Source organism: Xenopus tropicalis, chromosome 5, assembly GCF_000004195.4.
Source record: "Xenopus tropicalis strain Nigerian chromosome 5, UCB_Xtro_10.0, whole genome shotgun sequence".
Classification (NCBI taxonomy): Eukaryota; Metazoa; Chordata; class Amphibia; order Anura; family Pipidae; genus Xenopus; species Xenopus tropicalis.
In genome coordinates, this window is record NC_030681.2 from 10,740,482 (window position 1) to 10,812,570 (window position 72,089).

The window sequence follows — 72,089 nt, forward strand, 5'->3', positions numbered from 1 at the left end:
GGGTAGGGGGGATAGCTCTCAGTACAAGTGAGGGAATACAGGGGTATGGGAGATAGCTCTCAGTACAAGTGAGGGAATACAGGGGTACGGGAGATAGCTCTCAGTACAAGTGAGGGAATACAGGGGTACGGGAGATAGCTCTCAGTACAAGTGAGGGAATACAGGGGTACGGGAGATAGCTCTCAGTACAAGTGAGCGAATACAGGGGTAGGGGAGATAGCTCTCAGTACAAGTGAGGGAATACAGGGGTAGGGGAGATAGCTCTCAGTACAAGTGAGGGAATACAGGGGTAGGGGAGATAGCTCTCAGTACAAGTGAGGGAATACAGGGGTAGGGGGGGATAGCTCTCAGTACAAGTGAGGGAATACAGGGTTATGGGAGATAGCTCTCAGTACAAGTGAGGGAATACAGGGGTATGGGAGATAGCTCTCAGTACAAGTGAGGGAGTACAGGGGTAGGGGGGATAGCTCTCAGTACAAGTGAGGGAATACAGGGGTAGGGGGGATAGCTCTCAGTACAAGTGAGGGAATACAGGGGTATGGGAGATAGCTCTCAGTACAAGTGAGGGAATACAGGGGTATGGGAGATAGCTCTCAGTACAAGTGAGGGAATACAGGGGTAGGGGGGATAGCTCTCAGTACAAGTGAGGGAATACAGGGGTACGGGAGATAGCTCTCAGTACAAGTGAGCGAATACAGGGGTAGGGGAGATAGCTCTCAGTACAAGTGAGGGAATACAGGGGTAGGGGAGATAGCTCTCAGTACAAGTGAGGGAATACAGGGGTAGGGGGGGATAGCTCTCAGTACAAGTGAGGGAATACAGGGTTATGGGAGATAGCTCTCAGTACAAGTGAGGGAGTACAGGGGTAGGGGGGATAGCTCTCAGTACAAGTGAGGGAATACAGGGGTAGGGGAGATAGCTCTCAGTACAAGTGAGGGAATACAGGGGTATGGGAGATAGCTCTCAGTACAAGTGAGGGAATACAGGGGTATGGGAGATAGCTCTCAGTACAAGTGAGGGAATACAGGGGTAGGGGGGATAGCTCTCAGTACAAGTGAGGGAATACAGGGTTATGGGAGATAGCTCTCAGTACAAGTGAGGGAGTACAGGGGTAGGGGAGATAGCTCTCAGTACAAGTGAGGGAATACAGGGGTATGGGGGATAGCTCTCAGTACAAGTGAGGGAATACAGGGGTAGGGGGGATAGCTCTCAGTACAAGTGAGGGAATACAGGGGTAGGGGAGATAGCTCTCAGTACAAGTGAGGGAATACAGGGGTAGGGGGGATAGCTCTCAGTACAAGTGAGGGAATACAGGGGTATGGGAGACAGCTCAAGGACTGGTCCGATTGCCATCTAGGGGTCAGGAAGGAATTTTGAGGCAAATTAGATAGGCTTCAGATGGGGTTTTTTGCTTCCCTCTGGATTAACTAGCAGTTAGGCAGGTTATATATAGGCATTAAGGTTGAACCTGATGGATGTACATCTTTTTTCAACCTAACTTATTATGTTTCTATCTTCCATAGCCCTCTCATAGTGTTATAGTTCCCTAACAAGAAACCATCAAAGTGGGAACGATTAGCAAAAGGAGTCATAATGGAAGTGTTGGCTGTTATGGCTGATCTGTACTACTATATCCTTACCCCTATACCCCTATATGCCATAACAGCAAAACAAAGCATAGTTATTCCCCATGTACTAAGCACAATTACGCAGGAAAAGACCTAAAACAAAGAGACAGATATCAGATAGAATCAGTTTATACCAACAGGCATTCTCCGGCACTATGAGTTGCTAGGGGAATAGAGTCACTTTAGGTTGCACCTCTTAAACTTGCTTTGTCAGAGGCCGGGCAGTGCTCTCTATGCACGTCATGGCTAAGCAGTGGCACGCTAGGCTTCAGGTGGAAAATTACCCTGTGCAATTGACTGCTTGGCAAAATTCTTTTATTGCCATAACTGCTATTTCCCTCTGTAGCTATAAATGATTGTAAATTAAAATGTATTTAAATAAGCAAAATATTCACTTTATGTGTGACTGATAAGAGAGTTAAACTCAAACTAGTACTGCTTTCTATTTAACCAGCTCCTATATCAGCCCTATGCAGCCTTCTAAGCCAATGATCCAGCTCGGGGGTAACATGCTGCTCCCCAACCCCTTGGGTGTTGCTCTCAGTGCCCCCAAACCAGGGAGTTATTTTTGAATTCCTGACTTGGGGGCAAGTTTTGGTTGAATAAAAACAAGATTTCCTACCAAATAAAGCCCCTGTAAGCTGATAGGGTGCATAGAGGCACCTAATAGCCAATCACAGCCCTTATTTGGCACCTCCATGAACTTTTATGGTGCTTGTGTTGCTCCCCAAGTCTTTTTACATTTGACTGTGGCTCACGAGTAAGAAAGGTTGGGGCAAATAGCCTGCACTTTGATGGTTTGAGAATATTTTACATTGGTTTCAAATGTCAACTTCAATGTTTAACAGTAAAGGCCCTAATCTCATTATTGGCCAAATGTAATTTCAGAAAAACTTATTTTTTTGATTCTCCTGGAGACGGTAATAGAATATTTAGGAGATAGTAATAATGAGTATGTTTCTTTATCATTACGTGGGAAGGCCTAGTTATCAAATTTTGTATTTATGACATTTTCTTATTTTTTTTCTACTTTGAATAAAAAAAAAGATGTTAAAAAAAACAAATACTTTGAATTTATACAAACATTAAGGGGCACATTTATTAAGCAATTTTGAGATAAAGTCGGATTTCTTCTTACTTCTAGATAATTTTCGAGAACTCAATTTTTTCCTTATTGTTCCCCGAAAAATTTGAGTTTTTTAGAAAATAACTCCAAAAATTTGTGATTTCATAATGTCGAGTTAACTTTTTTTGTAAAAAATGTTGTCGAGTACCATTGAGTCCTACAGAGGCTTAGAATAGTAAAGGAATAGAATGGTCAGTGACAGCCTGTCCTTGGCACATTTTCGAGGACAATACCATCATTGTTTTCAGTATCACCCAGCTTCAAGGGGAACTTAATCCCCTCATTGTTTTCAGTTTCACCCAGTTTCAAGGGAAAGTTAATCCCATAATTGTTTTCAGTTTCACCCAGCTTCAAGGGGAATTTAATCCCCTCATTGTTTTCTATTTCACCCAGTTTCAAGGGGAACTTAATCCCCTCATTGTTTTCAGTTTCACCCAGCTTCAAGGGGAACTTAATCCCCTCATTGTTTTCTATTTCACCCAGCTTCAAGGGGAACTTAATCCCCTCATTGTTTTCAGTTTCACCCAGCTTCAAGGGAAAGTTAATCCCATAATTGTTTTCAGTTTCACCCAGCTTCAAGGGGAACTTAATCCCCTCATTGTTTTCTATTTCACCCAGCTTCAAGGGGAACTTAATCCCCTCATTGTTTTCAGTTTCACCCAGCTTCAAGGGGAACTTAATCCCCTCATTGTTTTCAGTTTCACCCGGCTTCAAGGGGAACTTAATCCCCTCATTGTTTTCTATTTCACCCAGTTTCAAGGGGAACTTAATCCCCTCATTGTTTTCAGTTTCACCCAGTTTCAAGGGGAACTTAATCCCCTCATTGTTTTCAGTTTCACCCAGCTTCAAGGGGAACATAATCCCCTCATTGTTTTCAGTTTCACCCAGCTTCAAGGGGAACTTAATCCCCTCATTGTTTTCAGTTTCACCCAGCTTCAAGGGGAACTTAATCCCCTCATTGTTTTCAGTTTCACCCAGTTTCAAGGGGAACTTAATCCCCTCATTGTTTTCAGTTTCACCCAGTTTCAAGGGGAACTTAATCCCCTCATTGTTTTCAGTTTCACCCAGTTTCAAGGGGAACTTAATCCCCTCATTGTTTTCAGTTTCACCCGGCTTCAAGGGGAACTTAATCCCCTCATTGTTTTCTATTTCACCCAGTTTCAAGGGGAACTTAATCCCCTCATTGTTTTCAGTTTCACCCAGCTTCAAGGGGAACTTAATCCCCTCATTGTTTTCAGTTTCACCCAGCTTCAAGGGGAACTTAATCCCCTCATTGTTTTCAGTTTCACCCGGCTTCAAGGGGAACTTAATCCCCTCATTGTTTTCTATTTCACCCAGTTTCAAGGGGAACTTAATCCCCTCATTGTTTTCAGTTTCACCCAGTTTCAAGGGGAACTTAATCCCCTCATTGTTTTCAGTTTCACCCAGTTTCAAGGGGAAGTTAATCCCATCATTGTGTTTAGTTTCACCCAGTTTCAAGGGGAACTTAATCCCCTCATTGTTTTCAGTTTCACCCAGCTTCAAGGGGAACTTAATCCCCTCATTGTTTTCAGTTTCACCCATCTTCAAGGGAAAGTTAATCCCCTCATTGTGTTTAGTTTCACCCAGTTTCAAGTCAAACTTAAACATATTATTGTTGCTAATGCTCCTAAAATGGCTGCTGGAGCAATTCCTGCTTGGAAAAAAGAGAATTCAAGGAAATGAATGATTGTTTAAACTTCGAGTTAATCTTAGTAAACGTGTCCCCAAATCTACAAATTTATAGTGAACACAACACAAATGTATCAAAGACCTGAGGAAATCTTTTATTTTCACCTTCATTATCAGTAAGAAAAATTGAGTTTTCCTATATTTCTCATTCTTTCTGACATTTATTCCTATAGAATCCATCTGGGGAAAAGGTTCCAGAAATGTGTCTATAGAGATTCTGGGGAAGAATTATAAAAACTTATAGATGCAGAATGTTGGGAAAAATCTTTGCGATGAATATGTGCCGAGGCCCGTGCAGGTTTACATAACGGCTGCTATGGATTCTTATCAAACCCTCAAGGTCCTCGAGCCAATGAACCCTGCATTTCAAGCAGATCTGCACGCATCCTATTGGCGTCACCATTGGGCGGCAGAATAAAAACATTAATAGCCACGAGCTACAGCACTGGTTGCCTTGGAAATTTCTTCTCTCATTGACTACAAGGAAATTAGTTTAAAAACAACTTCTTCAAGTAATATGAACTTTTCCCCTTCATTGTAAATTCATATGGCTGCACTGTAAAGCCATAAAGCAATCTGCAGGGAAAAGTAAAATGAATATTTAGCCTTGGCAACGTGGTTGTTGTGAAATAGGAAGCCTACTGTTGTAAACAGAGCCATAAGCCCAGCAGGTTTCAGCTGACTTGAGTTCCCTGCTGAATAGATACAGGTATCGGACCCCTTATTCGGAAACCCATTATCCAGAAAGTTCTGAATTACGAAAGGCCATCTCCCATAGACTCCATTTTAATCAAATAATTCACATTTTTAAAAATGATTTCCTTTTTTCTCTGTAATAATAAAACAGTACCTGTACTTGATCCCAACTAAGATATAATTACCCCTTATTGGGGGCAGAACAGCCCTATTGGGTTTATTTAATGGTTAAATGATTCCCTTTTCTCTGTAATAATAAAACAGTACCTGTACTTGATCCCAACTAAGATATAATTACCCCTTATTGGGGGCAGAACAGCCCTATTGGGTTTATTTAATGGTTAAATGATTCCCTTTTCTCTGTAATAATAAAACATTACCTGTACTTGATCCCAACTAAGATATAATTACCCCTTATTGGGGGCAGAACAGCCCTATTGGGGTTATTTAATGGTTAAATGATTCCCTTTTCTCTGTAATAATAAAACAGTACCTGTACTTGATCCCAACTAAGATATAATTACCCCTTATTGGGGCAGAACAGCCCTATTGGGTTTATTTCATGGTTAAATGATTCCCTTTTCTCTGTAATAATAAAACAGTACCTGTACTTGATCCCAACTAAGATATAATTACCCCTTATTGGGGGCAGAACAGCCCTATTGGGTTTATTTAATGGTTAAATGATTCCCTTTTCTCTGTAATAATAAAACAGTACCTGTACTTGATCCCAACTAAGGTATAATTACCCCTTATTGGGGCAGAACAGCCCTATTGGGTTTATTTAATGGTTAAATGATTCCCTTTTCTCTGTAATAATAAAACAGTACCTGTACTTGATCCCAACTAAGATATAATTACCCCTTATTGGGGCAGAACAGCCCTATTGGGTTTATTTCATGGTTAAATGATTCCCTTTTCTCTGTAATAATAAAACAGTACCTGTACTTGATCCCAACTAAGATATAATTACCCCTTATTGGGGCAGAACAATCCTATTGGGTTTATTTAACGGTTAAATGATTCCCTTTTCTCTGAGTGTAGGAGTGTAGGAGTGTAGGAGTGTAGGACGGGCCAGGCTGGGGGTGACTGTGACATAGTTGGGCAGTTTTAAGTATATTGCAAATTATGGACAAACAATTCCTTTTCTGTTAAAAAGGGAGGGCATTCTTTAGTAGATTAATTCACAAAATGTGTTACTGCCCTATATATACTGATAATGGGTGAGTGCAGAGCGGCTCTTGTCTTTGTCTGTATGAAGTTCTCGTTGCAGCCGTGCCTAAAGGTATAACATTCAGCGGTGAGCACAACTTTCCCTTTTTTGCAAAGACAAATATAATCCGATCTGTATGCAGACACTCTAAACAAACATTTTTAGCAAATATAAATGTATTCAGAATAATTATATACCAATCTAGTTTGAAATAAAGGAAACTAAACTCTAGTAATATACAGGGAGCAAACAATGTCAAGGTTGGTCTGCGAGATAACAAAAATTAATCTTCAAACATCAACTGATAGGCAGTGTGTTGGCCGAGCAGTCAGCGGCACTTGGAGACGCACAGAGGGATCAGTAACAGATAGAAACGCTGACTTGGACAATATCAGAAATAGAGAAAAAAATACAAAAAGAATATTCTACCTTGTGCTTTAATAATACTGGTTATAATAAATACCAAGCTCTGAACAAATTGCCCTGTTTGTAAAGAAAGGGATAATTTAAACATGAAATAAACCCAATAGGGCTGTTCTGCCCCCAATAAGGGGTAATTATATCTTAGTTGGGATCAAGTACAGGTACTGTTTTATTATTACAGAGAAAAGGGAATCATTTAACCATGAAATAAACCCAATAGGGCTGTTCTGCCCCCAATAAGGGGTAATTATATCTTAGTTGGGATCAAGTACAGGTACTGTTTTATTATTACAGAGAAAAGGGAACCATTTAACTATGTAATAAACCCAATAGGGCTGTTCTGCCCCCAATAAGGGGTAATTATATCTTAGTTGGGATCAAGTACAGGTACTGTTTTATTATTACAGAGAAAAGGGAATCATTTAACCATGAAATAAACCCAATAGGGCTGTTCTGCCCTCAATAAGGGGTAATTATATCTTAGTTGGGATCAAGTACAGGTACTGTTTTATTATTACAGAGAAAAGGGAATCATTTAACCATGAAATAAACCCAATAGGGCTGTTCTGCCCCCAATAAGGGGTAATTATATCTTAGTTGGGATCAAGTACAGGTACTGTTTTATTATTACAGAGAAAAAGAAATTAATTTTAAAAATCTAACTATTCTCAGTGAGCATAGCCCCAACTTTGAAACTTTTTATCATTGCTAAAAAAAAATGACAATATATATATTTTTAAATATAATAGGCAGAATGTACAGTAATGTCATCACAGGTCCTATTTAATTCAATTTATTTTTAGTAAAGGTGTTTTTAGGAATATATTATTTCAGTAAGAATCTCTAAAATTATTATAAAAATAACAGCCCAATTTTATATGAGCAGAATCCATTTTTACCTTTTTTTTTTTTTTTTTTTTAAATAATTGTTTCCATTTTATCTACTGTAAATGTCTTTACAATGCAGTATAACAAGTCATGCCGAGTATTAGAGAAATCGGATTGTGTTGCTGATAAATAATTTATGTGCCGTGTTATTGTTATTTAGTGCTTTCCATTTACAAAAATGCTCAGATCCTTAAAAAAAGAAAAATAAATAAACGAATTAAAAAAAAAAAAGTGCACAATTTTTCATGATTTTAGCTTTGGCAAAATTGTTTTAACTTAAAATAACAAAACTGCAGGAAAAAAAGTCAAGAAATGTACCATTAATTGTCATGTAAATCTGTTTTATATCACATGCATTTTTAATTGATTCTTTTATATTTTATTCTGTTCAAATAATTGTTCTTTTTGTGCTGCTGAAATTAATTCATTATTATTATACAGGTATGGGATCCGTTATCAGGAAACCTGTTATCCAGAAAGCTTCCAATTACGGAAATCCTGTATCCCATAAAATCCGTTTTAATCAAATAAGTCAGATTTTTAAAATTAATTTTCTTTTTCTCTGTAATAATAAAACAGTACCTGTACTTGATCCCAACTAAGATATAATTACCCCTTATTGGGGGCAGAACAGCCCTATTGGGTTTATTTCATGGTTAAATGATTCCCTTTTCTCTGTAATAATAAAACAGTACCTGTACTTGATCCCAACTAAGATATAATTACCCCTTATTGGGGGCAGAACAGTCCTATTGGGTTTATTTAATGGTTAAATGATTCCCTTTTCTCTGTAATAATAAAACAGTACCTGTACTTGATCCCAACTAAGATATAATTACCCCTTATTGGGGGCAGAACAGCCCTATTGGGTTTATTTCATGGTTAAATGATTCCCTTTTCTCTGTAATAATAAAACAGTACCTGTACTTGATCCCAACTAAGATATAATTACCCCTTATTGGGGGCAGAACAGCCCTATTGGGTTTATTTCATGGTTAAATGATTCCTTTTTCTCTGTAATAATAAAACAGTACCTGTACTTGATCCCAACTAAGATATAATTACCCCTTATTGGGGGCAGAACAGCCCTATTGGGTTTATTTCATGGTTAAATGATTCCCTTTTCTCTGTAATAATAAAACAGTACCTGTACTTGATCCCAACTAAGATATAATTACCCCTTATTGGGGGCAGAACAGCCCTATTGGGTTTATTTAATGGTTAAATGATTCCCTTTTCTCTGTAATAATAAAACAGTACCTGTACTTGATCCCAACTAAGATATAATTACCCCTTATTGGGGCAGAACAGTCCTATTGGGTTTATTTAATGGTTAAATGATTCCCTTTTCTCTTTAATAATAAAACAGTACCTGTACTTGATCCCAACTAAGATATAATTACCCCTTATTGGGGGCAGAACAGCCCTATTGGGTTTATTTAATGGTTAAATGATTCCCTTTTCTCTGTAATAATAAAACAGTACCTGTACTTGATCCCAACTAAGATATAATTACCCCTTATTGGGGGCAGAACAGCCCTATTGGGTTTGATTAATGGTTTATTGATTTTTGTAGTAGACTTAAGGTATGGAGATCACAATTTTGGAAAGACCCTTTTATCCAGAATACCCTTGGTCCCGAGCATTCTGGATAACAGGTCCCTTACCTATAATAGAAACTTTTTAAATGTTTTGCTTTTTAAAATTATACTCTCTCAATTCTCGTGAAAAAAACTGTCTTTGTTCTATAATTTTTTCAATTATTTTTTATATTCCTAATGAAATAGAATGTGCTTTGCTGTATTTACCCCTTTAGAGAAACACAAGAAAAATATAATTTGTGTGTGAAGCCAAATGTCTGTGACACAAAACTATTTTTTAAGATATATCTACTCTCCGGGAACTACTGTTTGGTTTCTACAGTTGGCATCAGTTTTTGAATTTGTGAATTTGAAAGTTTTTGTTTTTTTAATTCAAATAAACCTGAGATTTTACTAAACTTCAACGTTTGCTTTTTTTCAATAAGAAAACGAGATTGAATTAAACAGAGAAAAAAAAAACTCGAATGCATCAAGTTTGTTTTCTTCTTATCATTTTCAGTGGGTCAACAAACTCTCAAAAAAAAATTTGCTTATTCTAATGTTAAGGTGTTTTTTAATACTTCGTATCTACAGAAATCTCTTCTGCACCTACACAAGTGATATTGTTACAAACCTATAATTCTATAGATCCATCTACTTTATGAAAACCAAATCTGCAGTAGGAGTGAAATCTCACATAACTCATTCCTTTGGACAAATAAAGAAAGCAATAATTGTATAGTTGTCTGAATATTTGTATTTGTTAGCGTTGCCTAGGGCTGCCAGCCTACATGCCCTGGCAAGGTAGAATAAAATAGAACCCATCGCAGCATTATGCTATTGTTAACGGGGGGCTTCACGAGTTCCCATACCGATTCCCGTCTGCTTTGCTGTACATAATGGTGCAGTGCCTCCCTCTAGTGGGTTTCAAAAATACACCAACGGATTGTCCCACTACAAACAAAATATAGGAAAGGGCTAATGATTTAACTTAATAGCAGTCGAATCCAAGGCTCCTCCTACCGAGGGGTAACAAGAAGGGGCCTAAGTATTTTGCTCAGCTATCTCTCTACTACACAGAATAGATTTCTCTTCCACAAACAATGATACAATCCTATACACAGCCTCAGTACTTAAGGGCAACTCTCATTGCTACTGTATCACAGTTTAGTTCAGACATTTTAAAGTACTAGCCCTTTAGTCTAATGTTGAATGGGTTGTTTTGACAGATGACCCCACACAAAGTGGGGACAGATGGACCTTCTCTCCCAAATACTCAAGCCAGAGTAGAGGTCCACTTGCCACCACTATATAAGTTCCAGGCACACCACTGTTTTCTGTCTGAAGTGTTGTCTTTTGGAGTTTACTCATAGCACAGTCATGCTCTCTTTGGCTCCACCATAAAACTCCAAAACCCCCTCATTGTGCCTCCAGTTGGGTTACTCCTTTCCTGAGGTAATCCTCCATATGGGTCCTCCCCAGCCTCTCACCCTCTACTGCTGCTACACTTCCATGGTGGCCCCTTCCATGGTGGCTTCTAGTTGCTAGTCCTATTTTTTGGGCTCCCCAACACAACCATATCTAAACCTCTCTCCAACTCTCCCTTTTGGCAATGAGTACCCATCTCCACTTGCTAGAGGAGATCTGTTACCAGAATAGGTTGAATGCCTGTGTCTCTTACAAAATTAAGTATTTCACAAGACAATGTAGCCATTCAATACATTTGCTGTGTTCAGTATCTAAAACTGGTCAGTATCAATATGATGAACCAAGCCGTGTAAATCTGAAAAGCAAAAGAACCTCACCTGCTTCATCCACTGAGATCCATTAATGATTATCAATGTCATGGAATTAGTTATGCCACCGGACATTCCTTTTCCGATTGAGGTGTCATTTAATGGGGTTGTTTACCTTGCCATAACTATGCCAGCTTATGTTCCACACTAGTTTTTTTATTACACAAACCAAACTTTTGTCCCATAAGAGCTTGACGGACCGTGCTTGGCGTGGCCCTGGCCATACGTTCTCTCCCATTGCCCTTTCACGAGAAGTGATTATTTTATGGTGCTGTAAAACGATTTCTTAACATTCTAGGCTGAGATTAGGAAACATAAAAGGTGCTCCCAGGCTGTAGTCTCGCAGAGCAGTCAGTCCCTGCAACAGCAGCAGAGCAAAGCAAAGCCATGTCTCGCTATACTGGTAGAGCTGCGCGGCTCATTTTTATGTGCGTCGTAAGCTTTTTTCTCTTTATAGGCGAGCTGGCCATTGGGTATGTAGGAAACTCCCTTTCGCTCTCCTCTGATGCCTTTGCGGTTCTGTCCCATCTTATTTCCATGCTCATCGGCTTGGTAGGAGTGCGACTTAGCCGGGTACAATGGCACAAAAGAAGCACCTTTGGGTTCCTGCGAGCCGACGCCGTCGGGGCCTTTGGGAATTCCATCTTTGCTGCCGCCCTCATGTTCAGCATCCTCATTGAAGCCATCAAAAGATACATCGGCCCAGAAAAGACAGAGAATGCCCTGTTGGTCCTCATTGCTGGGATAGTTGGGCTCGCCATCAACGTGCTGAACTATGTCATATTCATGGACTGCTGCTTCCCAAAGGTGCCAGACCCGGCCGAAGACCTAGAGACAGGTAAATGATCATGAATAATTACAGAAGCAACAGTAATGACCTTAAATGTATTAACTGACTTTGTCAAAAAAACAAATATTTATTTTACCAAAGCTGCTAAGCAGAGTATTGGGTTGTCCAGAGGGAAATCAGGCTGCTATTTTTGTTTTTTATTGATCAGAATTGGGACTTTGGGTTGGGACCGATCAGCAGGTCCAATGTTCATGTGGTCCCCCTTATGGAAAGCCTTCTCGTGGCTTACTTGACTGTGTGCTGGCATTTCAGCTTCTCCAGTAACTGAGTACATATGGACACATGAAGGGAAGATGGCAAGCTCTGGTACCTAAGCACTTATACAAGCAAGATTGTTAAGTGGAGCACAGCTATCACTTGTGATGCTCCATCTGTTGTTATGAGTTAAAGCTCAATGAAGCTCACTGGCTGAGTGCCTCTCTTGGCTACCCTGCTGGATCAAAACCCAAATAGAAACTACCTGCATGAAATATTCAAATTTTATTGGTTTCTAAGGTTTTAGCAGTTTTAGGCTGCTAATATCTGGCATGGTCAGCTTTGGAGACTCTGAAAAAGTGGTTGTTGAGCCAAAAGCCTAATATTAGCAGACTAAAACTTTTAGGTTTAGGTTTAGATGCCCTTTAATGCGTAGGAGCTCATGATGACTAGTATTTCACATAATGGTTTTTATTTTTCAACATATCTACCTGTTACTATCTTCTAATATTAACAATGAGAGGAATTTGGCCCCTGCTTTACACGTCACTGTCATTTTAACAGAACCCTTAATTATTTAATCATAGGGTTGGGAAATGTCGATAGCACTCAGATCTTTCGTCACAGGGACTGCCGCTTTATCTTTAGCCCGAGCCTCTCGCGCGGTGCCAAGGCTACCCCTTCCCTTTATATTGGCTCTAAAGTTCAAGGCATTCGGCACTTGCTCGTTCTTGCTGGAATTTAAAGCTAGTTATTTCTTAGTAACTCGGGTTTCCCAGGTGTGAAGTAAATACGGGTTCCTGCGCTGTATTGTTATTTTGTATTTATGGATTTAGCACCATGTACACATTGGTTTCAATAAAGCATATTTATAAATATCGCCTGGTCATTTTTATTTCATTCTGGCTTGGTAGAAACAATATAGAGGGACCCCCCCCCCCCCATGGTGGAATGTTCCATAGCCTGCAGATGGAGGTGTCGCTACCAGTACATTTCCCCATTAATCCTCAGGGAATCAGGGGTTGGGCAATTAAAAATATTGAGCTTTGCCGTGCCTGGCTGGTTGGCCCAGGGGCTCTGGAGTAATATGAACCTTTGATAGTCACCTTGCATCAAAGGGGAACTTAACCCAAATAAGAAAAAAATCTAAGAAACTTTTAAGTATTTCAAGTAATTCTTTCTTTCTTCAAAACTGTATTTTTTGACTATTTAGGGAGAGTTCCCCTTTACGTTTGTAGCATAAATAGCATTAATATAAAGCTGGCCTTTTTCAAATAGGTGCAAATATTTTCACTTGGGGTGATTGTAAATTACCCCTATAGTCTTGCCATAAGGATCAATCAGGAAGTCACTGAGGTTCCACCTCCCCTATTCCTTATAACCACCTCCATGCCCTAATTAGTGCCAACCAGGGGCTCCTAAAGTTACCAGGGGAGGCAAAAAGCTGCTCCTAGTAAATTTGAGACAAATTTTTGTTTTTTAAAAGGGAAATTCAGCTCTGCTTCTTGTACGCTAGCAATGTGGGCCCCCCTGAACCCCCTCTGGCACTGTAAAGGTAATGACGGGCGGGGTGGCATAGCAGGAGCTGCTTCTGGGGCCCGAAATACCCCTGGGGCCCACCTCTCTGAGTTTCCCAGAGCGTCAATTGCTCCTTCTCATTGTCACTAGCTCACAGCCCCCCTTCAGTTTGTGCCCCCACCCCATTGTGCTATAGGTAGCTGCCTACCCCTGGTTCTAGCCCTGAGTATTACCATAGTAAGGTACATAAATACTATTAATGAGGTCATAATGTACCATATGGAAGTGAGGCAGAAAAGGGGTACGGGGGTAATTGTAAATCCACCAATTACGGGGCCCCTGTGCACATTTGGGAGTTTTATGAGCTTATTCCATATTACACCATGAAGCGGAATTTGGTCTTCCAAAATCCTGAACTCTGTCCTGTATGGTGAGCCGTCTTGGACTGGCAATCTGTGGGTTCTGGCAAATGCCAGAGGGGCTGCTGTAAGGTGCCATTTATTGGGCTGGTGGGGGACTGATTGGGCCTCTGTGTACTTGGAATGTCTATACTGAATCCCAGTGCTGCCGACACTCACAGTAACCTGTTTTGGTGCTTCCGAGTGGCACCCTCAGACTGACCATCAGTTCTGCTCAAGGAGTAGGAAAATAGATTTCCTTCAAAAAGTAGCAAATTGGGCAGAAGTGTTATATAATTATCTGGATATCTCTATAACCAGGATGCTCTGTGCCTGGTAAATGAGGGTTAGTGACCCCTCTATAGAGAGGGGGTTCTATATGCGGAACACTGCCCAGCTCCTGTTTTATTGTATAGATTTGAGTTTCCAGCAGCAGTTACCCTTGAGCTGTTCCCTCTGTGCCCCGCGTGCTGCTGGCTGGGATGGTGCTGCTCTATGGTACCCTGCTCTGCTTTCCTTTAAATGTACATTCAGTATTTCTTATAGTTTTCTGTCAGCGCCAAGGTGGGGAGAGATGGGTTGCAGGACACTGCAAGTCTCTGAACTCACTGTTTCCCATTAGTTCAATGGATCTTGTGCATCACTGGCTGTTATAGTTGTACAAAGTGAGTGCAGCAGTGCCCCCTAGTGCATATACCGTTATCTACCGTGACTCCATAACATTCGTACCTACAGGTATCTGCATGCTGGGCCCGGAATATGGTTCTTACCAATCAGAGCTCCTTGTGGGTCAGGCCTTAGGGCATCATTTCTTAAATAAGAAGCTTTAAAGTAAAACTCAGTAGAGGTTACTGGGCCCCACAGCAAAATCATATTAGGGCTCATTAAACTCTGGGGATAAGACATAATTCATTTTTATCGAATTTGCTTTACAGTCAAATCCCCACTGGGCCCCCCAAGCCTCCTGCCCCGGCCCCCCTGTAGTTGCAGGGTCTGTTCCCTCTATAGATACCCCCTGCTGCTATACGTATGCCCTATAACTAAGGGTGGCCGGAAGCAAGCCATATGTTGCCATACTTTCCCTTTTATTACACAGAATGTACTTATAATGCCAGGGCCCATTTTGTATCTCAGTTCAGACCTGTGATATACAGCAGCCCCTTAGGATACCACCTGAATGCACCCATGGGAGAATGGCAGGGCATTTTATGTAATTACAGTATATTCTGTAGATTTCCTGTACTACACATTACATATTTGGGGGTCTATATTAGCTCAGTGCTGTCCAACTCTTTTTCTATACAACTGGCCCTCCATGAGATCCTTATGCCCCCAGACTGATACACTTCAGCCTCCCCTACAGATGTGCACCCACGGGAACAGGCAGTCGGCTCTGGGACCTTTCCAATTGTCATGGCTGATTGGCTACACATCTCTCCCAGCTTTGTGACTGTTCTTATGTTCTGATTGGCTTCAGGTCTCTCCCAGCTTTGTGATTGTTCTTATGCTCTGATTGGCTTCAGGTCTCTCCCAGCTTTGTGATTGTTCTTATGTTCTGATTGGCTACAGGTCTCTCCCAGCTTTGTGATTGTTCTTATGTTCTGATTGGCTACAGGTCTCTCCCAGCTTTGTGATTGTTCTTATGTTCTGATTGGCTACAGGTCTCTCCCAGCTTTGTGATTGTTCTTATGTTCTGATTGGCTACAGGTCTCTCCCAGCTTTGTGATTGTTCTTATGTTCTGATTGGATACAGGTCTCTCCCAGCTTTGTGATTGTTCTTATGTTCTGATTGGCTACAGGTCTCTCCCAGCTTTGCGGTTGCACTAATATTTTGATTGGCTACAGGTCTGGGACCTTTCCAATTGTCATGGCTGATTGGATACAGGTCTCTCCTTGCTTTGTGATCGTTCTTATGTTCTGATTGGCTACAGGTCTCTCCCAGCTTTGCGGTTGCACTAATATTTTGATTGGCTACAGGTCTGAGACCTTTCCAATTGTCATGGCTGATTGGATACAGATCTCTCCTAGCTTTGTGATCGTTCTTATGTTCTGATTGGCTACAGATCTCTCCTTGCTTTGTGGTTGCTCTAATGTTATGATTGGCTACAGATCTCTCCTTGCTTTGTGGTTGCTCTAATGTTCTGATTGGCTACAGGTCTCTCCTTGCTTTGTGGTTGCTCTAATGTTCTGATTGGCTACAGGTCCCTCCTTGCTTTGTGGTTGCTCTAATGTTCTGATTGGCTACAGGTCCCTCCTTGCTTTGTGGTTGCTCTAATATTCTGATTGGCTACAGGTCTCTCCTAGCTTTGCGCTTGCTCTAATGTTCTGATTGGCTACAGGTCTCTCCTTGCTTTGTGGTTGCTCTAATGTTCTGATTGGCTACAGGTCCCTCCTTGCTTTGTGCTTGCTCTAATGTTCTGATTGGCTAATGGTTGGTTCTAGTTCTGCGACTGTTCTCATGCCCTGATTGGCCCCAGGAGGATTCTACCTGATCCCCTTTCCCACTCCAACCACTTCTATGCAAGCCCACAGAGATTAGGAGGGCTGCAGGCAGTTAGGTTTGTGCTGCCAGCTTTCCAGGAAAGGTTCTGGAGTAACAGCCAGATAATGCAGTTCCACAGAACCCCTATAGAGGGCACTAAAGTAGATAAAAGTTGAACAGTGCAGCCACCTGCGCAAGGAGATATTTACAGAAGAGCACTGGGGCCAGCAAGGAAAAAAATCCGATGTTTTATGACTTTTAAAACTCAAAGTTCTGACTTTTTACCTCATAGTTATGACTTTAACTGGGTCTGGGTCATTTTTGTGGTGGCTTTTTTTTTGAGGCTTCAGATGGGGTTTTTTGCCTTCCTCTGGATCAACTAACAGTTAGGCAGGTTATATATAGGCATTATGGTTGAAAGTGATGGACATATGTCTTTTTTCAACCCAACTTACTATGTTACTAATTAATCCCATGCCCAGACTGGCAATCTGTGGAATTTCAGCAGCTATCTGGTTGCTAGGGTTCAATTTAACCAAGCAACCAGGCAGAGCAGTGTCTAAACAAAAAGATAAGTAATAAAAAGTACGAATAACAATACAATTGTAGCCTCACAGAGCAATAGTTTTTTGGCTGCCGGGGTCAGTGACCCCCATTTGAGAGCTGGAAAGATGCAGAAGAGGAAAGCAATTGATTAAAAAACAATACAAAATGAAGACCATTTGAAAAAGATGCTAAGAATAGGCAATTCTATAATTGAAGGTGAACCACCCCTTTCATATGCCAGGACCTATGTTGAATCCCAGTCTGCCCCCTAGTGTTCCCTGTTAGATATTACACATCTGTTTACTGACCAATTTCAGCTTATTTGCCATTTCTATGGCCTACGTAACCAATATCTGGCTGAAAATCGACCAGATATATATAGGGCAGGTCAGAGAATACTATTGGCTGAGGACTGAGATGGTCCTTTCCCACATGATCTGATTGGTGGCTCACAATGATTATGAGCAACATGTCTTTACGATACAGGGGAACAGGGGCCTTCCCGGCAGCTCTGGCCCATCCCTCAGTGGCAGCAGGGCCCCATAAGCTTCACGCGTTTCTCCTGTACTGTGCTATCCGGGGTCTGACCCCCTCCCCTGCACTGAGCTGATAAGGATAAGAGACAGCGTGCAGCTTCATGGAGTCATGTGAGGCAATGCTATATCTCTTATATATATATATATATAGTGAGTAATGTACCCCCTATTGTAGTATATAAGGATTAGTCACTAAGGAGTTCCATGACCATAATAAGCTTTTATACAGGTCCTAGACATAAGGAGACGTACATCCTTATATTGTGCAGTACATTATTTATTCATGGCACTTGTGTATTATATATTTATTATGGGCCTGGGACTAATACCAGTACCATGTAAGTGATCCCCCTTCCCATAAGCACTTTGTGGGGAAAAGGCTGACTATGGTCACGTAACGTCCCATAGGCACCAAGATTAAGCCTGGCAAAGACATAAAGCTAGCTCTAGGCCATCCAGAACTACAGCTCCCAGCATTCCCTGCCAGCCATGCCAATTTCTAAATGATGCAGCAGAGGCAGCCATACTTGCTTGCCATTTGCATCTGTGTGGGAGCTGCCATACTAAGTGCCACAAGTGAGCAGTAACAGCCAGGAATAGATATGCTCTTCCTTATTATGGGTTATTCACCTTTGATATAGAGAGTCGTATCCTGAGATAATTTGCAATTGGTCTTCATTTTTTATTAGTAGTTTTTTTTAGTTATTTCACTTTTTGTTCAGCAACTCTCAAATTTCAAGTTTCAGCAGCTATCTAGTTGCTAGGGTCCAAATGACCTTAACAACCAGAGAGTGGTTTGAATAAGAGACTGATATATGAATAGGAGAGGGGCTGACTAGAAAGATAAGAAATAAAAAGTAACCACAACCATAAAACTGGAACCTCACAGAGAAATGGATGTTCGGCTGCCGGGGTCAGTGACCCCCATTTGAAAGCTGCAAAGAGTTGTATGTATTTAGTATTATTATTAATAACATTTATTTATAACGCGCCAACATATCCCGCAGCGCTGTACAATAAGTGGGTTCCATACATTGGACATACAGAGTAACATATAAAGCAATCAATAACCGATACAAGAGGTGAAGAGAGCCCTGCCCAAAAGAGCTTACAATCTACAATGTATATCTTTATTTATAAAGTGCTACTTATGTACGCAGCGCTGTACAGTAGAATACATTAATACAAACAGGGGGTTATTAAGATAATAATAGATAAATACACAGTATAACAATAAATACAAATAAATACAAGATACAGTTGCAATAAGTTAAGAGTCAAAGACACAAGAGGAAGGAGGTCCCTGCCCCGTAGAGCTTACAATCTATATGGGAGGGGAACTTACAGACACAAATAGGCAAATATAAGTGCTGTAGGTCACAGCGGGTTAGAAAAGAAAGCAAATCATTTAAAAACTATAACAAATAAATAATGAAGACCAATTGCAAAGAATTGGCCATTTTATAAAATAATAAATAACATACCACTCATTTATTGGCTACCAGCAGCTGTGGATCTGCTATTAGGGCTACTATGATCCTGTCTCTGGCCACTACTGCAGCTTTCTAACGTTCTCTCCCTGTCTGGCCCAACATCAACTAAACTAGAACTACAACTCCCAGCATCTGTGTTTAGTGTTAGGGCACAGGGCTACCATTCCCTTCCTATGGTGCCAGTGTCCCCCTCACAGCTACGGGTTATTATCCATCAGGGATTGGCTTGTCTCTGGGTCTCCCTGTATTACACACAGCAGCTGTTATTGAACTATAACTCGCACACTGTGCCCGGCCTTGCTTGTGGGAGGGCTCAGGGACCCCCGTCATTCCTGGCCCCACCCAGGAGCTCTTGGCCAGTATAACAGGGCCTCTATGAGGCTATGGGAGCGCGTCTGGGGACCTTGGCACTGCGGGGGTACATGGGTGACGCACTCAGAGCGGCCGGGAAGGGTGGGAGGGGCTTAGGGAAGAGTGGGAGGAGCCTAGGGCCCCAGGGACAGGAGAGGGAGAGGGGCCGAGGTGCCGGCAGGTCACATGTTGCTGTCAGACAGTCGCAGCCTACGTGCCGGTGTATCGGAAAAAAGGAGCGGCGGCGGCACAGGCGGGGCGGGTAGGAGGGCTATGAGCTCATGCTGAGTGCGCACAGTGCTTATCTCTCCCATATAAACCCGCCGGGCAGCAGTGCTACTCACTCATACTGCTCTTCCTACAGCAGCCACCTGCGGAACCCCTACTGCCGCGGAACCCCTACTTCCGCGGAACCCCAGCCCTGCTCCTACTGCCGCGGAACCCCAGCCCTGCTCCTACTGCCGCGGAACCCCAGCCCTGATCCGACTGCCGCGGAACCCCAGCCCTGCTCCTACTGCCGCGGAACCCCAGCCCTGATCCGACTGCCGCGGAACCCCAGCCCTGCTCCTACTGCCGCGGAACCCCCAGCCCTGCTCCTACTGCCGCGGAACCCCAGCCCTGCTCCTACTGCCGCGGAACCCCCAGCCCTGCTCCTACTGCCGCGGAACCCCAGCCCTGCTCCTACTGCCGCGGAACCCCAGCCCTGCTCCTACTGCCGCGGAACCCCAGCCCTGCTCCTACTGCCGCGGAACCCCAGCCCTGCTCCTACTGCCGCGGAACCCCAGCCCTGCTCCTACTGCCGCGGAACCCCCAGCCCTGCTCCTACTGCCGCGGAACCCCAGCCCTGCTCCTACTGCCGCGGAACCCCAGCCCTGCTCCTACTGCCGCGGAACCCCCAGCCCTGCTCCTACTGCCGCGGAACCCCAGCCCTGCTCCTACTGCCGCGGAGATCTCCGGAGCCAATAGGAACTCATTCTCCCATCACATCTGCCAAGGAGCCCAGCTTCCCACATCATCAAGGGGCCCCCACCTGCTCTTTTAAAGGGACCCTTCATCTTTCAGCAAGATTTTCTAATATCACTTCCCAAAGAGGGCCACTCCCAGTGTGGACAGGGGCCCAATCTAATTGCTGGCAGTGTGTGCTATACTGTGGCCCTGACATCTCTGCTGTACCCCTGGCCCCCCAGCCTGCCCCCCAGCCATGGGTCGCTACACAGGCAAGACCTGCCGGCTTATTTTCATGCTGGTGCTGACAGTCATCTTCTTTGTGGCCGAGCTGGTGTCTGGCTACCTTGGCAACTCCATCGCCCTCATATCGGACTCCTTCAACATGCTGTCTGACCTCATCTCCCTGTGTGTGGGCATCACAGCCTCTCAGATTTCCCGCCGCAAGAGCCGTGGCCCCAGGGCCACCTATGGCTATCCTAGAGCCGAGGTGGTCGGTGCCCTGTGCAATGCCATCTTCCTCACCGCCCTGTGTTTCACCATCCTGGTGGATTCGGTGCTGAGACTGGCCCAACCCCAGAGGATCGATAACGTCACCCTGGTCCTGATTGTGGGGACCCTGGGGCTGCTAGTAAACATTGTGGGCCTGCTGGTCTTCCAGGACTATGGTTCTTGTATGCGGTTCATCTGCGGGCGCAAGAGTGACCTAGAACGTGCCAGCTCGGAGGACAACGAAGCAGGTGCTCTTCGGATATAAAAAGTGGGGATTTGGGGTGCTGGGGTGCTCCTTGCTTAAGAAAACTGTTAGACTAATAGGTCCCACAGTTATAAAGGGGGTATGTGGGGTGTTCCGCTTCCAGGTCAGGCGTATGGGTGGCTTTAGGGGGCCCATTTATTAGAATCAGTAGCCTAAGGCGGTGTCAGTTTTATTGCTTTTAAACCAGAAACACACAAGTCAGTGTGGCCCATTGTTTAACTGTAACTCCCAGCAAGGCTGTAGGAAGGGAACTGCACCTAGTTGGAAATCCCTTGGTGAAATGAATCCATTATATCTTTGTCTGTTTTAGGGGTTAAATCTCCCATGATGCTCTTTGCTTTTGCCATGTATCGCCCTGGGGCTTCTAAAGCCATATGTATTGTTTATCCCTTTCTGTTCTCAGGTCCTTTCTCTTTCCGGGTCTGGCTTCCGCTACTTGGTGTTAGTAGTCAGAACCAGCAGTGCAGAGCTTATAAACAAATTTATATTTATCATCTTCATTAAAAGTTAATGGAGAGCCTGTTATGTGCCATGTTTAATAGTGCCCCCCTTCCCTGCCCCATATACTGATAATAGGGTTATCTTTATGGCCGTGCCATTACCCATAACCACCTTTAAAGCCGCCTTTGCTATCAGCAATAACAGACTATTGACCTCCGGCCTCGCGGCAAAGTGCAGTCGTTTTATCAGCTGCCCAAATCCGATTGGCTTCTGCAGTGTCGGCAAATCTTCCAACCTACTTTCATTTTTTTTAAAAAAGGCTTATTCTATAAACAAAATGTTGGTATCTCTTTTATTTGTAGAACTTATACACAACACAGCGTCTCTTATTTGGCTACAGGTGATGCTATGAGCCCCCCGGAAGATGAGAAGAGCGAAGAAAAGAAGAAGGAGGAGAAGAAAGCGGCGACCCTGAATATTAGAGGTAAGGACGCTGTCTTCCGAAATCATGGGAAAGTCACCTTTACAATAACTAGTATGATGTAGAGAATGCTATTCTGATACAATTTGTAATTGGTCTTCATTTTTTTTTATTATTTAACTATTTAGCTTTCTGTTCAGCAGCTCTCCAGTTTGGAATTTAAGCGGCTATCTGGTTGCTAGGATCCAATTAAACCTAGCAACCAGGCAGTGATTTGAAAAAGAGACAGGGATATGAATAGAGGAGGGCCTAAATAAAAAGGTAAGTAATAAAAAGCAACAATAACAATAAAACTGGAGCCTCCCAGAGCAATAGTTTTTTTGGCTTCCGGGAAGCTGGAAAGCTGGAAATAGTTAGAAGAAGAAGGCAAGTAATTAAAAAAAACTATACAAAATAAAAAATGAAGACCAATTGAAAAATTGCTAAGAATAGGCCATTCTGTAGCATACTAAAAGGTGAACTGCCCCTTTAAGGCTAATGGCCACTTATGTTAGTATCCAGGCAGTAGTGTGAATGCCAGGCATGAAGGTAATGATAACAATGTAGCCTCGGCTTTTTGGCTTTGGCTGGAGAGATCCCAACAGGAAGAGCAAGTAGCTTGTTCCTTTACCAGTCACTGCCCGCTGCGACTCATGAATTCATTACTATGGCACCGTCTGACTCCTCCGTTCTCCTGTACTTGCAGGTGTTATGCTCCACGTCGTTGGCGATGCCTTGGGCTCGGTGGTGGTGGTGGTCACGGCTGTCATTTTCTATGTGCTCCCCTTGGATGCGAACGCCCCCTGCAACTGGCAGTGCTACATAGACCCCAGCCTGACCGTGGTGATGGTCGCCATCATCCTCTACTCTGCCTTCCCGCTCATCAAAGAGACGGCCTACATCTTGCTTCAGATGGTCCCTCAAGGAGTCCAAGTGGGAGAGATCGGTAAGTACTTCCACCCTCCACCTGTTGCCCCCAGGCATACTGGGCACTCAATTTAAGCCTTTTATTGCTTCTATAGCATGTAAGGGGTTAAAATAATAATAAAAAAATATAAGAATCACATTTCTGAAACAGAATCATAAGGAAGGGGATTTTACCTTGCGATGCATCAATAAGGACATTACACTGCTGTCACATGATTTAAAGAAAAAATGGTGCCACAGGCCTTGGGGGCAGAGAATAAAAAAACCTGATTGGCTGTAGATACTGCTCACGTGGAGCTCTGGCCTATCAGCTCTTTGCTCGGTCCCCATGCCCTGCATGCCAGCAAATGTAGACTCCCTAGCAATACAGGGCCGCTGATTAATAGGAATAACCCCCTGAGGCACAGTCACATGACTGCCCGGGAACGGACTTCTCTATTTAAGCAGAAATACTGATTATAAAGGAATTTCCACAACTACACTGGTTTTTTGTTTTTTTTTCAATTTCTTTTAACTACACTGGTTTTTTTTTAATAAGTGTCAGGGCACTGATCCCAAAACACACACAGTCACAAAAAACCTATGGGAAAGCAGAAATACTGGGGCACTGAGGGGAGCGCCATACACTAAGCACTTGTGCCTGCCTGCCCATAGCGCTGTGTAAGCTTGGGGTAAAGATCCTCTCGTTTGGCACATCATGTATGGCCAGCTTTAGCTTAACTAGAGGTAATGAGCTCTGTATAAACGAACCCCCCCTTTCTCCCCTTAGCTGTGACTCTTGTGGCTTAGAAATGAGAAGAAGCCCATAATGCATGAGGTTTATGTGTGCATTGGGAATCTAATCTGGGTATCTCCCTCGCAAGGACCCATAATGCAGTAGCTTCAGTTTCCCTCAAGAAATAGAAAAATCCTTGGATTTTTGTGTAAAGGGGTGGATAAAGAATTCCCATTCCTAGAATTTTTTTAGTTGGTGTTTATTTTCTGATTTTTTTTTTTTATAGTTTTTGAGTTATTTGAATTTCTCAGACTCTTTCTAGCTTTCAACTGGGGGTCCCTGACCCCGGCAGCCAAAAACTGTTGCTCTGTATTGATATTGTTAATTTTTATTACATCTCTTTCTGCATAGGCCATCCTCTATTCATTTTTTCTTCTCTCTTTCAAACCACTGCCTGGTTGCTATGGTAAATTGGACCCTAGCAACCAGGTAGCTGCTGTAATTCCAAAATTCCACACTGGAGATCTGCTGAACAAAAAGCTAAATAATTCAAAAACAACAAATAATAAAACATGAAGACTACTTACAAATTGTCTCTATACATTATACTAAAAGTTAATTCAAAAGGGTTGTCCACCTTTGGGTTAACTTTTAGTATATTCTGAGACAGTTTGAAATTGGTCTTCTTTTTTTATTATTTGTAGGTTTTTTGTTATTTCAGATTTTGTTCTGCAGCTCTCCAGTTTGGCGTTTCAGCAGCTATTTGGTTGCTAGGATCTAAATTACCTTAGCAACCAGGGTGTGGTTTGAATTAAAGACTGTTATATGAAAAGGAGAGGGGCTGAATTAAAAACAATCAGTAATGTAACAATTAAACTGTAGCTTCACAGAGCAATAGTTTTTTATTAACTTGGGGGTCAGTGACCCCCCTATTTGAAAGCTGCAATGAGTTAGAAGAGGAAGGCAAATAGTTCAAAAACAATGAAAAACAAACAATGAAGACTAATTGAAAAGTTGCTTAGAATTGGCCTTTCTATAATATACTAGGTGAACCACCCCCTTTAAAGGTGAACTAACCCTTTAATTAAAGAAATAGGCAAAAACAATGTTCAGTAGGAGCCCTTTCCATTGCACTCCTGTTCAGCAGGGCGGCGCCACTCATGGGCTGTTGCTGTTTTCCAGGTCAAAAATTAGCCCTGGTTCCTGGGGTCAATAGCGTCCACGAGATCCACATCTGGGAACTTGCCAGCGGCAAGAACATCGCCACCCTCCACGTCAAATTTCAGGACTTCGCCAGTCACGCCACTGCCAGCCAGGAGATCCGGAGAATCTTCCACGAGGAGGAGATTCACGCAGTGACCATCCAGGCCGAGTTCCCCAATGAGAAGGACCTGACGCTGGCGTGCAGCGCGCCGTGCATCTCCGAGAAATGCGACCCCTATCTCTGCTGCAGCCGCGACCTGGTTCCCTACGCCGAGACCGACAACAAGACACTGAAAAAGGGCAAATCCTCCCAAGTGTGGTACAGGAGCAATGACTTGGCCCTCAATGTCGATGCCGAGGCCTCTGAAGATGAAGAAGGTGGACTGAAAATGAAGCAGAACGGCTTCACTATAGAGGAGGAAGGCAAAAAGGCCACTCATTTATAACAACTGCAACATACAAAGCAGTACGGACCAATCAGAACTCATTACAGCCCCAACCAGTCCTGCTATCAATACTATATACTATGTATCTGGACATCACATGACTTGAACTTAGGACACGGTATGGGCAAATATATGTATTTGAGTAGGTGTTTTTACTGTTAAGGCTCCTGTTGAATGGCAGGTGAAAGGTTAATGGGCCGGAAAAACATGTCGGGCAGGCTTTATGGGGCCGGTTAAACATGTCGCACAAGGTCCGTGGTGGGCCCCGGGGGAAGTAGGAATAAATTAAGTGTTTATAATGGACACCTTCATGGAACAGTGTAATAATTCATTAGTGTTGGATATAACCGGCCTCCCATTCTCTGCACAATATCCGGAGATTTACAGGCTCCCTGGTTCTGGGGTGCCTCCTCTCCCTGATTCTATAAGGGTAAATATCACTAATAAGGGTAAATATCACTTAGTGCTGTTGAAAGAGACTCTCCCCCCCCAAAGTGGCTTTCTTTACCACAATAAGTAGGCTACCCATCACCAATGGGGCCACTAACACCCAAAAAAAATAGAAACACAAAAAAGCAAATAGAAACACAAAAAAGCAAATAGAAACACAAAAAAGCTCAGGTACTTTCAGCATCACAATTTTAGTACCCCTAAAAAGTGGCTCCATGGAGCCCAAAGCACCCCCCCCACATAGACATTAATGTAACCCAAAAAAGTAGCCAAGTGCTTGTCAGGGGTTTTACATTACAGCCCTTAAGCTGTCTGCTCTAATTATACAGCGGGGCAGTTGTTTGGCTATGATTGGCCAGTAAATCAGTTCGGGTGACGTTTGAGCCAATGGGCAGAAGCCCCTAGCACCAAGCAGTTTACTTTCATTGATCTATTACAGTCAGTATAATTAAAATAAATCATTTGATTGGTCACTTGGGCAGCTTCATAAATAGCCAGTTATTAGCACTGGCTTTTACACTTCTTTTTAGGGTGTTACATTTAGGCCCCTATGGGTATAGTGTGGGGTGGGGGTGGGGGGCAGATTTTGGTGCTGTATGACTAATTCAGGTGAATCTTTGTGCTGTATTGCTCTTTGTATTCCTGTGTAGCACAATGGTGCATAATGTACTGTATATAATGTATATGAAGATCATTAAATCTGGTTTCTGAAGGCTGCACTGGGGCTCCTGATGGAATGCTCTATTCACTCATACAGATGTTATATGGAACTTGGTGACCAGTTCACTCCATTCACTCCTTGGCAGCAGGCAGCTAAAGGTTATAAATTGCCCTGAATTGCCTGCTAGGGCACCCGTGTGTCCGACCATATTCTCAGGCTGCAGGCGATTACCATCCGGCGCATTGGGGGGGGGGAATTTATAACGTTTTGCTGCTTGCCCAGCTAAACACTCAGTCCCCCCCCAAAAGTCACATCCTGCACCCCACCATAGCACCCTCATACGCCATATAGGACACCACACCATTTTTGCACATTAATTTTTGTAGCGCTTTACTACAGTTGTCCAATCAGCTTTACTGTACCATTCCATGGCAATCAATCAGAACTTTGACCTGATATTCATGCTCCAGTTGACCAATCAGAGCAATTTGCTGTCTAAGAACCTAGTACTTAGTGGCATAACTGAAATGTACAAGCCCCAAGGAAAAATCATTTTAGGGACCCCTTTATATTGGAACTGGGTATCAGTCAGGGCCCCTTAAACACCCTGGGCCCCTAGCAGTGTCGGGTAATACCCCTGCCAACACTGTACTGATCGTACAGAAATGTGGCTAAATCGCCTTAATAGTTTATGTATTAAAGGAAAAGTAAACCCTCAAATGAATGTATAATTTTTTAGGGTACTCCTTTGGGCACTTCTGCAATTGACCCCCAGGGGGACCTATACATTAGTGGGAGCTGCAATACTGGATTCCCACAGGCTGGGGGAAGTGTTTTTTAATGCCCTGACTTCCTGTGCTTCAATGACAGTAGGGCAGCACTTCCCATTATTAATCCTCCACCAATAGGAATCACTTTATTTCATAGGGTACTGCCTCTACCAATAGGAATCACCGTATTTCTCAGAGTACTGCCTCTACCAATAGGAATCACTGTATTTCTCAGGGTACTGCCTCTACCAATAGGAATCACTGTATTTCTCAGGGTACTGCCTCTACCAATAGGAATCACTGTATTTCATAGGGTACTGCCTCTACCAATAGGAATCACTGTATTTCTCAGGGTACTGCCTCTACCAATAGGAATCACTGTATTTCTCAGGGTACTGCCTCTACCAATAGGAATCACTGTATTTCTCAGGGTACTGCCTCTACCAATAGGAATCACTGTATTTCTCAGGATACTGCCTCCACCAATAGGAATCGCTCTATTTCTGAGGGTACTGCCTATTATCCTTGTTGCTATGGACGCGACTGTGTAAGGCAACGTACCGCTATAATATAGGGCTCATTTTATTTTGTAATAATTGCTGTTTTCTGTTACTTTCCGTGTAATTTCCCTCTGTTTTTGTGCAGTTGTGTAACATGGACAATAATTGTGTTGCGTTTTCTCTTTTGTTCTATGAAAATTCATGTTGTTATGTTCTTACAGAATCCTCCAGATTTATATTAAAGTGTTATTTTTGTAATATTTGCTGCTCTGTGGGTTTGTGTGTGGGAGTGTAAGGCGGGGCTTGGGCTTAGTTGCCCCCTGCTACCATGTTACTGGCCCAGCTTGATTCCAGGGTTATTAATAGGTTGGAAGATGACAGACACCAGACCTGATTGGCTGCTTTATATCGCTGCCTTGATGTACGTAACCCATAAACCAGGGATGGCCCTGAAACTTAGGGGTGTATTTATTAACATTGGAGACAAACACTACCTGCGACGTTGCCTATAGCAACCAATCAGCACTTAGATTTGAATGTTTGTCTTCAATGTTAACAAATATGCCCCTTAATGTAAAGAAGAACTGAAGCTCAACAAAAAATGTCTCTAGAATTGTTACACCATATTTGTAGCCCCCTCTGATGATTCCCCCAGTAGCCCCCCTGGGGAGCAGCTGTCACTTAAGGACCCACTCACAATACACTGTATAAAATTCAAGGACAATTAGTACTTTATTCAGAATCACATTGCATAGCAGCATTGAAATCTGTGCAGTCTGCATCATGATTGATTTATAATCAGCTCTGTAGCAACAGCTTCTTTGACAGATGAACCTCACTTTCGGCTTGATGATTTCCCCGCCGCTAAGCTTCTCAGCACCAGCCCAGAGCCCACTGAGCATGTGCAGTGCCACTGACACACAAAAGATGGCCTAATATGATCCAAGATGGGGAGCTGCTGGGGGCAACTTCGAATGCCTGGCTCCTTACTGTTATAGGGCTGAGGCTCTGGGCTGTACAGTAAGTACAGTATTAAAAAGACAGTTTCTATTGATACGGTTTCTTAGCCTTTAGTTCTCCTTTTGTAGCACAGAAACTATTGCCACCGATGTCTCCCAACTCTCACCCCTATTGGCACCGATTCCCCCAACTCACCCCTATGGCCACCGATGTCCCCCAACTCTCACCCCTATTGCCACCGATGTCTCCCAACTCTCACCCCTATTGGCACCGATTCCCCCAACTCACCCCTATGGCCACCGATGTCCCCCAACTCTCACCCCTATTGCCACCGATGTCTCCCAACTCTCACCCCTATTGGCACCGATTCCCCCAACTCACCCCTATGGCCACCGATGTCCCCCAACTCTCACCCCTATTGCCACCGATGTCTCCCAACTCTCACCCCTATTGCCACCGATGTACCCCAACTCACCCCTAATGCCACCGATGTCCCCCAACTCTCACCCCTATTGCCACCGATGTCTCCCAACTCTCACCCCTATTGCCACCGATGTCCCCCAACTCACCTCTATGGCCACCGATGTCCCCCAACTCTCACCCCTATTGGCACCGATTCCCCCAACTCACCCCTATGGCCACCGATGTCCCCCAACTCTCACCCCTATTGCCACCGATGTCCCCCAACTCTCACCCCTATTGCCACCGATGTCCCCCAACTCTCACCCCTATTGCCACCGATGTCCCCCAACTCTCACCCCTATTGCCACCGATGTCCCCCAACTCTCACCCCTATTGCCACCGATGTCTCCCAACTCTCACCCCTATTGCCACCGATGTCCCCCAACTCTCACCCCTATTGCCACCGATGTCCCCCAACTCTCACCCCTATTGCCACTGATGTCTCCCAACTCTCACCCCTATTGGCACCGATTCCCCCAACTCACCCCTATGGCCACCGATGTCCCCCAACTCTCACCCCTATTGCCACCGATGTCTCCCAACTCTCACCCCTATTGCCACCGATGTCCCCCAACTCTCACCCCTATTGCCACCGATGTCCCCACTCTCACCCCTATGCCACTCTCACCCCTATTGCCACCGATGTCCCCCAACTCACCCCTATGGCCACCGATGTCCCCCAACTCTCACCCCTATTGCCACCGATGTCCCCCAACTCTCACCCCTATTGCCACCGATGTCCCCCAACTCTCACCCCTATTGCCACCGATCCCCCAACTCACCCCTATTGCCACCGATGTCTCCCAACTCTCACCCCTATGGCCACCGATGTCTCCCAACTCTCGCCCCTATTGCCACCGATTCCCCCCAACTCTCGCCCCTATTGCCACCGATTCCCCCAACTCTTCCCCCTATTGCCACTGATTCCCCCAACTCTCCCCCCTATTGCCACCGATTCCCCCCAACTCTCCCCCCTATTGCCACTGATTCCCCCCAACTCTCCCCCCTATTGCCACTGATTCCCCCAACTCTCCCCCCTATTGCCACCGATTCCCCCAACTCTCCCCCCTATTGCCACTGATTCCCCCAACTCTCCCCCCTATTGCCACCGATTCCCCCCAACTCTTGCCCCTATTGCCACTGATGTCCCCCAACTCTCACCCCTATTGCCACCGATGTCCCCCAACTCTCACCCCTATTGCCACTGATGTCTCCCAACTCTCACCCCTATTGCCACCGATGTCCCCCAACTCTCACCCCTATTGCCACCGATGTCTCCCAACTCTCACCCCTATTGCCACCGATGTCCCCCAACTCACCCCTATGGCCACCGATGTCCCCCAACTCTCACCCCTATTGCCACCAATGTCTCCCAACTCTCACCCCTATTGCCACCGATGTCCCCCAACTCACCCCTATGGCCACCGATGTCCCCCAACTCTCACCCCTATTGGCCACCGATGTCCCCCAACTCTCACCCCTATTGCCACCGATGTCTCCCAACTCTCACCCCTATTGCCACCGATGTCCCCCAACTCTCACCCCTATTGCCACCGATGTCCCCCAACTCTCACCCCTATTGCCACCGATGTCCCCCAACTCTCACCCCTATTGCCACCGATGTCCCCCAACTCTCACCCCTATTGCCACCGATGTCTCCCAACTCTCACCCCTATTGCCACCGATGTCTCCCAACTCTCACCCCTATTGCCACCGATGTCCCCCAACTCTCACCCCTATTGCCACCGATGTCCCCCAACTCTCACCCCTATTGCCACCGATGTCTCCCAACTCTCACCCCTATTGCCACCGATGTCCCCCAACTCACCCCTATGGCCACCGATGTCCCCCAACTCTCACCCCTATTGCCACCGATGTCCCCCAACTCTCACCCCTATTGCCACCGATGTCCCCCAACTCTCACCCCTATTGCCACCGATGTCCCCCAACTCTCACCCCTATTGCCACCGATCCCCCAACTCACCCCTATTGCCACCGATGTCTCCCAACTCTCACCCCTATTGCCACCGATGTCTCCCAACTCTCGCCCCTATTGCCACCGATTCCCCCCAACTCTCGCCCCTATTGCCACCGATTCCCCCAACTCTCACCCCTATTGCCACTGATTCCCCCAACTCTCCCCCCTATTGCCACCGATTCCCCCCAACTCTCCCCCCTATTGCCACTGATTCCCCCCAACTCTCCCCCCTATTGCCACTGATTCCCCCAACTCTCCCCCCTATTGCCACTGATTCCCCCAACTCTCCCCCCTATTGCCACTGATTCCCCCAACTCTCCCCCCTATTGCCACCGATTCCCCCCAACTCTTGCCCCTATTGCCACCGATGTCCCCCAACTCTCACCCCTATTGCCACCGATGTCCCCCAACTCTCACCCCTATTGCCACCGATGTCTCCCAACTCTCACCCCTATTGCCACCGATGTCCCCCAACTCTCACCCCTATTGCCACCGATGTCTCCCAACTCTCACCCCTATTGCCACCGATGTCCCCCAACTCACCCCTATGGCCACCGATGTCCCCCAACTCTCACCCCTATTGCCACCGATGTCTCCCAACTCTCAACCCTATTGCCACCGATGTCCCCCAACTCTCACCCCTATTGCCACCGATGTCTCCCAACTCTCAACCCTATTGCCACCGATGTCCCCCAACTCTCACCCCTATTGCCACCGATGTCCCCCAACTCACCCCTATGGCCACCGATGTCCCCCAATTCTCACCCCTATTGCCACCGATGTCTCCCAACTCTCACCCCTATTGCCACCGATGTCCCCCAACTCTCACCCCTATTGCCACCGATGTCCCCCAACTCTCACCCCTATTGCCACCGATGTCCCCCAACTCTCACCCCTATTGCCATCGATGTCTCCCAACTCTCACCCCTATTGCCACCGATGTCCCCCAACTCTCACCCCTATTGCCACCGATGTCCCCCAACTCTCACCCCTATTGCCACCGATGTCTCCCAACTCTCACCCCTATTGGCACCGATTCCCCCAACTCTCACCCCTATTGCCACGGATGTCCCCCAACTCTCACCCCTATTGGCACCGATTCCCCCAACTCTCACCCCTATTGCCACCGATGTCTCCCAACTCTCACCCCTATGACCACCGATGTCCCCCAACTCTCACCCCTATTGCCACCGATGTCTCCCAAGTCTCACCCCTATTGCCACCGATGTCCCCCAACTCTCACCCCTATTGCCACCGATGTCCCCCAACTCTCACCCCTATTGCCACCGATGTCCCCCAACTCTCACCCCTATTGCCACCGATGTCTCCCAACTCTCACCCCTATTGCCACCGATTCCCCCAACTCTCCCCCCTATTGCCACTGATTCCCCCAACTCTCACCCCTATTGCCACCGATTCCCCCCAACTCTTGCCCCTATTGCCACTGATTCCCCCAACTCTCCCCCCTATTGCCACCGATTCCCCCCAAACTCTCACCCCTATTGCCACCGATTCCCCCCAACTCTCGCCCCAGCTGCCCATTCCCCAAGTCACCCTGAAACATTATGCCATAACCAAGCCAACATGTGTCCTGACTGGAACTTTGAGTGCTACGTGGTGATTGTAGCCTTGTAATCATTAACTCTCTGCAACCCATTAACTTTTTCTTGCAGCCATTCAGCATGCAGTGTGTATTGGCAACACAAAATGTTTTTGTACAACAAATCTGCACATAAATAGGGCCTGTGGTGGATCGGAGAATACTGGGTGTAGCCCAAAGTGTGGGGCTGGCTCCCCAGGTCAGGCCTGGAATGGTGGCAGTGGGGGCTCAGCCTCTTGGCCTGCGGTTAGGATACTGGGAAGAAAGTGGATTCTAGTGTGGGTCTGTGCCCGGCAAGCACTGATATAGGGCAGGTATGATGGGCGCCCTTCAGCGAGTGGGTCTGTGCCCGGCAAGCACTGATATAGGGCAGGTATGATGGGCGCCCTTCAGCGAGTGGGTCTGTGCCCGGCAAGCACTGATATAGGGCAGATATGATGGGCGCCCTTCAGCGAGTGGGTCTGTGCCCGGCAAGCACTGATATAGGGCAGGTATGATGGGTGCCTTCAGCGAGTGGGTCTGTGCCCGGCAAGCACTGATATAGGGCAGGTATGATGGGCGCCCTTCAGCGAGTGGGTCTGTGCCCGGCAAGCACTGATATAGGGCAGGTATGATGGGCGCCCTTCAGCGAGTGGGTCTGTGCCCGGCAAGCACTGATATAGGGCAGTTATGATGGGCGCCCTTCAGCGAGTGGGTCTGTGCCCGGCAAGCACTGATATAGGGCAGGTATGATGGGCGCCCTTCAGCGAGTGGGTCTGTGCCCGGCAAGCACTGATATAGGGCAGGTATGATGGGCGCCCTTCAGCGAGTGGGTCTGTGCCCGGCAAGCACTGATATAGGGCAGGTATGATGGGCGCCCTTCAGCGAGTGGGTCTGTGCCCGGCAAGCACTGATATAGGGCAGGTATGATGGGCGCCCTTCAGCGAGTGGGTCTGTGCCCGGCAAGCACTGATATAGGGCAGATATGATGGGCGCCCTTCAGCGAGTGGGTCTGTGCCCGGCAAGCACTGATATAGGGCAGGTATGATGGGTGCCTTCAGCGAGTGGGTCTGTGCCCGGCAAGCACTGATATAGGGTAGGTATGATGGGCGCCCTTCAGCGAGTGGGTCTGTGCCCGGCAAGCACTGATATAGGGTAGGTATGATGGGCGCCCTTCAGCGAGTGGGTCTGTGCCCGGCAAGCACTGATATAGGGCAGGTATGATGGGCGCCCTTCAGCGAGTGGGTCTGTGCCCGGCAAGCACTGATATAGGGCAGGTATGATGGGCGCCCTTCAGCGAGTGGGTCTGTGCCCGGCAAGCACTGATATAGGGCAGGTATGATGGGCGCCCTTCAGCGAGTGGGTCTGTGCCCGGCAAGCACTGATATAGGGCAGGTATGATGGGCACCCTTCAGCGAGTGGGTCTGTGCCCGGCAAGCACTGATATAGGGCAGGTATGATGGGCGCCCTTCAGCGAGTGGGTCTGTGCCCGGCAAGCACTGATATAGGGCAGGTATGATGGGCGCCCTTCAGCGAGTGGGTCTGTGCCCGGCAAGCACTGATATAGGGCAGGTATGATGGGCGCCCTTCAGCGAGTGGGTCTGTGCCCGGCAAGCACTGATATAGGGCAGGTATGATGGGTGCCTTCAGCGAGTGGGTCTGTGCCCGGCAAGCACTGATATAGGGTAGGTATGATGGGCGCCCTTCAGCGAGTGGGTCTGTGCCCGGCAAGCACTGATATAGGGTAGGTATGATGGGCGCCCTTCAGCGAGTGGGTCTGTGCCCGGCAAGCACTGATATAGGGCAGGTATGATGGGCGCCCTTCAGCGAGTGGGTCTGTGCCCGGCAAGCACTGATATAGGGCAGTTATGATGGGCGCCCTTCAGCGAGTGGGTCTGTGCCCGGCAAGCACTGATATAGGGCAGGTATGATGGGCACCCTTCAGCGAGTGGGTCTGTGCCCGGCAAGCACTGATATAGGGCAGGTATGATGGGCGCCCTTCAGCGAGTGGGTCTGTGCCCGGCAAGCACTGATATAGGGCAGGTATGATGGGCACCCTTCAGTGAGTGGGTCTGTGCCCGGCAAGCACTGATATAGGGCAGGTATGATGGGTGCCTTCAGCGAGTGGGTCTGTGCCCGGCAAGCACTGATATAGGGCAGGTATGATGGGCACCCTTCAGCGAGTGGGTCTGTGCCCGGCAAGCACTGATATAGGGCAGGTATGATGGGTGCCTTCAGCGAGTGGGTCTGTGCCCGGCAAGCACTGATATAGGGCAGGTATGATGGGCGCCCTTCAGCGAGTGGGTCTGTGCCCGGCAAGCACTGATATAGGGCAGGTATGATGGGCGCCCTTAAGCCCCTGGGGCCCACAAGCACTTGTTTATACAATGAATGCACCATAGCCGCCTTATCACTTGTCTCACTCCCGCTAACTAAGGCATTTTCTTATCCACACAATGCAGCCCTGGGTCTCTCCCTGGCATTGCCCAACTGCCCCCGCCCACTGCCCCCGCCCACACAGCAGTTGCAACCCTCCTATAAGGAATGGAGTTAAGAACACAGGGGTCAGAGACAGATCTCTGCAATGTGCAATGTACATTTATATCTATAGTCCTAATTATCCTTTCATTATCATTTAATTGCATGTTCTTTTTAAAAAGCTGTTTCACGTTGTTAATTTTAGTGTGTTATTAATATGGCAACTTTTCAATTGGTCTTCGTTATTTATTCTTTATAGTTTTTGAATTACTTGCCTTCACTGCACCCAAAAAACTACTATTGTTACTTTTTATTATTTATCTTATCATATAGGCCCTCCTCTATTTATATTTCTGTCTGTCCTTCAAACCACCGCCTTGTTGCTAGGTTACATTGAATCCCGGCAACCAGATAGCTGCTGAAAATTCCCAACTGGAGGGCTGCAGAGCAAAAACCTAAATAATTCAAAAACTGCAAATTATACTATTATACTGTCAATAAATGCTATTTAGCACTATAGCGGGTGTATGAAATCAATTGCATAAATAGGGTATGCTGGGCCCCCCTGCAAAAAAATATTTGGAAGGTCCGGCACACACCTCTCCCTGCTTTGGCCCCGCCCACCTATTTCCCATTCCCCACTGGAGTCTCCCACCCGTCGCACCCCCTCCCTGCCCATAGCAACTGTGGAGGGGGGATTTTTACTCTATATAATACTATATATTCCTATAGAGGAAGCAGACCTTTCTGTACAGTTACACCACTGTATGAAATGTTCCAGCAGAACTAGTCGCCACTCCTGTATATAAATATATACAGTATATACACAGTGACTGGTATGATCCAGATTTTAACCCACGGTTAATTAGAGGCTGGAATGTCCCCAATCGCTGATCTACATCCCAAGAGAGCACTGTACCCTGTAACCTGAGCTCTTGTTCATTGGATACGAAAAATAAGAAGTACAGATATATTTGCCCTTGTTCTATAGAAATTGAATAGGTCAGCATTATATAATCTCAGTTCCTGGGGCTCCTACTGTAGTTTAGAAGGATATCGGGTGCCTTTGAGAAGTGAAATTGTCATAAAAAAGCACAAAACATTCAATTTGTCAGTTATCGGTACAGATTGGGTTATATATTCATTTTCATGCTTTCACCATAGAAGCCAGTGCAGTCTGCATTAGATCCGATACATAATCAGCCCTGTAGCTTCAGCATCTATGGAACCTCATGTCCTGCTTGATGATTCCCCAAGCCCCATAAGCTTAGCTTCTCAGCAGCAGCCCAGAGCCCACTGAGCATGTGCAGTGCCACCGACACACAAAAGATGGGCGAACAAGGATAAGGGAACTGCTATAGACCGGATCATTACTGTTGCAGGGCTGCCGTACAGTAAGTTCACTATTCAAAATACAGGATTTCTAAAGTTCAACAGTGTAGCAGCCGCAGGGACTGCCAATTGGAAACACTAAGGATTACTGCTACTAATAATAATATTATTATCATGATTCATTATCCTTTATTCCTATACCTCCAGGATACTGAGAAATCTATACAGACGTCAACCTCCTGTAGGGAGAATACAAAAAATACCAGCTGCGTTCTTATTGCGATCCCCCCCATGGGAACCGCCATACTGCTTTCCTTAAGGGCCCAGTTGCCAGCGTGACTCCGCAGTTCCCAGATTATGCCTACGTGCTTCATTAGCATCAATTAGCTTAGTCACTCATGGTATTTTTAGCCATGGGAGTAAGCTGGTTCCTGCAGGTATAAATGAGATGGAGCTTCGTTAATTGTTAATGGCGTACGTCATTGCACGGCACAGTAACCTTAGAGCGTAAGGAGGTGGCTTTTCCTATTCTTATATCCCCAGGAGAGGGGGTATTAATGTATATATATATATATAACACTATATAGTGGCTTGGAATCCTGTATCTCTTGCCAAGCAGGGTCTCAATGCAGCCTCCATTATCATAGGAAGGAATGAGTATCCCTGCGGCCCCTATGGTGCAATGGATAGGGGGGACCTACCTGCAGGTACAGGGGTCAGGTACAGGGCCTTTTGCTTGTGATGGGCTCCAAATAGGTCTAAAATGCCAGTGGGGACCTAGTAAATAAGATTAGCCAGTGTTATGGGCAGATCCACTGCTGGGTTGTGCCACTGAGGTACGGGGTTGATGAGAACGGGGAAAAAGCTGAAATTTTGAACTCTTATTTTTCATCTGTCTATACATCTGAGGAGCCAGATAATGAAGGCTTCCCTTTTAATATACCCAGTGCTAGTAATTTAGCTACTGGCGCATGGGTCACTCAGGAGGAAATTCAAAAGAGACTTGAACATGTAAAGGTAAACAAAGGTCCAGGACCGGATGGGATTCATCCCAGGGTATTAAATGAGCTGAGCGCTGTGATTGCCAAGCCTCTTCACATAATTTTTCAGGATTCGTTGAGGTTTGGCATGGTGCCGAGAGACTGGCGGATTGCTAATGTGGTGCCGTTATTTAAAAAGGGATCTCGTTCTCAGCCTGAAAACTATAGGCCTGTTAGTCTGACATCAGTAGTAGGAAAGCTTCTGGAAGGGGTAATAAGGGATAGGATAGTTGAATACATTGCAGTTCACAATACTATTAGTTTGTGCCAGCATGGTTTTATGCGTAACAGATCTTGCCAGACTAATTTAGTTGCCTTTTATGAGGAGGTGAGCAGGAACCTTGATGCTGGAATGGCAGTTGATGTCATCTACTTAGATTTTGCTAAAGCGTTTGATACAGTACCGCACAGAAGGTTAATGATCAAATTGAGGAATATTGGCCTAGAACATAATATTTGTAATTGGATAGAGAACTGGCTGAAGGATAGAGTACAAAGAGTGGTGGTAAATGGAACATTTTCTAATTGGGCCAGTGTGGTTAGTGGAGTACCGCAGGGGTCAGTCCTTGGGCCTTTGCTTTTTAACTTGTTTATTAATGACCTGGAGGTGGGCATAGAGAGTACTGTTTCTATTTTTGCTGATGACACAAAATTGTGCAAAACTATAAGTTCCATGCAGGATGCTGCCGCTTTGCAGAGCGATTTGACAAAATTGGAAAACTGGGCAGCAAACTGGAAAATGAGGTTCAATGTTGACAAGTGCAAAGTTATGCACTTTGGTAGAAATAATATAAACGCAAACTATCTACTGAATGGTAGTGTGTTGGGGGTTTCCTTAATGGAGAAGGATCTAGGGGTTTTTGTAGATAACAAGTTGTCTAATTCCAGGCAGTGTCATTCTGTGGCTACTACAGCAAATAAAGTGCTGTCTTGTATAAAAAAGGGCATTGACTCAAGGGATGAGAACATAATTTTGCCGCTTTATAGGTCCCTGGTAAGGCCTCACCTTGAGTATGGGGGGCAGTTTTGGGCTCCAGTCCTTAAGAAGGATATTAATGAGCTGGAGAGAGTGCAGAGACTGCAACTAAACTGGTAAAGGGGATGGAAGGGTTAAACTATGAGGTGAGACTGTCGAGGTTGGGGTTGTTTTCTCTGGAAAAGAGGCGCTTGCGAGGGGACATGATTACTCTGTACAAGTACATTAGAGGGGATTATAGGCAGTTGGGGGATGTTCTTTTTTCCCATAAAAACAATCAGTGCACCAGAGGTCACCCCTATAGATTAGAGGAACAGAGCTTCCATTTGAAGCAGCGTAGGTGGTTTTTCACGGTGAGGGCAGTGAGGTTGGGGAATGCCCTTCCTAGTGATGTGGTAATGGCAGACTCTGTTAATGCCTTTAAGAGGGGCCTGGATGAGTTTTTGAACAAGCAGAATATCCAAGGCTATTGTGATACTAATATCTACAGTTAGTATTACTGGTTGTATATATATAGTTTATGTATGTGAGTGTATAGATTGGTTAGTATAGGTTGTGTGCTGGGTTTACTCGGATGGGTTGAACTTGATGGACAATGGTCTTTTTTCAACCCTATGTAACTATGTAACTATGTAACTGAGGACTGGAACTGGACCTATAGATAAAGTGAGTGATAGAGGTAGAAATGACCCCACCGCTGTCACTGGAGGATATGCTATCGAACGGAACTGCTATATATTGTGAGATTCTCCTATATAAAGTGAATAAAGTTCCCCCTATTGAAGAATATAAGGATATTATGAGTCAGCAAGTAGTTCCATGACCATATAAAAGGCCAAGAGTGATTTTATACGGGCCGTGGAACTCCGAGGTGCCTTCTACTATCCTCATATTTTACAACAGGGGGGTACTTAATTTAGTATAATAAATAATAACACAAGATTTAGTGAGTCATATATACTGTATATATATGTTCCAAAAGGTAGGCACTCATGATAAAGAAAAATCCCGATGCCTGGGTGCAGTCCCCAACGCTTTGGATAGATATTCGAACAAACGGACCGCTTCACGCTGGATTTATGCAGAACAAAGGTTTATTTAGGATTATAACAAAGACTTTAAATATAGATGTAGAGGTGGGGAAATGGGCACTTGCCCTGGGCACCAGTACCTCCATCTCAAAAGCTGGATCAGTACAACAAAGCAGGACACTCGAGAATATTTATTAAGTAATGAATTAGGATGATCCCCAATGTATCAGGTATTAATTGGAATACTGGTATATATTGAATATATTTGCTATTTGTGGCCTCCCCTACTGAGCTTACACTACTTTTCCTTATCGGCGCTGCCCCTAGAATCAATGGCTCTGGACTCACAGCGTCTCAGTTACCATTCTTGGGTGGTTCGGGTGTCGCTAGTAATTGCCCTGACACGGCACAACACTAGTTTGAATTAAATATGAGCTTGTTGGTGTAATACGGCCACTCCTTGCCCAAAGCCCATGTCTGCTAAATACACAGCCCTGTGGTCAACACTGTAAGAATCCTGACCCCATTCCCCATGCAGGGAGACTCATTCATTTTCATTGCAGGGAGGGGACATGGGGGTGACATCTATCTGTGAGGCCCCACAGCCTCAGGGTATGCTCCCCAATAGTTACACCAGTTATATAGCAGAGGGTTAGTATCCTGGGGCCGTTTCCCCCCACAGAATCTGCACTGACACAGGGAGTGGCACCCTGCCAGGTTATGATAGGGCCCCACATGTAATTAGTTGGAGCCCATAGGGATTACTTTGGAGGGGGTGTTGGTGACTTAGCATTTTTATTATCATAAATAAAATAAATAGTTTCCCTTCTTGGCCCAAGAAGCACTGAATGTATCCCTGTGCTCCAACCTCGGGCACCTCACAGCACCCAGTCTATTAATTATAAACTGAAGGTAGAGGCCCCTGTTGTACTTAGGCCAAAATTTGTTCTTTGCTTGGCGCCGCTCAGTCCTTTCTGCCTTTCATTCCGGATCAAGCACCTATTGACGCCATGGAACCTTGGAATTTCCAGCACCTCCTGACCAGGCGGTAGATCCAGGGGTTCCCATCGCGCCAGGCGTCAGCACCTTTTGCTTAAAGACTTGGGCACAGTTTAACGTGTTTATGTTTTTAAATAATAAAAAATGTATGAAAACAAAAGGATTGGGGCACAGATGCACCTTGCATGTCGAACACCAGCAATGACCAGACCAACTTCTACAGCGTCAGACTGGGCCACTGGGGTACCAGGAAAAAACCCTGTGGGCCCCGACCCTAGTGGGCCCCAGCGGCCCAGATCCAATCCCCTCCCCCGACATGCCGCAGGTAAGTTTCTTTTAGGAGAGCTCGGGGGAGGGGGTCGGAGTATGTTGGGGGCCCCCAGGGGGAGGGTGAAGGTGGTGGGGGCCATTGGAGGGTGCAGGGGCCCCTGAGGCAGAAGCCCCGGTGGGCCCTGCACCCCCCAGTTCGACCCTGGACTTCTGTGGAATAGTGTCATAAAATGCGCAAGCGGCTGCAACGGGACACAGTGATGTGACAGGTAGTAGCCAGGGGTGAGGACGCAGTGGGGATAGGTGTCGGTTAAATGACCTTGGGGGCCGTAGTTTGAGGACCCCTAGTCTATCAGAACTAGGGAATTCTGGGCAGGGAGGTGGAGCGTGACATCATAGGATGGGGCAGTGACATCACGGTGCAGGCTGGCGCCATCACGGAGACGGGGTTATGATGTGGCAATCGCGATTGACTGATCACCATGTCCATCTCTGAGACCCATTTTGACCCGGAGAGCCCTACCGAAAACCTGGGTCAAAACCGATCAGGTGGCAACCTTAATCCGAACACTGGGACACAACATTGTGCTCCGCACACATTCTGCCCCAGCTCATCCCTGGGGGGAAGGGACCTGTAAGTGACGTGGTGGTACCAGCATGCCATGTCCTGGCACCGACAGAGACGCTTCAGCTGACAGTTACAGTAATACCAGCAGGGCCCGGCAACCAGAGTTACGCTAGGAATCCAGTCTTTCCAGTTCTGTTGAGAAATATGTTGATTTTAAACTCCCCTGTTACAGTTACCAAGGTTTTACTCTTACGTTGGCATTGTGCTGGCTCCTGAAAAACTTACACCGTGCCATGTTTGCCAATGTATACTGACGTAGGGCTACGGTAAGTGGGAGGAGCCAAAATCATGCATAATTTACATAAACATACGCACTTAAAGGGGTAGTTCTCCTTTGTATTAATGTTTAGTATGATGTAGAGACTGCTATTCTGAGACAATTATTATGTATGGATCAAAAAACTATAAACAATATAGACCAATTGAAAAGTTGCAGTATAGTTGCACTATAATGGACAAAGGAGAGGGAAATAGACTGCAGGAGAAGTAAAGAAAGAGAAAATAAGAGGGCCAGTGGGGAGCAAGAGTGGGAAAAAAGGCCAGGGTGGCTTAAAGGGGTTGTTTTGTAATTAACATTGTATGTTCAGCAGCTCTCTAGCTTGGAATTTCTGCAGGTATCTGGTTGCTATGGTTCAAATTAGCTTAGCAACCAGGGAGTGGTTTGAATGTGAGACTGGTATATGAATAAGAGGGGACCTGAATAGTAAACTAAGTAATACAAATTAATAATAACAATAGAATTGTAGCCTCCTGGAGCAAAAGTTTTTTGGTTGCTGGGGTCAGTGACCCCCCACCCCCATTTGAACGAGAAGAGAATGAAAGGAAGTGAAACTGTAATGTGATGATGAGAAAGGTTGAGAAAAAGAAGAAAGAAATCAGAAAGAAATTAGAAGGAATGAAAAAGCAACCAAAGGAATAAAGGAATGAGCAAAGCAGTGAGATATCTGGATCCCGGCTCACCCTAAACCCACGCAAGCAAATACCAAGCTGTATTATATAGCAACCTAGCAGCCACCTACAGGCCAGCGCCTTGTATCCCACTGAATCTCAATCCCGAGCACCTCTCTTACAGCTGGAACCCTAATGGCACCCTAGTGGCCTGCGGCTCTCTCTGCCGACATATGAGAGAGAAAAGGAGACCGAAGTTCAACTGCCAACCACACAGCACGGCATGTAAAGTGAGAAGTGAAAACTGCAACTGTCACGGGATGGGGAAGCTACTGGGGCAACTGGAGTGTTTAAACTAGGGCACGAGAGTGTCTGGGAAGGGGCTGTAACTGGGCTAAAGCGTTGAGTAAGGAACAAGAGTGTCTGAGTAGGGGCTGTAACTGGGCTAAAGCATTTAGTAAGGAACAAGAGGGTCTGAGTAGGGGCTGTAACTGGGCTAAAGCGTTGAGTAAGGAACAAGAGGGTCTGGGAAGGGGCTGTAACTGGGCTAAAGCATTTAGTAAGGAACAAGAGGGTCTGAGTAGGGGCTGTAACTGGGCTAAAGCATTTAGTAAGGAACAAGAGGGTCTGAGTAGGGGCTGTAACTGGGCTAAAGCGTTGAGTAAGGAACAAGAGGGTCTGGGAAGGGGCTGTAACTGGGCTAAAGCATTGAGTAAGGAACAAGAGGGTCTGGGAAGGGGCTGTAACTGGGCTAAAGCATTGAGTAAGGAACAAGAGGGTCTGTGTAGGGGCTGTAACTGGGCTAAAGCATTTAGTAAGGAACAAGAGGGTCTGAGTAGGGGCTGTAACTGGGCTAAAGCATTTAGTAAGGAACAAGAGGGTCTGAGTAGGGGCTGTAACTGGGCTAAAGCGTTGAGTAAGGCACGAGAGTGTCTGGGAAGGGGCTCTAACTGGGCTAAAGCATTGAGTAAGGTACGAGAGTGTCTGGGAAGGGCTGTATCTGGGCTAAAGCATTGAGTAAGGCACGAGAGTGTCTGGGAAGGGGCTCTAACTGGGCTAAAGCATTGAGTAAGGCACGAGAGTGTCTGAGTAGGGGCTGTAACTGGGCTAAAGCGTTGAGTAAGGCACGAGAGTGTCTGGGAAGGGGCTGTAACTGGGCTAAAGCATTGAGTAAGGCACGAGAGTGTCTGGGAAGGGCTGTATCTGGGCTAAAGCATTTAGTAAGGAACAAGAGGGTCTGAGTAGGGGCTGTAACTGGGCTAAAGCATTGAGTAAGGCACGAGAGTGTCTGGGAAGGGGCTCTAACTGGGCTAAAGCATTGAGTAAGGTACGAGAGGGTCTGGGAAGGGCTGTATCTGGGCTAAAGCATTGAGTAAGGCACAAGAGGGTCTGGGAAGGGGCTGTAACTGGGCTAAAGCATTGAGTAAGGCACGAGAGTGTCTGGGAAGGGGCTCTAACTGGGCTAAAGCATTGAGTAAGGTACGAGAGGGTCTGGGAAGGGCTGTATTTGGGCTAAAGCATTGAGTAAGGCACAAGAGGGTCTGGGAAGGGGCTGTAACTATGCTAAAGCATTGAGTAAGGCACAAGAGGGTCTGGGAAGGGGCTGTAACTGGGCTAAAGCATTGAGTAAGGCACGAGAGTGTCTGGGAAGGGGCTGTAACTGGGCTAAAGGATTGAGTAAGGTACGAGAGTGTCTGGGAAGGGGCTGTAACTGGGCTAAAGGATTGAGTAAGGCACGAGAGTGTCTGGGAAGGGGCTGTAACTGGGCTAAAGGATTGAGTAAGGTACGAGAGTGTCTGGGAAGGGGCTGTAACTGGGCTAAAGTATTGAGTAAGGCACAAGAGGGTCTGGGAAGGGGCTGTAACTGGGCTAAAGGATTGAGTAAGGTACGAGAGTGTCTGGGAAGGGGCTGTAACTGGGCTAAAGCATTGAGTAAGGTACAAGAGTGTCTGGGAAGGGGCTGTAACTGGGCTAAAGCATTGAGTAAGGCACGAGAGTGTCTGGGAAGGGGCTCTAACTGGGCTAAAGCATTGAGTAAGGTACAAGAGTGTCTGGGAAGGGGCTGTATCTGGGCTAAAGCATTGAGTAAGGCACGAGAGTGTCTGGGAAGGGGCTCTAACTGGGCTAAAGCACTGAGTAAGGCACGAGAGTGTCTGGGAAGGGGCTGTAACTGGGCTAAAGTATTGAGTAAGGCACGAGAGTGTCTGGGAAGGGGCTGTAACTGGGCTAAAGCATTGAGTAAGGCACGAGAGTGTCTGGGAAGGGGCTGTGACTGGGCTAAAGCATTGAGTAAGGCACGAGAGTGTCTGGGAAGGGGCTGTAACTGGGCTAAAGGATTGAGTAAGGCACGAGAGTGTCTGGGAAGGGGCTGTAACTGGGCTAAAGGATTGAGTAAGGCACGAGAGTGTCTGGGAAGGGGCTGTAACTGGGCTAAAGGATTGAGTAAGGTACGAGAGTGTCTGGGAAGGGGCTGTAACTGGGCTAAAGTATTGAGTAAGGCACAAGAGGGTCTGGGAAGGGGCTGTAACTGGGCTAAAGGATTGAGTAAGGTACGAGAGTGTCTGGGAAGGGGCTGTAACTGGGCTAAAGCATTGAGTAAGGTACAAGAGTGTCTGGGAAGGCGCTGTAACTGGGCTAAAGCATTGAGTAAGGTACAAGAGTGTCTGGGAAGGGGCTGTATCTGGGCTAAAGCATTGAGTAAGGCACGAGAGTGTCTGGGAAGGGGCTCTAACTGGGCTAAAGCATTGAGTAAGGTACAAGAGTGTCTGGGAAGGGGCTGTATCTGGGCTAAAGCATTGAGTAAGGCACGAGAGTGTCTGGGAAGGGGCTCTAACTGGGCTAAAGCACTGAGTAAGGCACGAGAGTGTCTGGGAAGGGGCTGTGACTGGGCTAAAGCATTGAGTAAGGCACGAGAGTGTCTGGGAAGGGGCTGTGACTGGGCTAAAGCATTGAGTAAGGCACGAGAGTGTCTGGGAAGGGGCTGTAACTGGGCTAAAGGATTGAGTAAGGTACGAGAGGGTCTGGGAAGGGCTGTATCTGGGCTAAAGCATTGAGTAAGGCACAAGAGGGTCTGGGAAGGGGCTGTAACTATGCTAAAGCATTGAGTAAGGCACGAGAGTGTCTGGGAAGGGGCTGTAACTGGGCTAAAGGATTGAGTAAGGCACGAGAGTGTCTGGGAAGGGGCTGTAACTGGGCTAAAGGATTGAGTAAGGCACGAGAGTGTCTGGGAAGGGGCTGTAACTGGGCTAAAGTATTGAGTAAGGCACAAGAGGGTCTGGGAAGGGGCTGTAACTGGGCTAAAGGATTGAGTAAGGCACAAGAGGGTCTGAGTAGGGGCTGTAACTGGGCTAAAGCATTGAGTAAGGCACAAGAGTGTCTGGGAAGGGGCTGTAACTGGGCTAAGTAAAGCAAGGTGCAGGAGTCAGGGGGAACTATATCAGGGAAGGAGACTGCCACAGGAGACTAATGTGTGTCACAGCAAATAAATGTAAAAATAAAAAAAAATCTCTCCTAAAAATGCAATAAAATGAAGAGAAAGCAGAAAACCAATGACACTTTCTGCTGATGAAGCCCCAGCCTGCTGTCGGTATGTCTCTTTATAGCACTTTTCTACTTATTTCAGCTGTTAAAGTCAGGAATTGGTACAAAGGTGCAGAGTAACACACGCAGCCATGTATGTTCTGTTACGTGTTCCAGCAGTTTCTCCTGTGTCAGCAGCATGGCAGCTTTTATAGGCAAAATGTTCCAAGCAGCACTAAAGCCATTACAGCCTGCAAGTCTATCAGCCTCACGTACCGCAGGTAATAAAGAACAGGCAGCCAGAAATACAGTCACCAACCAATCAATATCTGTCTTACAGTAACTATCGATCTAACTCTCCAATGGAAAATGTAATAATCAGAGGGAGGGGAGGTAGTAACCTGCCATGTCTGCCGGCAAATACTCCGAGCTTGTTGGGCAGAATGGGGGAGCTGGAGTTGATTGCATGTATATAAAAACAATATAATCTGTGTTACTGGGACCTGGTGGGATGAAACGTGTGACCTAGATGTTATACCCCTTTTAGTTAGCACAGAGGGATTAAAAATGCAGAGGTGTTTGACTTAAAGCCATGTATTGAAGTAATTACCAGTGATAGCACTGTGGGGTGGGGTGGTGGCCCTATGGGTGGAGATTTCAGCTCAACTTAAACCAGGGAACCCCAACCTTTTTTACCCATGAGCCACACTGAAATGCAAAAAGACTTTGGGAGCAACACAAGCATAAAACATGTTCCTGGGGTGCCAAATTAGTACTGTTATTGGCTATTTGGTAGCCCCTATATGGACTGGAAGCCTACAGAAGGCTCTGTTTGGCAGTACAGCTGGTTTTTATGCAACCAAAACTTGCTTTCAAGCCAAGAATTTAAAAATGAGCACTTGCTTTGAGGCCACGGGAGCAACAAGGGGTTGGGGAGCAACATGTTACTCACGAGCCACTGGTTGGGGATCACTGACTGAAACAAACAAAATTATCATTGCTAAATGCCACAAACTGCCCTGTATAAGTGAAGGGAATGAAGCTCAGCTATTATTGCAGCTGGGGGGCTTTACTAGGTCAAGTTGCTTTTAGGGCTGGGACAGACAGGGAGATTAGTCGCAGCGCAACAAATCTCCCTTGTCGCGGGCAATTAATCTCCCCGAAATGCCGTCCCACTGGCTAGAATGTAAATCGCTGGTGGGATGGCATATGCAGCGCAGCAATTTGCCGAAATCGCTGAAGTTGCCTTGAGAGGAAACTTTGGCGATTTTGGCGCAGAGTATGCCATCCCACCGGTGATTTACATTCTAGCCAATGGGATGGCATTTCGGGGAGATTAGTCGCCTGCGACTAATCTCCCCGTCTGTCCCAGCCCTTATAGGTGACTTCAATTATCCAGACATTAAAAGAGAAGGAAAGGTGTTTAGTAGCATTTTAAAAATGTTCAATTTGCCCTCCGTGTTTAACCCAGAGGGTTTAAGTCCTTCCTAGTTAATATGCCCAGTTAAAGGAGAAGGAAAGGTAAAAATCACTGGGGGGGTTCCAAAATATTATGCGCCCCCTAGTGATTGTATTTGCTTACCTTTTACCCCAGGCTGGTGCTCCTGTTAGGAGAAAACCACACCAGGCCGGGGTAGCTGTGCAGGAGTGGATCGCTGGCTTGTAGCTACCCCAGAGGTTTTCTCCTAACAGGAGCACCGGCCTGGGGTAAAAGGTAAGAGATTACAATCACTGGGGGGCGCCCCCCAGTGATTTTTACCTTTCCTTCTCCTTTAGCTGGATATATAACAAAAATACCTGTCACTATAGTCCCTTTGTAAGCAAGAAAGAGGTCACAAAGCAAAGCCATTATGGCTTGACAGTAGGAGTAGCATTGAGGTTGGTGAAAAAAACCATGCACATAAGGCATAGCAGGGACAGCTAAATTATCTTTTAAATATGGTGGCTTAGTGAGTCGCACTTCTAGAGGATCACTGGCAGCGATGGATAATCTCTGTAAAGAAATATGTTGGCACTATAAAAATAACAGGGAATAAATAAAATATGTATTATCTATAATAGATGTAGTTCTGATCATTTTGATCAGATTATGACTCAGGAGGAGAAACTAGAACATGTGAAACTGCACAAAGGTCCAGGACCAGACGGTATTCATCCCAGGGTGGCAAATAGCTATGTTGGCACCATTATTCAAAAAGGGATCCTGTTCTCAGCCTGAGAACTATAGGGCGACACGGGGGGTCAGAAAGGGGGGAATAATGGATAAGATGTTGAAAAAACGGCAAATCAAAATAAAATGAGTTTGTGCCAGCATGATCTTAAGCAAAACTGATTTTGCAAGGCAAACTAATTTTCTTCTATAACGAGGTGATCCGAAAGCTTTACACTGAGGTGGCAGTATCAGGCAAAATGGGAGAGCTGATTTTATGTACAGAAAACAATGATACAATTGACTATGAAGATTTTCATTCATCCAGGTGATGGTATATCTAGTATAAATAAATCTAAAGCAACTGGACTTGCTGAGTAAGTCTAGTTGCTTTAGATTTACTTATACTAGATAATCAAATGTAAATTTGAATGGATATTCCCCCTCTTTTAGTTGGCACAGAGGGATTAAAAAAGGCAGAGGTGTTTGCATTTATGTTAAGTCTGGCTTAAAGCCATGTATTAAAGAAATTACCAGCATGGCTTAATGCACAAAAGATTTTGTCAGGCAAATTTAATTTACTTCTATAAGGAGGTGATCAGAAGGCTAGACACTGGGGTGGCAGGGGATGTGATATACTTAGATTTTGCTTTTGATAAAGAACCACACAGAAGGTTACTGATTAAATAAAAAAAAATTGGCATGGAAAATAATATTTGTACTTGGATAGATATCTGGCTTAATTATAGATTACGCAGACTGATCTAATTGGACCAGCGTTGTTAAGGTCCCCATACATCGCCAAGCGAGCGGATCTTTACCCGATATCCCCACCTACGGGTGGGCGATATCGGGTAGCAAGTTGCTTTAAAAAAAAATAATCCGATTGTTTGGCCCTGGGGCCAAACGATCGGATTATAGTTGCGGCCATGGGGCAGTCGGTTCGGGGACCACATCAACGAGCCGATGCGGTCCCCGATCCGACTGGATTTTCTAACCTGGCCGATCGATATCTGGCCCATACACGGGCCGATTAGCTGCCGATAAGCCAGGCCCGTGTATGGGCAGAAACGAGCGGCCTGGCCGACCGATATCTGGCCTGAAATTGGCCAGATATCGATCGGCCAGGTTAGAAAATCCAGTCGGATCGGGGACCGCATCGGCTCGTTGATGCGGTCCCCGAACCGACTGCCCCATGGCCGCAACTGTAATCCGGTCGTTTGGCCCCAGGGCCAAACAATCGGATTATTTTTTTTTAAAGCAACTTGCTACCCGATATCGCCCACCCGTAGGTGGGGATATCGGGTAAAGATCCGCTCGCTTGGCGATGTATGGGGACCTTAACAACGCTGGTCCAATTAGATCAGTCTGCGTAATCTATAATTAAGCCATCAGAGGATGAAGCGCCACATGGTGCGAAATGCGTTAGGAGATTAGGATACACCTGGTCATGTTTTGGTATAGTATGCTTTTGTTATGAGTTATGTTTATGTTTATATTTATTTGAGCCAATAAATGTTGTTGTTTTTATTCCACTGAAAACTTTTGCAATTTATTCTTATATTTGATTCAGGACTTATCAGTGGGATATTACTGATAGATTCCCTTTCTGAAACCTATTTATTATTTATGACATGATTACTCTGTACAAATACATTAGAGGGGATTATAGGCAGAAAAGAACAACCAGTGGTTCCCCTTTAGACTTCGAGACAGAAAGCATTTTAGCTGTAAGAACTTATATTTTCTCTCTCTCAGGAAGCAGACCCATCATTTCATTTGTTGGAAAATCTTTATAATATTTTTTAATTAATAGGGAAAATGATCGCCTTATTAAGATTCCTGCCAGGCTACAGTCCACTTTCAGCACTTTCCCCTCTGTGCCTGTTTATTAGGCACCTATTAGTGCTACCGATTAATATGCCCCTTTCACTGTGACTCTCTCTATGCATCCAACATAAATATAAAGGAGAGTAGCTATAAAAGACAGCACATAGGCAGTACAAACACACAATTCCCCCATAAGCAATGTTATTGATATTTTGGCTACTCAAGGAAAGACCCAAATGTCCCATGAACTGGACCAAGTTTAATTCCTAGAGTCACACTTACCCCCCCATAGGTTATAGGGTTATAACTAAATAAGGGCTGTATAATCTTGCATGCCAATTAGGGTTGGCTGATAAAGCAGGCACATAATGAGAGATGAAGGACCTTTGATCATCTTATTTTATTATACCTTTAGATAAAGTGATTAAGCATTAGTTTCCCTAACCTTATCGTTAACAGTTGTGTAGCAAAACCCAATGTGTCTTTAGATGAAAATTAGATTTTCTTAGTATCTCTTAGTAACATACCATAGCTCAGGGGTTTGGTAGCCCCTTTCATATTCCTGGTCTGCTGATTCCTTAGTAACCCAAATCGCTTAACCTTCTTCTAGGACATTGATCCCCAGCCCTTTGGATGTTGCTCCCAGTGGCATCAAAGTGGGTGCTCATTTTTGAATTTCTATCTTGGGGGCAAGTTTTTGTTGCATAAAACCCAGTGTAAAGCCAAACAGAGCCTTCTATAGGCTGCCAGTCCACATAGGGGCTTCCAAAATAGCCAATTATAGCTCTTATTTGCACCCCCAGGAACTTTTTCCATGCTTGTGTTGCTCCCCAACTCTTTTTCCATTTGAATGTGGCTCAGGGGTATAAAAGGTTGGGGATCCCTGCTCTAGGAGATATGTCAGCTGGCCATATATGCACAGATCTGTCAAGGGTGCCAATGTGGATATATTATTCCCTGAAATGGTTTACCTAGATTTTCTTATCTGGGCTTCAAAAAGGCTAAAGATGTAGATAAGAAGCACGGATGAAGTCCTATCCAGACAGGTCAGCCCAGTTTGGCCATTTCAGGGAATAATATATCCACATTGGCACCCTTGACAGATTGGTGCATATATGGCCAGCTGACATATCTTTGCACTGGGGGTCCATAGTTTTGACTCCATGCAAGAACCAATAGGCCACTGGTCAGGAGTGCCAATCAGAGAAATGGAAACCAATCAGCCAATGTACAGATAGCTTAAATATAACTCCCTCCTTGCCGGAAATAACCCCAGGGGGTCACCTAATCATATCAAAAGGAGCTTCTGTAAGCCCACCTGTACATTATAGTGGGGCTTCTAGGAACCCTTCCACTAACTGCATGCAGATATTATCCTTCTCCCCTAATTATTGTATGTGGGGGTACACATTCATAAACATCACAATAAAGGTCTTCAGTCCTGGACCACTCATGTGACTTGGGGGCAGGACATGAGTAATGGCACCCCCTTGCAAAGTGTGGTACAAGTTTGCCTTTACAAACCATAATCTACGGTGCTAACAGAGGGCATTGGAATCTGCTGGCTCACCAGGCACTGGGAAGGTTAAAGCCGGTATAGGACAGGGCGGAGACACCCAGGGATCATTCACTTTTCGCTTATTCAAGCCATAATCAGCTGCTTTATGGCCCTCTTTATAGCCTCACACCATTCATACTTTGCTCATTCATAAAAAATAACACAATTAAAATAAAATAAAATAGGTGTAATAGACAGGTCAGGCATGCTTGGGGAGATGTGAATGATATCAATTTTGGAACTCATTAACCAAAAGAATGAGGCCATAAAGTAAAATATTAAGAGCCGCAGAGTGCAGAGCCAATCAAACAGCAGCAATCTCTGCATGGCGCTTCCCATTTACTGAGGTGGAAATTTTTGCACATACTGGGAGCTTTATTCGTGTATTAGAGCCTTCTGTTTAGTTCATAGGGGCCCTTAAAAATTGCCTCATTTGGCCTCTTTTTGGCAACATGTATGAATCAATGGCAGAATGATCATTTTGTTCAGAGCAAAACAAGACTTTAGGGCAGAGATGGTTATAGACAGATTAAGGGACATAGGTATGTGAGTGGGACCCCTTTATTCCATTGTCAATGTAGTGTCTGTCTCACACAGAGCATTTGTTAGGGGTCCAAAGTAATGCAACTGCCCTGTTCAACCCCAAGCAGTGTGGATCCTTGGAGCCCAGCAGTGGCAGTTAGCAGATACGGTAGGGCAAGATGACACCTGTAGGACTAGGTGGCAGTAGTGGGGCATGATGGGGACAATAAGGAAGAAAGTGCCAGTTTGGATAATGATGAATGTAGGACAAGCTCGTGACTATATGGTGACAATAGGGCAAAACTGGGACAGTAGGACCAAGTGGTAACAATAAGTCATATTTAACTTACTGTACCAGCCCAGAGGTTCTGCATCAGTATTGATCCAGGCCTTGAAACTTGCCCCCAGCAGCTCCCCATCTTGGATCATGTTAGGCCATCTTTTGTGTGTCAGTGGCACTGCACATGCTCAGTGGGCTGCTGCTGAGAAGCTTAGGGGTGACTGACAGCAGCCACGATCGTGTGCTATGAATCAGCAGAAAAGAAAATGGTAGGGATGCCGCCAGGTTGGGACTGGAATTCAAAAACAGACCCTTTTCTGGTTTTCACCCAGACAGCCTGGTTTTTGGAAAAGCTGTCCGGGTGAAAACTGCCTTTCTGGATTTACAAATTAGGAAATCTAGACATAACACTGATATGACCTTGTCATTGCCCCCCATCCTGATGTCACTGACCCACTCCCAAACGTCACAGGCCGCTCCCTGCCCTCGCTGACCAGCCCCCACAATGTCACCACCCGCCTGGGCTTAACATGTCAAAAGGAGACAAGGATAGACGATGGGGAGCTACTGGGGGCATATTCATGGATTTTCCCTACTAAAGGGCTGCAGTAGCCTTGGCCTGGCACAGATCCCCAAAACAAAACATGCAATATTTTTACCCTACTTCTTTGTTAAGCTTCAGCTCTTCTGTATTGCCTAGGGAGCGCATATTCCTTTATAGGGTGAGGGGTACAGTATACAGTATGTATCAGGCAAATCAGCCCTTTTCTCTGTTGTAAGACGATATAGCACCATCTGCTGGTACTGAGAGAAAGTTTAAGGCACGGACCCCGGGCCTTTTGTACTTGTGATGTAAAAAGTATTGGTAGGTCACATAAGCATGAAAAAAAGTTTTTTGGGGGTGTCAAATAAGGGCTGTGATTGGCTATTTGGTAGCCCCATGTGGCTCTGTGCTTCCAAAACTTGCCTTCAAGCTAGAAATGTAAAAATGGCTCCTACTTTGAGGCCACTGAGAGCAACAGGAATAGTGGTGCTGAGCAACATGTTGGGAGCCACTGGTTGGGGATCACTTGTAAGGGGGTGAGATAAAAAGTTTATTTCATTAGTGTAAATAGATAAACCAATGTGTAGGACCGGCCAGCAGGTGGCGCCATGGGCACCTGGAAGCAATTGTAAGGCAGTATGTATGTACTGTATAACTTTATTTATAAAGCGCCACAAGGGTACGCAGCGCTGTACAATCTTACAGAATACAAAATTACACACAGGGAGGATATAATAAATAAATACAAGAAATATATATAAAGGCAGTGCAGTAGTGTGCACTTTGTCTTTTGGCCAATGCAGAAAGGGGTAGCACATGACACCAGGGAGCCTGGGAATAGTAACCTCAGTAGTTGTGTGGAAGGAAAGAGTAGAACAAGCAGTAATAAGATCTTGTGGAACTCACTGCAGTTGGTGAGAGTTAGCAGTAGTGTAGTGAGTCAAGCTAGAGGCTCCAACAAGGAGAAAGTGAGGGGACCAGTGTCCCGGTGGCCTAGTCTATCTGTACACTTAAAGAGCCATGTTCTTTATCCTCTGTGTGTCTGTCCTCTATATCAGTGGTTCCAAATCTATGTGCCAACCCCATGGGGGCCATATAAATAGCTAGAGGGAGCCAGTCTCAATGCCAGAAAGCCAATCATAGCCCTTATTTATCAACCCCAGGGGACTTTGTTCACAACCAATTTTATTTGTTTGACTACGGTCTGGGTTGGGGAGCTCTGGGGAGCCCTAACAGCCTGGGACTAGGACTAATTTAACTATGTTTTACTATATCGGTAACTTTGTTCTTAGTTGTGTATGGTACTGGAGCCCAACTGCTGCTATAGATCCCGAAGCTGGAGAGGAAACAACATAAGAGCAATGGAGTGAGGAGGTACCAGTAGCCTCTGCCCAATAGCCCAGGGGTCATAAGTGTTGGTTCTGTTGCAAATAAACATGATATATTGATATACATATATACTGTATATATATATATATATGAGATTCTGCTGTTGATATGGCACAGGCCTTATCTCCCTCGTTCTGTGCCACAGCCAACAATACCAGTCACTGAGTTGGCACCGGACCCGCCAGTTACAGAGGTGTTCGGGTTCATGGCGATTATTGGAATACTGACCTCATTAAAGCCGCCTGGTTGGGCGCCAGCTGAAACGCATCCCAGTTTATATGTGGCTGAACCTGCTCACCCTGACGCCGATTGGCGACTATTGCTCATTTATCTCCAACATTTATTTTGCCAAATGAGTAACAGAATTTTATTGATAGTGAAAACTTTGCTCTCAGGATACATGAGGCTAAAAATATGGACCGAAATCTGGGGTGATTTGGAAGAACTTTTGTACCGGCATTGTCATGAGATGAGCGTGATGGAGCTAGGGCTCCCTCTGCTGGCCTGGGACATCATTACAGCAATGAGCAAACAGCACCACAGCTTCCTGCGGGAGAGAAAGGCAAAGTTGCCCTTGTACAGGAAGTAAGGAATGCAATGGCCATCGGAGGTTTTTTAAAAGTAAATTTATTTACAGCATAATTCAGAAAGGGTTTCATATTCATTTCAAGGGGAAGTATAAAATATAATAAAATGCACAAAATTTACACCAGGTTTTGTAAACAATAGCAACCAGTCAGCTACCAAACATGTATTGGTCACCTGTCTCAAAGTAAACTCTGTTGAACTCTGAGTATCACTCATGTATTATAGGGGATAATGTACCCCCTACTGTAAATGATAAGGATATTAGCAGTCACTGAGGGATTCTGTGCCCATATAAAGGCACAAGGCTGCAGGCTGAGTTATACAGGGAACTCTGAGTATCCCTCATGTATTATAAGGGATAATGTACCCCCTACTGTAAATGATAAGGATATTAGCAGTCACTGAGGGGTTCTGTGCCCATATAAAGGCACAAGGCTGCAGGCTGAGTTATACAGGGAACTCTGAGTATCACTCATGTATTATAAGGGATAATGTACCCCCTACTGTAAATGATAAGGATATTAGCAGTCGCTGAGGGGTTCTGTGCCCATATAAAGGCACAAGGCTGCAGGCTGAGTTATACAGGGAACTCTGAGTATCACTCATGTATTATAAGGGATAATGTACCCCCTACTGTAAATGATAAGGATATTAGCAGTCACTGAGGGGTTCTGTGCCCATATAAAGGCACAAGGCTGCAGGCTGAGTTATACAGGGAACTCTGAGTATCACTCATGTATTATAAGGGATAATGTACCCCCTACTGTAAATGATAAGGATATTAGCAGTCACTGAGGGGTTCTGTGCCCATATAAAGGCACAAGGCTGCAGGCTGAGTTATACAGGGAACTCTGAGTATCACTCATGTATTATAAGGGATAATGTACCCCCTACTGTAAATGATAAGGATAAGGAAGCCACTAAGAAAATAGTTTGCCAGTATGGGAATGGGAAATTCTGTATTTTCCTGGTCTGACAAACTAATTTTACAATGGGTCAATGGCTTCTAGTGCCAAATGTTAGCAATGAAAGCCTGGTTACAGTGTTGTAATGTTGTGTAATGAAGCACTGAGCATTACATAAAGTTACAGTTTCTATGAACGTTTCCATTAAAAAAGATAAATATCCCCATAAGAGAGATTTATGAATTGGAGCAGATTTTATTCTGCCTTCTGGCCCACTGGCTGCACCCCCCTATTCCCCAACTCAAATAACCCGCAGTTGTGCATTTACAGGTTTATCAGTGGCCCAGTGCCATACTGGGCATGTTTCCTATCCCATGCAGTTGCCCGACATGTAATGCCCCTCTATGGTTGTATGTAACCTGAAACTACCTACCCTGGCTCATAGCCACACTAAGGGGCACATTTACTAATCCACGAACGGTCCGAAGGCGTCCGAATGCGTGTTTTCGTAATGATCGGTATTTTTGCGTTTTTTCCATTGCCATTGCGACTTTTTCGTATATTTTCTGTGACTTTATCGTCGCTGTCGCGAAAAAATCGGATTGGTTTTTCCGCTGTTTACTATTGCTCAATACGAAAAAAAATGCGCCGGCGGCGAAAAAGTTGCACAAAATACGATAAGGTCGTGACAAATACGAAAAAATTGCGGCGGCGACGAAAAAGTCGCAAAATTTTCGTTTCCAATACGATTTTTTCCCCTTTCGGGATTCGGATTCATGGATTAGTAAATTAGTAAGAGATCTGCCCCTTGCGATTTTAGGGGGGGTAATTTTCTGATTAAGCGCTGCTGCACCTTCGGACGCACGGTGCTGTGTGAACCCTGAGCTACCGACACCTCCTGACCAGGCAATAGCTCCAGGGTCCCCTCCATCTACACACACAAACCGATGCATTGTGGGAAAAAATATAATTGCATCCGAAATGGTACTTTGCTCACTGCGTCAAGGTAAGTGAATGTGCCCTAATAAAGCGATGTATTCCTATGAGCAAGGCCAGGGGATGTATTGGGAGCATTTACTGGGAATCCGCTGGTTTGGCGCTGTGATATCGATCTTTCCCTACTTAACAAATTTATTTTATTTAATTCAGCTAAACTGAAACTTCTATTTGCTTTGGTAAATCTGTTAGTTCATCGACATTTCAGGACTTTTTAGAAAAATGTTGAGTGTTGATAGTGATCAAACTGCTGGTAATCTGTCTGGATTCCGCAGTTTAACCCTTGTGTAACCGTGTCCCTAGGTGCCCTGGGAAATTCCCTACAGGCTTACATTGTCTGCCTCTCGTGCTTCTCCTTACACAGAACCTGAAACAAGAGAAATAGAATATAATAAATAATAAGAAGTTTTGCTCTGTTTACATATTTTTACAAGCAGTTACAAATAACCCAACCAGGCTCATTCGTGGAACCCACCCAATCACAGCTCTTACACCAGGCTCATTCTTTGGAACCACCCAATCACAGCTCTTACACCAGGCTCATTCTTGGGAACCACCCAATCACAGCTCTTACACCAGGCTCATTCGTGGAACCCACCCAATCACAGCTCTTACACCAGGCTCATTCTTTGGAACCACCCAATCACAGCTCTTACACCAGGCTCATTCTTGGGAACCACCCAATCACAGCTCTTACACCAGGCTCATTCGTGGAACCCACCCAATCACAGCTCTTACACCAGGCTCATTCTTGGGAACCACCCAATCACAGCTCTTACACCAGGCTCATTCGTGGGAACCACCCAATCACAGCTCTTACACCAGGCTCTTTCGTGGAACCACCCAATCGCAGCTCTTACACCAGGCTCATTCGTGGGAACCACCCAATCGCAGCTCTTACACCAGGCTCATTCGTGGGAACCACCCAATCGCAGCTCTTACACCAGGCTCATTCGTGGGAACCACCCAATCACAGCTCTTACACCAGGCTCATTCGCGGGAACGACCCAATCGCAGCTCTTACACCAATTTAAATTTTGATTTAAATTCAAATTTTCTTTGCGTGAAAACTCATTCCAAATTCAAATTACGGTTTTTAAAACTCCTATGTTTGATATTTATTAAGTGCCAAAAATTCCAAAAACTCAAATGTAAAACGAGTTTTGGTAGAAATCAAAAACGAATTGTCCTAGCCAAAAATGATGTTTTGTTTTTTTTTCAATTTGTTTTTTGAATTTTGTGAATATCTTTGAGAGTTTGTAGACCATTTGAAAATGATGAGAAGAATATTAGTTTATGTTCATCTTTTTTTCATGGTTTAATGAAATCAAGTTTGTCTATTTTGACATAAAATCAGATTTTTTCTTACTTCTAGATAATTTTCGAGATTTACAAGTGGGTTTTCACCAGAACTTGATTTTTTATTATTTTTTTATTATTCCCAGAAAAATTAGAGTTTTTTGAAAATAACTCCCATAATTCACAAATTATGAATGTTTAATTAACTTTTTTTTGTAAAAGAAAAATCCGACAGGTTTGATCTGTCGAGTACCATTGAGCCCTATGGAGGCTTAGAATAGTCAGTGACAGCCTGTCCTTCAAGTTAATCCCTTTATAGTTTTCAGTTTCACCCAGTTTCAAGTGAAACTTAAAAACATTAGTGTTTGGCAAAAATAAAGAGGATTCATGGAAACGAACATCTGTTTTTGAGTTTTAACAATACTTTCAACTCGAAAAATGTGTGATTTTCAAATGTAAACTCGAAATTTTCGTTTGAACGATTCAAGCATTATCGTGACATTTTATAAATACAACAATGATCGAGTTTAATTCGAATTTATACCATGTCGAGTTTATACGACTTTCAAGGCCAGAAAGAAATGAATTTTAGTAAATGTGCCCTAATATGTTTTAATAAATAAACAAATATTCAAGTTTGGTAACATTTCAAGTTTATTGAAAAGAAAAACTCCAATTCGCTCATTTTTTTCTAGGGAATTGGAACAAATGTGGTTCTTCATTTCATCTGCATTTTTGTTTCCATTGTTTTTTTTTTCCCATTATCGTTTTTTTTCCCTCATCATGTTTTTTTTTTTACTTAAAAATATCATTAATACCTCAAACAATTAGAAACCTCACGGTCTACACATTTAGACAAACCACATGGTATGACATAGAAACACTCGAGGAACATCCACTTTTGATCGAAGTATCCCAGTACCTGCAAAACCTACAAACTCAAGAAACCAATCAGCAAAACAACGAACCCCCCAGGAGCCAACAAATAAACAAAATGTTGGCAATGTATCTACAGTAAGTACCCCCACAAAGTCCAGGATGAATAAGTATGAGCTAAAAGTTCAAAATTTTGTAAAATATGTAGAACGCGAATGTTCCACCTTCTTTCTGTTACGCTGTTACCTACAAGAAACAAAATGTGATGATAACATATTGTCAAAAAATTGTAACAGTACCGTTTAACCCTTTGGGTGCCAAGCACGTAGCTCCTACGTGCTGCTATAAAAAGGCGTTGAATGCCCAGCACGTAGGAGCTACGTTTTATTTACCTTTCGCTTGTTCTCTGCGCTCGCTGCTTAGTCCAAGCGCAGAGAACAAGCGGAAGGTAAGGAACCCCCTAGACAACGCGCAGAGGGGGGTTACTAGTGGCCCCTGGGGCGCGATCGCCCAGGGGCCCCATAGAAAAAGTCGGGCACGTATATTCTACGTGCCTGACTTTTTCTCCTCTCTCCCTTCCTTCCTGCGCGCCCCCCTCCGCCCCCCTGCTTCCTGTTACTCACCGTTTCTGCTGCTGTGGCTGCATCTTCTGCCTGCGTCTGATCTGCAGCGATTCCAGCGATCTGCAGCTCCATGGATCCCAGGTATGTGCTACTTACACACACAAACACACATACACACACATATTACACTAATACACACTTATACTCACACTTACACACACACATATACATTTTCACACATTCATAGCACTTATTACACTCAGTTACTTGCACACACACACATGCACACAAAACACATTTTGCCATGTGTACACACTCACTTACTCACTCACTCACTTTTGTAATTTTTTTTTTTTTTTTTATCGCATCGTTTTTATTCTTGCCTAAAAAAAATGTTTTATTGCCATTGCGTATAGCGTATTCGCTAACCGCACTGCGCAATACATTTTGTGTATTATTTTGGTGTTTTTATTACATTTTCTGTGATTTTGGTGCCATTTTATTGCCTTTTTTAGTTATGCATAGTTGTTGTTTGCTTTACTTTGTCTGTAAACCTAATTTGCCCAAGCCAGAATACTCAAACTGTGATTCTATTGCAGATATCACTAGGAAAAAAAAAAAAACATTGATTTTAGTTTTTTGGGGGGGGGGATTTTAGCGATTTTACTGCATTTCATATTGTTCTTTGTTACTTGTCTAGCACATGGACATTTTGTCTGCTGTATTTCAATTTGGCTTCCTCTGTGCCCCACATAGTTTAGTAAATCTATGCATATTGGGCATCAAACTGTTCAGTAGACCCCTGGCATTCATATTTAGGGTGTTTTAGGTTGGTACGTTATGAAATGTGGGGTACATAATGGGGCAAAATGCAAGCTTTGTGACGATTTTCAGAAATGTTATAAAAACCGTTCTGTTTAGCATAGCTTTGTAGTTTGGTAGTTTGCAGTAGAAAGATGTATTTACCCATTTTTGTTTTGTCAGAATGTGTACTTTCAGAAAATGTATGGTTTTCTAGGGTTTCTGTACTGTTAGGGGTTCTTATGGCACATAATACACATACCGGGTGCAAAAACTGCACGAGCCGGAGCGTCATTCGTGAAAACTCATATGCACTATTTTCATTTGGGTGCCCCTGTACTCCGCATAGTTTAGTAAATCTATGCATATAGGGCATCAAACTGTTCAGTAGACCCCTGGCATTCATATTTAGAGTGTTTTATGTTTATATGTTACAAATTGTGGGGGTACATAATGAGGTAAAATGCAAGCTTTGTGACGATTTTCAGAAATGTCATAAAAACCGTTCTGTTTAGCGTAGCTTTGTAGTTTGGTAGTTTGCAGTAGAAAGGTGTATTTACCCATTTTTGTTTTGTCAGAATGTCTACTTTCAGAAAATGTATGGTTTTCTAGGGTTTCTGTACTGTTAGGGGTTCTTATGGCACATAATACACATACCGGGTGCATAAACTGCACGAGCCGGAGCGTCATTCGTGAAAACTCATATGCACTATTTTCATTTGGGGGCCCCTGTACTCCGCATAGTTTAGTAAATCTATGCATATAGGGCATCAAACTGTTCAGTAGACCCCTGGCATTCATATTTAGAGTGTTTTATGTTTATACGTTACAAATTGTGGGGGTACATAATGAGGTAAAATGCAAGCTTTGTGACGATTTTCAGAAATGTCATAAAAACCGTTCTGTTTAGCATAGCTTTGTAGTTTGGTGGTTTGCAGTAGAAAGATGTATTTACCCATTTTTGTTTTGTCAGAATGTGTACTTTCAGAAAATGTATGGTTTTCTAGGGTTTCTGTACTGTTAGGGGTTCTTATGGCACATAATACACATACCGGGTGCAAAAACTGCACGAGCCGGAGCGTCATTCGTGAAAATGAATATGCACTATTTTTATTTGGGCGCCCCTGTACTCCGCATAGTTTAGTAAATCTATGCATATAGGGCATCAAACTGTTCAGTAGACCGTAGGTGTTCCTAGTTGGGGTGATTTTCCTTTTGTAGGCAAGAAATTGTGTGAGATAAATGCGGCAAATTGCAACATTTTTAGGCGATTTTCTGAAATGTCATAGAAACCACTAGCTTTAGGAAAGCTTTGCAGATTGATACTTTTGTGTAGAAAGGACTCTTTACCCATGTTGGATTTGTCTGAATGTGTACTTTCCAAAAATATATGGTTTTCAGGGGTTACCCTACATTTCTGCAGTTTCTATCCCACATAAAAACTGCCATGTGTTTATGAATTAGGTAAAGGTAAGCCATGAAATTAGTGTGCACTAGGTATATTTTGGGGTCTCTAAGTGCCATGTGCTTTGATAGACCTATGTACAATGGGCATCAAACTGTTCAGTAGACCTCTGGGGTTCATATTTAGGGTGATTTATCTTGGTACCTGATCACCTATAGAAAATAAGATGCTGCATATTGGAAGTTTTGAGGTGATTTTTGGAAATGTCATAAAATTGGCAAACTTAGGAAACCTTTGCGGCTTGGTACTTTGGAGTAGAAATACATGGGTACCCATTTTAGAGTTCGGGGAATGTGTACTTTCCAAAAATATATGACTTTCTGGGGTGAGCGTACTTTTTTGTAGCATTATCCCACATATAATGATGTAAATGTGTTGATTTTGCAGAAGCTGAAATGACAGAAATGACGGATCATATGAGGGTAGGTTCATATTGGGGCCCCTACATGCCACATACTTAGGTAAACCTAAACATATTGGGCATCATACTGTTCAGTGGACCCCTGTCGTTCAAGTTCAGGGTGTTTTATCTTGGTACCTAATGATACATGGGAGATTAGATGCTGCAAACTGGAAGCTTTGAGAGGATTTTTGGAAATATTATCAAAATTGGCAACTTTAGGAAAGCTTTGCAACTTGGTACTTTGGAGTAGAAAGACATGGGTACCCATTTTAGATTCGGGGGAATGTGTACTTTCCAAAAATATATGGCTTTCTGGGGTGAGCGTACTTTTTTTGTAGCGTTGTCCCACACAAAATGATGTAAATGTATTGATTTTGCAGGAGCGGAAATGACAGAAATGGCAGATCATATGGGGTATGTTCACATTGGAGCCCCTACATGCCACATACTTAGGTAAACCTATACATATTGGGCATCAAACTGTTCAGTGGATCCCTGGCGTTCAAATTTAGGTTGTTTTACCTTGGTACCTAATACTATGTGGGAGATAAGATGCTGCAAAATGGAAGCTTTGAGGGGATTTTTGGAATTGTCATCAAAATTGCTAACTTTAGAAATGCTTTGCGGCTTGGTACTTTGGAGTAGAAAGACACAGGTACCCATTATAGATTCGGGGGGATGTGTACTTTCCAAAAATATATGGCTTTCTGGGGTGAGCGTACTTTTTTGTAGCGTTATCCCACACAAAATGATGTAAATGTGTTGATTTTGCAGAAGCTGAAATGACAGAAATGACGGATCATATGGGGTATGTTCATATTGGGGCCCCTACATGCCACATACTTAGGTAAACCTAAACATATTGGGCATCATACTGTTCAGTGGACCCCTGGCGTTCAAGTTCAGGGTGTTTTACCTTGGTACCTAACACTATGTGGGAGATAAGATGCTGCAAAATGGAAGCTTTGAGAGGATTTTTGGAAATATTATCAAAATTGCCAACTTTAGGAAAGCTTTGCGACTTGGTAATTTGGAGTAGAAAGACATGGGTACCCATTTTAGATTCGGGGGAATGTGTACTTTCCAAAAATATATGGCTTTCTGGGGTGAGCATACTTTTTTGTAGCGTTATCCCACACAAAATGATGTAAATGTGTTGATTTTGCAGAAGCTGAAATGACAGAAATGATGGATCATATGGGGTATGTTCACATTGGAGCCCCTACATGCCACATACTTAGGTAAACCTATACATATTGGGCATCAAACTGTTCAGTGGACCCCTGGCGTTCAAATTTAGGTTGTTTTACCTTGGTACCTAACACTATGTGGGAGATAAGATGCTGCAAAATGGAAGCTTTGAGGGGATTTTTGGAATTGTCATCAAAATTGCTAACTTTAGAAATGCTTTGCGGCTTGGTACTTTGGAGTAGAAAGACACAGGTACCCATTATAGATTCGGGGGGATGTGTACTTTCCAAAAATATATGGCTTTCTGGGGTGAGCGTACTTTTTTGTAGCGTTATCCCACACAAAATGATGTAAATGTGTTGATTTTGCAGAAGCTGAAATGACAGAAATGACGGATCATATGGGGGTATGTTCATATTGGGGCCTCTACATGCCACATACTTAGGTAAACCTAAACATATTGGGCATCAAACTATTCAGTGGATCCCTGGCGTTCAAATTTAGGGTGTTTTACCTTTGTACCTAACACTATGTGGGAGATAAGATGCTGCAAAATGGAAGCTTTGAGGGGATTTTTGGAATTGTCATCAAAATTGCTAACTTTAGAAATGCTTTGCGGCTTGGTACTTTGGAGTAGAAAGACACGGGTACCCATTATAGATTCGGGGGGATGTGTACTTTCCAAAAATATATGGCTTTCTGGGGTGAGCGTACTTTTTTGTAGCGTTATCCCACACAAAATGATGTAAATGTGTTGATTTTGCAGAAGCTGAAATGACAGAAATGATGGATCATATGGGGTATGTTCATATTGGGGCCCCTACATGCCACATACTTAGGTAAACCTAAACATATTGGGCATCATACTGTTCAGTGGACCCCTGGCGTTCAAGTTCAGGGTGTTTTATCTTGGTACCTAATGATACATGGGAGATTAGATGCTGCAAACTGGAAGCTTTGAGAGGATTTTTGGAAATATTATCAAAATTGGCAACTTTAGGAAAGCTTTGCGACTTGGTACTTTGGAGTAGAAAGACATGGGTACCCATTTTAGATTCGGGGGAATGTGTACTTTCCAAAAATATATGGCTTTCTGGGGTGAGCATACTTTTTTGTAGCATTATCCCACATATAATGATGTAAATGTGTTGATTTTGCAGAAGCTGAAATGACAGAAATGATAGATCATATGGGGGTATGTTCACATTGGGGCCCCTACATGCCACATACTTAAGTAAACCTATACATATTGGGCATCAAACTGTTCAGTGGACCCCTGGCGTTCATATTTAGGGTGTTTTATTTGGTTACTTTATGACCTGTAGGGGATAAGATACTATAGACTGGAAGCTTTGAAGCGATTTTTTAAAAAATCACAAGTTTTGATAAAAACCAATAACTTTAGGAAAGCATTGCGACTTGATAGTTTGGAGTAGACAGACAGTTGTGCCTATTCTGGATTCCCCAGAATCTGTTCTTTCCAAAAATGTACAATTTTATGGGATAAACCTTCTGTTAGTGGAATTTTTGTCCTTGAAATCTAAAGTATGCAGCTTTCTGGAGCAGTGCTTTGGAAATTTGGTAGTGTACTGCTGGGAGTTTTTGACCTACACAAGTGAGAAATCTCCATAAAACTATATATATTTGGTATTGGCACGTTCAGGAGACATGGGACTTTCCAAATCAGGTGTATTTTAGTGCATAAAATAATTTTTGTTTCTGGTGTATGTGTTTATATTATGGAAAATATTTTTTTTACAAATTTTTTAGACATTTAGAAGCCTATATCTTGTTACAGAATTGGAATTACACAAAAATTCCACCATATTTTGAAAGCTTAGGATGTCCCGAAAAAAACGATATATAGTGTTCCTGGGTAAACTAAAAGTCCCCCCGAGGAAAAGCCCCTAAAGTCAAACAGTGCAAAATGTTCAAAAACTGTCTGGCAGTAGAAGTTCCACTTTGTTCAAAACGGCTGGCAGTGAAAGGGTTAATGATAAAAATTGTAACAGGAATGCTTGATGACATGATAATAAAAACAAAGTTAAAAAAAAAAAAATATATCCTTAATAAAACCTCTCCACTAAAACCTGACAAGCTTTTTTTTTATTCTTTTTTAGAAAAAATGTGATTGAAAAAACAAAATAATTGCAGAAAAAAAGCAAGAAGGCAAAAAAATCATTTCACCTGATGCCCTCAAAAATAGTAAATCTGCCCCCATGGGCTTTCTGAAATTTACATTTTAAATAAAAATAATTACAATAAATAAGGGATGCACCGAACCCAGTTTTTGGGTTCAGCCGAACCCCCGAATCCATTGTAAGGGATTTGGCTGAATACCGAACCAAATCCGAATCCTAGTTAGCATATGCTATAATTTCCTCCCTCTTAGCTTTGCCTAAAATGATTATACTTTTATTTGTTTATTTTATAGTATTTAAACAGAAAAAAACAAAAAGTGGGAACTCTGTACATTTACAGGTGGGTGTCAGACTGCGCCAAAAGGGTTCTGTGTGGGTGTGCAGTTCTATAGATTCTGTAGCCCAATGGAGAACACAAAGCAAAATAGTCAGCAGGGTCCCTTTTGGTCTCAGTAACGTGCCCTATAGCCCCTGGGGTATTATATGCTTGTTGATGTTAAAAAGATACAAGAGTTGTTGTTTTGTTGGAAGATTCCATTCCCTCTGTTCTACACAGATAATAAAACCATCAATTGTGTTGGCACCGGACCTGCCGGTTATAGAGGTTTGGGTTCATTGCGGCTATTGGAATGTTGGCAACATTAAAGTTTCCTGGCCCGGGACCAATTCCAGGTAACTAACAGCCACATCCCGGTGACTGAACCCTAAAAATAAATTCAGATTCACCCCACCTATGTCCTGGTGGAGGCTACAATATTATTCAGGGTCTTTCCCCCTTTGCAGTACAACAGGCTTACACAGAACCAAAGGGGCCAATGCCAAATCAAATTCTACCAAATGCCGGGAGTGATCTAAAATATCTCCAACCTTCCCAAAAACTTAATTGAATCTCACCACACATGGGAAACCTTCTCTCTCTGAATTACCCCAGCATTTCCCACCACAAATGACTTTCCCTTTTCATGATGACAGTTGTATGGCGGATATTTCAAGCTTTTGAGTTATTTGGGGTTGTTTTTGAGAATTTTGTAGACACATTTAAAAAGATAAGAAGAATACAAATTGGATGCATTCCAGTGTTATTTATGGTTTAATTCAATCAAGTATTTTGAATTCATATTTGTTAACAAATAGGCAAACATTGGAGTTTGGTAACACTTCGACTTTGGGAACATTTTGGGGCACATTTACTAAAATGAGTTTTTTTTCTGGCCTTGAAACACGATATGGTATAATTTCGAAGTAACCACGATAACCATAGGACTCAATGGCACTCGACAGATCAAACCTGGCAAAACGATAGTCCCAATGAAAGTGTAACCAAAGCGTTAACAAATTCTGAAAAGTTTGTATTCTTTGCTCAAAATATGATTTTTTCGTGGGAATTTACTGAAAACCACGAAAAACTTGTGTAATTGTAACGAAATTTTCACATACATTCCAGAATGTTCTTGAATTTAGAAAAAATACAAATTTATCTCATATTTGTTTCGTAAATGGGCCCCTTTGAGTTTATTGGAATTGAAATTCCCAAATTCTAAAATTGATAAATGAAAATGAACTTCCCATTGTTTATACTTGTTCATTAGAACCTGTCTTAATGATTCTATAGGGGTCATAGATTTTAGCTCAAAATGAATATATCCCGAGCAATTACATTGACCCGAACTGAGGAGTTGATTCTTCATCTTATTTGCACTTTTTTGTCTCCAAAAATATCCTGAACAAAAAGCTCCCAACCAAAAACCTGGCAAGATTTTTTCTTTATTTTTCTTTAGAAAACATGTCATTGAGCAAATAAAACAAGTGCATAAAAAGAAATAAAAACAAAATTATGAAATTATATTCATTTTACCTGATGTCCCAGAAAATAAATAAATCAGCCACTTTGGTCCTGCACAAATTTAAAATGAAAATAATTACAATTAATATGTTTAAGAAAGGACACAAAAAGTCTTCCTTCCCCTTTACTGTCTGCACTATAGCTAAGATAATACCTTTTGTGCCATAACTATAGGCTGGAAAAAGGTCCAACTGCCCAGACAGAGGGAATTATTTGCTAAATAATAGGCTGGTATTGGGGATAATATTTTTAAAGAATTTTGGATCCTTAGAAAAAAATGGAATCAACTAAAAATGTAATTTCAGAAATGATTAACATGTTGATGGATTCAAGATGAAACAAAACAACTCTAGGATAATCAAACATTAAATTTCTTATTTCATATAAATTACTTCCTCCTAGCTCAGCCTAAAATGATTTTTTTTACTTTTATTCGTTCATTTTCTAATTACATAGATTATTTTTCAGATTCTGTGGCCCAATGGGGAACACAAAGCAAAATAGTCAGCAGGGTCTCAGTAACATGCCCTATAGCCCCGGGGGTATTATACAGTATGTTTGTTGATGTTGTTAAAAAGTTACAAGTGTTGTTGTCTTATTGCCCTTGTTTTGTTGGAAGATTCCACTCCCTCTGTTCTACACAGATAACAAAACCATCAATTGTGTTGGCACCGGACCTGCCGGTTATAGAGGTGTTTGGGTTCATTGCGGCTATTGGAATGTTGGCAACATTAAAGTTTCCTGGCCCGGGACCAAATCCAGGTGAAGATTGCACTAACAGCCACACCCCAGTGACTGAACCCTAAAAATAATTCAGATTCACCCCATTCATGTCGTGGTAGAGGCTACAATATTCTTCAGGGTCTTTCCCCCCTATGCAGTACAACAGGCTTATGTGGAACTAAAGGGACCAATATCACAATAGATTTTACCAAATGCGGTAATTATATCTTAGTTGGGATCAAGTACAGGTACTGTTTTATTATTACAGAGAAAAGGGAATTATTTAACCATGAAATAAACCCAATAGGGCTGTTCTGCCCCCAATAAGGGGTAATTATATCTTAGTTGGGATCAAGTACAGGTACTGTTTTATTATTACAGAGAAAAGGGAATTATTTAACCATGAAATAAACCCAATAGGGCTGTTCTGCCCCCAATAAGGGGTAATTATATCTTAGTTGGGATCAAGTACAGGTACTGTTTTATTATTACAGAGAAAAGGGAATCATTTAACCATTAAATAAACCCAATAGGACTGTTCTGCCCCCAATAAGGGGTAATTATATCTTAGTTGGGATCAAGTACAGGTACTGTTTTATTATTACAGAGAAAAGGGAATCATTTAACCATTAAATAAACCCAATAGGGCTGTTCTGCCCCAATAAGGGGTAATTATATCTTAGTTGGGATCAAGTACAGGTACTGTTTTATTATTACAGAGAAAAGGGAATCATTTAACCATTAAATAAACCCAATAGGGCTGTTCTGCCCCAATAAGGGGTAATTATATCTTAGTTGGGATCAAGTACAGGTACTGTTTTATTATTACAGAGAAAAGGGAATCATTTAACCATGAAATAAACCCAATAGGGCTGTTCTGCCCCAATAAGGGGTAATTATATCTTAGTTGGGATCAAGTACAGGTACTGTTTTATTATTACAGAGAAAAGGGAACCATTTAACTATGTAATAAACCCAATAGGGCTGTTCTGCCCCCAATAAGGGGTAATTATATCTTAGTTGGGATCAAGTACAGGTACTGTTTTATTATTACAGAGAAAAGGGAATCATTTAACCATGAAATAAACCCAATAGGGCTGTTCTGCCCTCAATAAGGGGTAATTATATCTTAGTTGGGATCAAGTACAGGTACTGTTTTATTATTACAGAGAAAAGGGAATCATTTAACCATGAAATAAACCCAATAGGGCTGTTCTGCCCCCAATAAGGGGTAATTATATCTTATATCAAAGAAAAAGGAAAGAATTAAAAAAAAAAACATTTGTAATAATTAGATTAATATGAAGTCTCTGTAATTCAGAGATTTCATGATAACGGGTTTCCAGAACATGTAATTGTTCATTCGAGCCCTTCTGTCCAAATCCTTCTACAGGGGTCATAGATTCTTGTTGAAAATGAATATATATTGAGCAATTACAATGACTCAACTGGAATCGACAGTGAGAGGAAGATTCATTCATTTTTTTTTTTACTAGGGAATCGTAACAAATCTTCATCTCACTTGTATTTTTGCCTCTATCTCTATTTTTCCTGCTATGGTGTTTTTTCCTGATTGTGTTTTTTCTTAAAAATATCCTGGATAAAAAGCTCTCCATCCCAAACCTGTACAAGCCTATTATTTTTACTTTTGTAGAAAAAAATGTAGAAACATTTTTAGAAAAAAATTAGAAAAAAAAAAGTAGAAAACGAATAAATAGACCAATTGTGGCTTTGTCTTGTGTGAGTAGCCCCATTACAACAAATAGTGGAAGTAAATAAATAAATCTAATTTTAAATTCATATATTTACAATTTTTATGTTTAAGAAATGCCCCCGTACGGTTAAATTTATGGGATAAAATAAATTTTTTATACCTGTATATAAGGAACCCACATAACAGAAAAATTAAAAAAAAAAAAGAAATAAAATTCTTTTTCCGCCATTACTATTTGAACTGTAGCTAAGATAAGGACTTTTGTGCCATAGGCTGGAAAAAAGTCCAAATGCTCAAAGAATTTTTACAGAATTTTGGATCAATGAAAATTTAATAAAAATAATTTACATTTCAAATTAAGCATTTGATTAAAATTAAAAAAGAAATAAAAATGAACCAGGAATTCTAGGAAAATAAAATTACGATTCTTAGACAAATTCATTTCTTTCCACTCGGCTCAACCTAAAATGATTTTTTTTATTTGTTAATTATTGATATATTTATAGTTTTATTTGCTTGTTTTATAGTATTTAAACACAAGAGAGAGAGAAAAGAAAGTTACAGACGGTTGAACCAAGTTATTTAAAAATAGTTTTGGTACATTAAGGGGCTGATGTATCAATGCTCAAATTTGAATTTTTACTGCAATTTGAGTTTATTTGTTTTAACGTTAAATCAAGTATTTAGTAAGGTAAAAAAACTTGAAAAACTTGAATGTAAACCTTCAGTATCTAAAAGCTTCCAAGGTCATAATGAAGCCAATGGGAGTTGTCAATTTTAACCGTTTATTCAATTTTCATTTTTCAAGTTTTTTTGAGCTTGTAAACCCCCAAATCCAAGGTAAAAGGAGCTTTTTCCCCCATGATTTTGATCTACTTAGTTCGTTATATTTAATAAATAAACAAACATTTGAGTTTTTTTAAGTCTGAATTAACAGAAATATCTAGGAAACAAGGACTGAAAGATTAAGGGGCACATTTACTAAACAATTTTGAGATAATTTCGTATTTTTTATACTTTTTTACTATTTTTTATAGAACATTTTGGAATGTATGCAAAAAGTTTGTTAAAATTCCACAACTTTTTCGTGGTTTTCGTTAGATTTCCACAAAAAAATTCCTATTTTGCGTAAAGACTACAAACATTTCAGAATTCTTTAGCACTTTCCTCGGGACTATCTTTTCGCCAGGTTTGATCTGTCGAGTGCCATTGAGTCCCATGGAAGGGTTCCAAAGCCAGACATGGAAGGTTTCAAAGCAATAAAGGGTTTTGGGGTGTTTACAAACTTTTTGGCAAGAAAATTTCATGATTTTGGAACACAATTACGATATTTTCGTACGACTTATAAAAGCATTTTCGAGACATTTTAGAACATCAGAAAATATTGTGGTTACTCTGAATATTTACCATATCGTGTTTTAAGTCCCTAAAAATCGGATTTTCGTAAATGTGCCCCTAAGCCACATTCAGATTTTTTAGTGCTAATTTTTTTTTCGAGATTTACTATGTGTCAAAAGTGCTAAAAATCCCAGCTAATGTAGAGCATGTAGAAATCAGTGGCAGACGTCCCTTTGCTATTTTGTCTCAAAAGTTTTTTGGATTTTTGACGCTGGTTTTTGTGTGACGATTCCAAAAATTCATGGTTTCAAACCATGACAACTCGAAAAAGTTTTTTGTGACTTTTTCTTGCACGGACTTTTCCTATCGGATTTTTTAGTAAATGTTAGACATTCGAGGAAATGAGTTTAGTTGAGTTTGAAAATTTTATAAAAAAAGAATGATAATAAATGATAAATGAAAATAAATGAGAAATTATAGAGTTTTAGTAAATGTGCCCCTAAATATTGGGGAATGTGAAAAACATTCATGCATTCTAAGACCAAGAACCAGAATTGCTGGATAGCCAGATGTACCTAAACGCAATGGAAAATCTCACTTTAAGGTTGCACTTAGGGAATAAGAACATTCTCTCTCTCTTTTTGACATGATTCTTTTAGGGACCAGCTTCAGAGCATCAGCCCATATCTCATTGCCTCTGTCTTGGCTATAATTGTGCCCTATGGCTTGCCGTAGTATAGTACAGAACCAGGACAAGTCCTATGTAAGTCCAATTGTAGGGTGATTTCGATTTATTCTATTGGGAAAATGGTTTTTAATGGTTACAGACAGAAGCTAAAATGAATTCTAATTGTAAAAAAACTCTTAGTAGGATTTGCAATGGAACAGGTATTGTATTTCTATAGGAGGGCTGATAGCTTCCATTAGCTGAGAAAACATATAGATTGTAAGCTCTACGGGGCAGGGACCTCCATCCTCTTGTGTCTTTGACTCTTAACTTATTGCAACTGTATCTTGTATTTATCTGTATTTATTGTTATACTGTGTATTTATCTATTATTATCTTAATAACCCCCTGTTTGTATTAATGTATTCTACTGTACAGCGCTGCGTATATAAGTAGCACT

The 72,089-nt window shown here is 43.5% G+C and overlaps 1 protein-coding gene across 2 annotated transcripts; it reads left to right on the forward strand.

The window, feature by feature from the left end:
• The first annotated feature begins 11,394 nt into the window (after positions 1 to 11,394).
• slc30a10 (solute carrier family 30 member 10) lies at positions 11,395 to 27,964 on the forward strand. Of its 2 annotated transcripts, none has more exons than XM_031902333.1 (4): positions 11,395 to 11,898; positions 21,973 to 22,056; positions 22,739 to 22,978; positions 24,857 to 27,964. In XM_031902333.1, the coding sequence occupies exons 1-4, from the start codon at positions 11,448 to 11,450 to the stop codon at positions 25,321 to 25,323; spliced, it is 1,242 nt and encodes a 413-aa protein (XP_031758193.1). In that variant the 5' UTR covers positions 11,395 to 11,447; the 3' UTR covers positions 25,324 to 27,964. The 2 variants fall into 2 exon arrangements, with proteins under 2 accessions (XP_031758193.1, XP_002936066.2); XM_002936020.5 differs by lacking the exon at positions 11,395 to 11,898 and adding an exon at positions 19,588 to 21,114.
• Positions 27,965 to 72,089: the final 44,125 nt, after the last annotated feature.

Coding starts and splice junctions, on each gene's coding strand:
- slc30a10 (XM_002936020.5), top strand. CDS start 20,631: ATGGGTCGCTACACAGGCAAGACCTGCCGGCTTATTTTCATGCTGGTG. Junction 21,115..21,972: donor CTCGGAGGACAACGAAGCAG/GTGCTCTTCGGA, acceptor ATTTGGCTACAG/GTGATGCTATGAGCCCCCCG. Junction 22,979..24,856: donor AGTCCAAGTGGGAGAGATCG/GTAAGTACTTCC, acceptor GCTGTTTTCCAG/GTCAAAAATTAGCCCTGGTT.